The following is a 72,089-nucleotide window of genomic DNA, read 5'->3' on the forward strand; positions in this document are numbered from 1 at the left end:
GCGCTGTGAGGCAAAATTGGCAAAAGTAGAGAATATTCATTGAATTTTTACGCAAAACAGCTTCACCAACTTGATGCATTGTGAGGCAAAATTGACAAAAAGAGGCTATTGGTTGAAATGCTTACGCAGAACAAGTTCAGCAACTTGATGCGTTGTGAGGCAAAATTGGCAAAAAGAGAAGCTATTGATTGAAATGCTTATGCAGAACAAGTTCATCAATTTGATGCGCTGTGAGGTAAAATTGGCAAAAGTAGAGGCTATTAATTGAATTTTTACGCAGAACAAGTTCAGCAACTTGATGCGTTGTGAGGCAATTTTGGGAAAAGTAGAGGCTATTAATTGAAATGCTTACGCAGAACAAGTTCAGCTACTTGATGCGTTGTGAGGCAAAATTGGCAAAAAGAGATGCTATTGGTTGAAATGCTTACGCAGAACAAGTACAGCAACTTGATGCGTTGTGAGGCAAAAATGTGAAGTAGAGACTATTTATTGATTTTTTACGCACAACAAGCGCAGCAACTTGATGCGTTTTGAGGCAAAATTGGCAAAAGTAGAGGTTATTAATTGAATTTTTACGCAGAACAAGTTCAGCAACTTGATGAGTTGTGAGGCCAGATTGGCAAAAAAAGAGGCTACTAATTGAAATGCTTACGCAGAACAAATTCAGCAACTTGATGCGTTGTGAGGCAAAATTGTGAAGTAGAGGCTATTAAATGAATTTTTACGCAAAAAAAGTTCAGCAACTTGATGCGTTGTGAGGCAAAATTGGCAAAAAGAGAGGCTGTTGATTGAAATGCTTACGCAGAACAAGTTCAGCAACTTGATGCGTTGTGAGGCAAAATTGGCAAAAGTAGAGGCTTTTAATTGAAATGCTTACGCAGTACAAGTTCAGCAACTTGATGCGTTGTGAGGCAAAATTGGCAAAAAGAGGCTATTGATTGAAAAGCTTACGCAAAACAAGTGCCGCAACTTGATGTGTTTTTAGGCAAAATTGGCAAAAGTAGAGGTTATTAATTGAATTTTTACGCAGAACAATTTCAGCAACTTGATTTGTTGTGAGGCCAGATTGGCAAAAAGAGAAGCTGTTGATTGAAATGCTTACGCAGAACAAGTTCAGCAACTTGATGCGTTGTGATGCAAAATTGGCAAAAGTAGAGGCTATTAAATGAAATGCTTACGTAGAACAAGTTCAGCAATTTGATGCGCTGTGAGGCAAAATTGGCAAAAAGACAGGCTGTTGATTGAAATGCTTACGCAGAACAAGTTCAGCAACTTGATGCGTTGTGAGGCAAAGTGGGAAAAGTAGAGGCTATTAATTGAAATGCTTACGCAAAACAATTTCAGCAACTTGATTTGTTGTGAGGCCAGATTGGCAAAAAGAGAGGCTATTGATTGAAATGCTTACGCAGAACAAGTTCAGCAACTTGATGCGCTGTGAGGCAAAATTGGCAAAAATAGAGGCTATTAATTGAATTTTTACGCAGAACAAGTTCAGCAACTTGATGCGTTGTGAGGCAAAACTGGCAAAAAGAGGCTATTGATTGAAATGCTTACGCAAAACAAGTGCGTCAACTTGATGTGTTTTTAGGCGAAATTGGCAAAAGTAGAGGTTATTAATTGAATTTTTACGCAGAACAATTTCAGCAACTTGATTTGTTGTGAGGCCAGATTGGCAAAAAGAGAGGCTATTGATTGAAATGCTTACGCAGAACAAGTTCAGCAACTTGATGCGTTGTGAGGAAAAAATGGCAAAAGTAGAGGCTATTAAATGAAATGCTTACGCAGAACAAATTCAGCAACTTGATGCGTTGTGAGGCAAAATTGTCAAAAAGAGAGGCTATTGATTGAAATGCTTACGCAGAACAAGTTCAGCAACTTGATGCGCTGTGAGGCAAAATTGGCAAAAGTAGAGGCTATTAATTGAATTTTTACGCAGAACAAGTTCAGCAACTTGATGCGTTGTGAGGCAAAACTGGCAAAAAGAGGCTATTGATTGAAATGCTTACGCAAAACAAGTGCGTCAACTTGATGTGTTTTTAGGCGAAATTGGCAAAAGTAGAGGTTATTAATTGAATTTTTACGCAGAACAATTTCAGCAACTTGATTTGTTGTGAGGCCAGATTGGCAAAAAGAGAGGCTATTGATTGAAATGCTTACGCAGAACAAGTTCAGCAACTTGATGCGTTGTGAGGAAAAAATGGCAAAAGTAGAGGCTATTAAATGAAATGCTTACGCAGAACAAATTCAGCAACTTGATGCGTTGTGAGGCAAAATTGTCAAAAAGAGAGGCTATTGATTGAAATGCTTACGCAGAACAAGTTCAGCAACTTGATGCGCTGTGAGGCAAAATTGGCAAAAGTAGAGGCTATTAATTGAATTTTTACGCAGAACAAGTTCAGCAACTTGATGCGTTGTGAGGCAAAATTGGCAAAAAGAGGCTATTGATTGAAATGCTTACGCAAAACAAGTGCCGCAACTTGATGTGTTTTTAGGCGAAATTGGCAAAAGTAGAGGTTATTAATTGAATTCTTACGCAAAACAATTTCAGCAACTTGGTTTTTTGTGAGGCTAGATTGGCAAAAAGAGAGGCTATTGATTGAAATGCTTACGCAGAACAAGTTCAGCAACTTGATGCGTTGTGAGGCAAAATTGGCAAAAGTAGAGGCTATTAAATGAAATGCTTACGTAGAACAAGTTCAGCAATTTGATGCGCTGTGAGGCAAACTTGGCAAAAAGACAGGCTGTTGATTGAAACGCTTACACAGAACAAGTTCAGCAACTTGATGCGTTGTGAGGCAAAATTGGGAAAAGTAGAGGCTATTAATTGAAATGCTTACGGAGAACAAGTTCAGCAACTTGTTGCGCTGTGAGGCAAAATTGGCAAAAAGAGAGGCTATTGGTTGAAATTCTTACGCAGAACAAGTTCAGCAACTTGATGCGTTGTGAGGCAAAAATGGCAAAAGTAGAGGCTATTAAATGAAATGCTTACGCAGAACAAATTCAGCAACTTGATGCGTTGTGAGGCAAAATTGTCAAAAAGAGAGGCTATTGATTGAAGTGCTTACGCAGAACAAGTTCAGCAACTTGATGCGCTGTGAGGCAAAATTGGCAAAAGTAGAGGCTGTTAATTGAATTTTTACACAGAACAAGTTCAGCAACTTTATGCGTTGTGAGGCAAAATTGGCAAAAAGAGGCTATTGATTGAAATGCTTTCGCAAAACAAGTGCCGCAACTTGATGTGTTTTTAGGCAAAATTGGCAAAAGTACAGGTTATAAATTGAATTTATACGCAGAACAATTTCAGCAACTTGATTTGTTGTGAGGCCAGATTGGCAAAAAGAGAGGCTATTGATTGAAATGCTTACGCAGAACAAGTTCAGCAACTTCATGCGTTGTGAGGCAAAATTGGCAAAAGTAGAGGCTATTAAATGAAATGCTTACGTAGAACAAGTTCAGCAATTTGATGCGCTGTGAGGCAAACTTGGCAAAAAGACAGGCTGTTGATTGAAATGCATACGCAGAACAACTTCAGCAACTTGATGCGTTGTGAGGCAAAATTGGGAAAAGTAGAGGCTATTAATTGAAATGCTTACGCAGAACAAGTTCAGCAACTTGTTGCGCTGAGAGGCAAAATTGGCAAAAAGAGAGGCTATTGGTTGAAATGCTTACGCAGAACAAGTTCAGCAACTTGATGCGTTGTGAGGAAAAATTGTGAAGTAGAGGCTATTAATTGAATTTTTACGCAAAACAAGTTCAGCAACTTGATGCGTTGTGAGGCAAAATTGGCAAAAAGAGAGGCTGTTGAGTTGAGATGCTTACGCAGAACAAGTTCAGCAACTTGATGCGATGTGAGGCAAAATTGGCAAAAGTAGAGGCTATTAATTGAAATGCTTACGCAGTACAAGTTCAGCAACTTGATGCGTTGTGAGGGAAAATTGGCAAAAAGAGGCAATTGATTGAAGTGCTTACGCAGAACAAGTGCAGCAACTTGATGCGTATTGAGGCAAAATTGTGAAGTAGAGTTTATTAATTGAATTTTTACGCAGTACAAGTTCAGCAACTTGATGCGTCGTGAGGCCAGATTGGCAAAAAGAGAGGATATGGATTGAAATGCTTACGCAGAAGAAGTTCAGCAACTTGATGCGTTGTGAGGCAAAATTGTCAAAAAGAGAGGCTATTGATTGAAATGCTTACGCAGAACAAGTTCAGCAACTTGATGCGCTGTGAGGCAAAATTGGCAAAAGTAGAGGCTATTAATTGAATTTTTACACAGAACAAGTTCAGCAACTTGATTTGTTGTGAGGCCAGATTGGCAAAAAGAGAGGCTATTGATTGAAATGCTTACGCAGAACAAGTTCAGCAACTTCATGCGTTGTGAGGCAAAATTGGCAAAAGTAGAGGCTATTAAATGAAATGCTTACGTAGAACAAGTTCAGCAATTTGATGCGCTGTGAGGCAAACTTGGCAAAAAGACAGGCTGATGATTGAAATGCATACGCAGAACAACTTCAGCAACTTGATGCGTTGTGAGGCAAAATTGGGAAAAGTAGAGGCTATTAATTGAAATGCTTACTCAGAACAATTTCAGCAACTTGTTGCGCTGTGAGGCAAAATTGGCAAAAAGAGAGGCTATTGGTTGAAATGCTTACGCAGAACAAGTTCAGCAACTTGATGCGTTGTGAGGAAAAATTGTGAAGTAGAGGCTATTAATTGAATTTTTACGCAAAACAAGTTCAGCAACTTGATGCGTTGTGAGGCAAAATTGGCGAAAAGAGAGGCTGTTGAGTTGAGATGCTTACGCAGAACAAGTTCAGCAACTTGATGCGATGTGAGGCAAAATTGGCAAAAGTAGAGGCTATTAATTGAAATGCTTATGTAGAACAAGTTCATCAATTTGATGCGTTGTGAGGCAAAATTGTCAAAAAGAGAGGCTATTGATTGAAATGCTTACGCAGAAAAAGTTCAACAACTTGATGCGCTGTGAGGCAAAATTGGCAAAAGTAGAGGCTATTAATTGAATTTTTACACAGAACAAGTTCAGCAACTTTATGCGTTGTGAGGCAAAATTGGCAAAAAGAGGCTATTGATTGAAATGCTTACGCAAAACAAGTGCCGCAACTTGATGTGTTTTTAGGCAAAATTGGCAAAAGTACAGGTTATAAATTGAATTTTTACGCAGAACAATTTCAGCAACTTGATTTGTTGTGAGGCCAGATTGGCAAAAAGAGAGGCTATTGATTGAAATGCTTACGCAGAACAAGTTCAGCAACTTGATGCGTTGTGAGACAAAATTGGCAAAAGTAGAGGCTATTAAATGAAATGCTTACGTAGAACAAGTTCAGCAATTTGATGCGCTGTGAGGCAAACTTGGCAAAAAGACAGGCTGTCGATTGAAATGCATACGCAGAACAACTTCAGCAACTTGATGCGTTGTGAGGCAAAATTGGGAAAAGTAGAGGCTATTAATTGAAATGCTTACGCAGAACAAGTTCAGCAACTTGTTGCGCTGTGAGGCAAAATTGGCAAAAAGAGAGGCTATTGGTTGAAATGCTTACGCAGAACAAGTTCAGCAACTTGATGCGCTGTGAGGCAAAATTGTGAAGTAGAGGCTATTAATTGAATTTTTACGCAAAACAAGTTCAGCAACTTGATGCGTTGTGAGGCAAAATTGGCAAAAAGAGAGGCTGTTGAGTTGAGATGCTTACGCAGAACAAGTTCAGCAACTTGATGCGATGTGAGGCAAAATTGGCAAAAGTAGAGGCTATTAATTGAAATGCTTACGCAGTACAAGTTCAGCAACTTGATGCGTTGTGAGGGAAAATTGGCAAAAAGAGGCAATTGATTGAAGTGCTTACGCAGAACAAGTGCAGCAACTTGATGCGTATTGAGGCAAAATTGTGAAGTAGAGGTTATTAATTGAATTTTTACGCAGTACAAGTTCAGCAACTTGATGCGTCGTGAGGCCAGATTGGCAAAAAGAGAGGATATGGATTGAAATGCTTACGCAGAAGAAGTTCAGCAACTTGATGCGTTGTGAGGCAAAATTGGCAAAAGTAGAGGCTATTAATTGAAATGCTTATGTAGAACAAGTTCATCAATTTGATGCGCTGTGAGGCAAAATTGACAAAAGTAGAGGCTATTAATTGAATTTTTACGCAGAATAATTTCAGCAACTTGATGCGTTGTGAGTCAAAATTGGCAAAAAGACAGGCTGTTGGTTGAAATTCTTACGCAGAACAAGTTCAGCAACTTGATGCGTTGTGAGGCAAAATTGGGAAAAGTAGAGGCTATTAATTGAAATGCTTACGCAGAACAAGTTCAGCAACTTTTTGCGTTGTGAGGAAAAACTGGCAAAAAGAGGGGCTATTGGTTGAAATGCTTACGCAGAGCAATTTGATGCGTTGTGAGGCAAAATTGTGAAATAGAGGCTATAAATTGATTTTTTACGCAGAACAAGTTCAGCAACTTGATGCGTTGTGAGGCAAAAAAGTGAAGTTGAGACTATTTATTGAATTTTTACGCACAACAAGTGCAGCAACTTGATGTGTTTTGAGGCAAAATTGGCAAAAGTAGAGGCCATTAAATGAAATGCTTACGTAGAACAATTTCAGCAAATTGATGCGTTGTGAGGCAAAATTGGGAAAAGTAGAGGCTATTAATTGAAATGCTTACGCAGAACAAGTTCAGCAACTTGTTGCGCTGTGAGGCAAAATTGGCAAAAAGAGAGACTATTGGTTGAATTGCTTACGCAGAACAATTTCAGCTACTTGATGCGTTGTGAGGCAAAATTGTGAAGTAGAGGCTATTAATTGAATTTTCACGCAAAACAAGTTCAGCAACTTGATGCGTTGTGAGGCAAAATTGGCAAAAAGAGAGGCTGTTGAGTTGAGATGCTTACGCAGAACAAGTTCAGCAACTTGATGCGATGTGAGGCAAAATTGGCAAAAGTAGAGGCTATTAATTGAAATGCTTACGCAGAACAAGTTCAGCAACTTGATGCGTTGTGAAGCAAAATTGGCAAAAAGAGAGGCTGTTGAGTTGAAATGCTTACGCAGAACAAGTTCAGCAACTTGATGCGTTGTAAGGCAAAATTGGCAAAATCAGAGGCTATTGATTGAAATGCTTACGCAGAACAAGTTCAGCAACTTGATGCGTTGTGAGACAAAATTGGCAAAGTAGAGGCTATTAAATGAAATGCTTACGTAGAACAAGTTCAGCAATTTGATGCGCTGTGAGGCAAACTTGGCAAAAAGACAGGCTGTCGATTGAAATGCATACGCAGAACAACTTCAGCAACTTGATGCGTTGTGAGGCAAAATTGGGAAAAGTAGAGGCTATTAATTGAAATGCTTACGCAGAACAAGTTCAGCAACTTGTTGCGCTGTGAGGCAAAATTGGCAAAAAGAGAGGCTATTGGTTGAAATGCTTACGCAGAACAAGTTCAGCAACTTGATGCGCTGTGAGGCAAAATTGTGAAGTAGAGGCTATTAATTGAATTTTTACGCAAAACAACTTCAGCAACTTGATGCGTTGTGAGGCAAAATTGGCAAAAAGAGAGGCTGTTGAGTTGAGATGCTTACGCAGAACAAGTTCAGCAACTTGATGCGTTGTGAGGGAAAATTGGCAAAAAGAGGCAATTGATTGAAGTGCTTACGCAGAACAAGTGCAGCAACTTGATGCGTATTGAGGCAAAATTGTGAAGTAGAGGTTATTAATTGAATTTTTACGCAGTACAAGTTCAGCAACTTGATGCGTCGTGAGGCCAGATTGGCAAAAAGAGAGGATATGGATTGAATTGCTTACGCAGAAGAAGTTCAGCAACTTGATGCGTTGTGAGGCAAAATTGGCAAAAGTAGAGGCTATTAATTGAAATGCTTATGTAGAACAAGTTCATCAATTTGATGCGCTGTGAGGCAAAATTGACAAAAGTAGAGGCTATTAATTGAATTTTTACGCAGAATAATTTCAGCAACTTGATGCGTCGTGAGGCCAGATTGGCAAAAAGAGAGGATATGGGTTGAATTGCTTACGCAGAAGAAGTTCAGCAACTTGATGCGTTGTGAGGCAAAATTGGCAAAAGTAGAGGCTATTAATTGAAATGCTTATGTAGAACAAGTTCATCAATTTGATGCGCTGTGAGGCAAAATTGACAAAAGTAGAGGCTATTAATTGAATTCTTACGCAGAACAAGTTCAGCAACTTGATGCGTTGTGAGGCAAAATTGGGAAAAGTAGAGGCTATTAATTGAAATGCTTACGCAGAACAAGTTCAGCAAATTTTTGCGTTGTGAGGAAAAACTGGCAAAAAGAGGGGCTATTGGTTGAAATGCTTACGCAGAGCAATTTGATGCGTTGTGAGGCAAAATTGTGAAATAGAGGCTATAAATTGATTTTTTACGCAGAACAAGTTCAGCAACTTGATGCGTTGTGAGGCAAAAAAGTGAAGTTGAGACTATTTATTGAATTTTTACGCACAACAAGTGCAGCAACTTGATGCGTTTTGAGGCAAAATTGGCAAAAGTAGAGGCCATTAAATGAAATGCTTACGTAGAACAATTTCAGCAAATTGATGCGTTGTGAGGCAAAATTGGGAAAAGTAGAGGCTATTAATTGACATGCTTACGCAGAACAAGTTCAGCAACTTGTTGCGCTGTGAGGCAAAATTGGCAAAAAGAGAGACTATTGGTTGAATTGCTTACGCAGAACAATTTCAGCTACTTGATGCGTTGTGAGGCAAAATTGTGAAGTAGAGGCTATTAATTGAATTTTCACGCAAGACAAGTTCAGCAACTTGATGCGTTGTGAAGCAAAATTGGCAAAAAGAGAGGCTGTTGAGTTGAAATGCATACGCAGAACAAGTTCAGCAACTTGATGCGTTGTGAGGCAAAATTGGCAAAATCAGAGGCTGTTAATTGAAATGCTTACGCAGTACAAGTTCAGCAACTTGATGCGTTGTGAGGCAAAATTGGCAAAAAAAGCTACTGATTGAAATGCTTACGCAGAACAAGTGCAGCATCTTGATGCGTTTTAAGGCAAAATTGGCAAAAGTAGAGGTTAATAATTGAATTTTTACGCAGAACAAGTTCAGCAACTTGATGCGTTGTGAGGCAAAAATGGCAAAAGTAGATGCTATTAAATGAAATGCTTACGTAGAACAATTTCAGCAACTTGATGCGTTGTGAGGCAAAATTGGCGAAAAGACAGTCTGTTGATTGAAATGCTTACGAAGAACAAGTTCAGCACTTGATGCGTTGTGAGGCAAAATTGGGAAAAGTAGAGGCTATTAATTGAAATGCTTACGCAGAACAAGTTCAGCAACTTGTTGCGCTGTGAGGCAAAATTGGCGAAAAGAGACGCTATTGGTTGAAATGCTTACGCAGAACAAGTTCAGCAATTTGATGCGTTGTGAGGCAAAATTGTGAAGTAGAGGCTATTAGTTGAATTTTTACGCACAACAATTGCAGCAACTTGATGCGTTTTGAGGCATAATTGGCAAAAGTATAGGTTATTAATTGAATTTTTACGCAGAACAAGTTCAGCAACTTGAAGCGTTGTGAGGCAAAATTGGCAAAAGTAGAGGCTATTAAATGAAATGCTTACGTAGAACAATTTCAGCAACTTGATGCGTTGTGAGGCAAAATTGGCGAAAACACAGTCTGTTGATTGAAATGCTTACGAAGAACAAGTTCAGCACTTGATGCGTTGTGAGGCAAAATTGGGAAAAGTAGAGGCTATTAATTGAAATGCTTACGCAGAACAAGTTCAGCAACTTGTTGCGCTGTGAGGCAAAATTGGCGAAAAGAGACGCTATTGGTTGAAATGCTTACGCAGAACAAGTTCAGCAATTTGATGCGTTGTGAGGCAAAATTGTGAAGTAGAGGCTATTAGTTGAATTTTTACGCACAACAATTGCAGCAACTTGATGCGTTTTGAGGCATAATTGGCAAAAGTATAGGTTATTAATTGAATTTTTACGCAGAACAAGTTCAGCAACTTGAAGCGTTGTGAGGCAAAATTGGCAAAAGTAGAGGCTATTAAATGAAATGCTTACGTAGAACAATTTCAGCAACTTGATGCGTTGTGAGGCAAAATTGGCGAAAACACAGTCTGTTGATTGAAATGCTTACGAAGAACAAGTTCAGCAACTTGATGCGTTGTGAGGCAAAATTGGGAAAAGTAGAGGCTATTAATTGAAATGCTTACGCAGAACAAGTTCAGCAACTTGTTGCGCTGTGAGGCAAAATTGGCAAAAGTAGAGGCTATTAAATTAAATGCTTACGTAGAACAATTTCAGCAACTTGATGCGTTGTGAGGCAAAATTGGCAAAAAGACAGGCTGTTGAATGAAATGCTTACGCAGAACAAGTTCAGCAACTTGATGCGTTGTGAGGCAAAATTGGGAAAAGTAGAGGCTATTAATTGAAATGCTTACGCAGAACAAGTTCAGCAACTTGATGCGTTGTGAGGCAAAAATGTGAAGTAGAGACTATTTATTGATTTTTTACGCACAACAAGTGCAGCAACTTGATGCGTTTTGAGGCAAAATTGGCAAAAGTAGAGGTTATTAATTGAATTTTTACGCAGAACAAGTTCAGCAACTTGATGCGTTGTGAGGCAAAATTGGCAAAAGTAGAGGCTATTAAATGAAATGCTTACGTAGAACAAGTTCAGCAACTTGTTGCGCTGTGAGGCAAAATTGGCGAAAAGAGACGCTATTGGTTGAAATGCTTACGCAGAACAAGTTCAGCAATTTGATGCGTTGTGAGGCAAAATTGTGAAGTAGAGGCTATTAGTTGAATTTTTACGCACAACAATTGCAGCAACTTGATGCGTTTTGAGGCATAATTGGCAAAAGTATAGCTTATTAATTGAATTTTTACGCAGAACAAGTTCAGCAACTTGAAGCGTTGTGAGGCAAAATTGGCAAAAGTAGAGGCTATTAAATGAAATGCTTACGTAGAACAATTTCAGCAACTTGATGCGTTGTGAGGCAAAATTGGCGAAAACACAGTCTGTTGATTGAAATGCTTACGAAGAACAAGTTCAGCAACTTGATGCGTTGTGAGGCAAAATTGGGAAAAGTAGAGGCTATTAATTGAAATGCTTACGCAGAACAAGTTCAGCAACTTGTTGCGCTGTGAGGCAAAATTGGCAAAAGTAGAGGCTATTAAATTAAATGCTTACGTAGAACAATTTCAGCAACTTGATGCGTTGTGAGGCAAAATTGGCAAAAAGACAGGCTGTTGAATGAAATGCTTACGCAGAACAAGTTCAGCAACTTGATGCGTTGTGAGGCAAAATTGGGAAAAGTAGAGGCTATTAATTGAAATGCTTACGCAGAACAAGTTCAGCAACTTGATGCGTTGTGAGGCAAAAATGTGAAGTAGAGACTATTTATTGATTTTTTACGCACAACAAGTGCAGCAACTTGATGCGTTTTGAGGCAAAATTGGCAAAAGTAGAGGTTATTAATTGAATTTTTACGCAGAACAAGTTCAGCAACTTGATGCGTTGTGAGGCAAAATTGGCAAAAGTAGAGGCTATTAAATGAAATGCTTACGTAGAACAATTTCAGCAACTTGATGCGTTGTGAGGCAAAATTGGCAAAGAGGCAGGCTGTTGATTGAAATGCTTACGCAGAACAAGTTCAGCAACTTGATGCGTTGTGAGGCAAAATTGGGAAAAGTAGAGGCTATTAATTGAAATGCTTACGCAGAACAAGTTCAGCAACTTGTTGCGCTGTGAGGCAAAATTGGCAAAAAGAGAGACTATTGTTTGAAATGCTTACGCAGATCAATTTCAGCAACTTGATGCGTTGTGAGGCAAAATTGTGAAGTAGAGGCTATTAATTGAATTTTTACGCAAAACAAGTTCAGCAACTTGATGCGTTGTGAAGCAAAATTGGCAAAAAGAGAGGCTGTTGAGTTGAAATGCTTACGCAGAACAAGTTCAGCAACTTGATGCGTTGTGAGGCAAAATTGGCAAAAGTAGAGGCTATTAAATGAAATGCTTACGTAGAACAATTTCAGCAACTTGATGCGATGTGAGGCAAAATTGGCAAAAAGACAGTCTGTTGATTGAAATGCTTACGCAGAACAAGTTCAGCAACTTGATGCGTTGTGAGGCAAAATTGGGAAAAGTAGAGGCTATTAATTGAAATGCTTACGCAGAACAAGTTCAGCAACTTGATGCGTTGTGAGGCAAAATTGTGAAGTAGAGGCTATTAATTGAATTTTTACGCAGAACAAGTTCAGCAACTTGATGCGTTGTGAGGCAAAAATGTGAAGTAGAGACTATTTATTGATTTTTTACGCACAACAAGTGCAGCAACTTGATGCGTTTTGAGGCAAAATTGGCAAAAGTAGAGGTTATTAATTGAATTTTTACGCAGAACAAGTTCAGCAACTTGATGCGTTGTGAGGCAAAATTGGCAAAAGTAGAGGCTATTAAATGAAATGCTTACGTAGAACAATTTCAGCAACTTGATGCGTTGTGAGGCAAAATTGGCAAAGAGACAGGCTGTTGATTGAAATGCTTACGCAGAACAAGTTCAGCAACTTGATGCGTTGTGAGGCAAAATTGGGAAAAGTAGAGGCAATTAATTGAAATACTTACGCAGAACAAATTCAGCAACTTGTTGCGCTGTGAGGCAAAATTGGCAAAAAGAGAGACTATTGTTTGAAATGCTTACGCAGATCAATTTCAGCAACTTGATGCGTTGTGAGGCAAAATTGTGAAGTAGAGGCTATTAATTGAATTTTTACGCAAAACAAGTTCAGCAACTTGATGCGTTGTGAAGCAAAATTGGCAAAAAGAGAGGCTGTTGAATTGAAATGCTTACGCAGAACAAGTTCAGCAACTTGATGCGTTGTGAGGCAAAATTGGCAAAAGTAGAGGCTATTAATTGAAATGCTTACGCAGTACAAGTTCAGCAACTTGATGCGTTGTGAGGCAACATTCGCAAAAAGAGGCTATTGATTGAAATGCTTACGCAGAACAAGTGCATCAACTTGATGAGTTCTAAGGCAAAATTGGCAAAAGTAGAGGTTATTAATTGAATTTTTACGCAGAACAAGTTCAGCAACTTGATGCGTTGTGAGGCAAAATTGGCAAAAGTAGAGGCTATTAAATGAAATGCTTACGTAGAACAATTTCAGCAACTTGATGCGTTGTGAGGCAAAAATGGCGAAAAGACAGGCTGTTGATTGAAATGCTTACGCAGAACAAGTTCAGCAACTTGATGCGTTGTGAGGCAAAATTGGGAAAAGTAGAGGCTATTAATTGAAATGCTTACGCAGAACAAGTTCAGCAACTTGTTGCGCTGTGAGGCAAAATTGGCAAAAAGAGAGGCTATTGGTTGAAATGCTTACGCAGAACAAGTTCAGCAACTTGATGCGTTTTGAGGCAAAATTGTGAAGTAGAGGCTATTAGTTGAATTTTTACGCACAACAAGTGCAGCAACTTGATGCGTTTTGAGGCAAAATTGGCAAAAGTAGAGGTTATTAATTGAATTTTTACGCAGAACAAGTTCATCAACTTGATGCGTTGTGAGGCAAAATTGGCAAAAGTAGAGGCTATTAAATGAAATGCTTACGTAGAACAATTTCAGCAACTTGATGCGTTGTGAGGAAAAATTGGCGAAAAGACAGGCTGTTGATAGAAATGCTTACGCAGAACAAGTTCAGCAACTTGATGCGTTGTGAGGCAAAATTGGCAAAAAGAGGCTATTGATTGAAATGCTTACACAGAACAAGTGCAGCAACTTGATGCGTTCTAAGGCAAAATTGCAAAAGTAGAGGTTATTAATTGAATTTTTACGCAGAACAAGTTCAGCAACTTGTTGCGCTGTGAGGCAAAATTGGCAAAAAAGAGAGGCTGTTGAGTTGAAATGCTTACGCAGAACAAGTTCAGCAACTTGATGCGTTGTGAGGCAAAATTGGCAAAAGTAGAGGCTATTAATTGAAATGCTTACGCAGTACAAGTTCAGCAACTTGATGCGTTGTGAGGCAAAATTGGCAAAAAGAGGCTATTGATTGAAATGCTTACACAGAACAAGTGCAGCAACTTGATGCGTTCTAAGGCAAAATTGCAAAAGTAGAGGTTATTAATTGAATTTTTACGCAGAACAAGTTCAGCAACTTGATGCGTTGTGAGGCAAAATTGGCAAAAGTAGAGGCTATTAAATGAAATGCTTACGTAGAACAATTTCAGCAACTTGATGCGTTGTGAGGCAAAATTGGCGAAAAGACAGTCTGTTGATTGAAAGGCTTACGAAGAACAAGTTCAGCAACTTGATGCGTTGTGAGGCAAAATTGGGAAAAGTAGAGGCTATTAATTGAAATGCTTACGCAGAACAAGTTCAGCAACTTGTTGCGCTGTGAGGCAAAATTGGCAAAAGTAGAGGCTATTAAATGAAATGCTTACGTAGAACAATTTCAGCAACTTGATGCGTTGTGAGGCAAAATTGGCAAAAAGACAGGCTGTTGATTGAAATGCTTACGCAGAACAAGTTCAGCAACTTGATGCGTTGTGAGGCAAAATTGGGAAAAAGAGAGGCTATTAATTGAAATGCTTACGCAGAACAAGTTCAGCAACTTGATGCGTTGTGAGGCAAAATTGTGAAGTAGAGGCTATTAATTGAATTTTTACGCAAAACAAGTTCAGCAACTTGATGCGTTGTGAAGCAAAATTGGCAAAAAGAGAGGCTGTTGAGTTGAAATGCTTACGCAGAAAAATTTCAGCAACTTGATGCGTTGTGAGGCAAAATTGGCAAAAGTAGAGGCTATTAATTGAAATGCTTACGCAGTACAAGTTCAGCAACTTGATGCGTTGTGAGGCAACATTGGCAAAAAGAGGCTATTGATTGAAATGCTTACGCAGAACAAGTGCATCAACTTGATGAGTTCTAAGGCAAAATTGGCAAAAGTAGAGGTTATTAATTGAATTTTTACGCAGAACAAGTTCAGCAACTTGATGCGTTGTGAGGCAAAATTGGCAAAAGTAGAGGCTATTAAATGAAATGCTTACGTAGAACAATTTCAGCAACTTGATGCGTTGTGAGGCAAAAATGGCGAAAAGACAGGCTGTTGATTGAAATGCTTACGCAGAACAAGTTCAGCAACTTGATGCGTTGTGAGGCAAAATTGGGAAAAGTAGAGGCTATTAATTGAAATGCTTACGCAGAACAAGTTCAGCAACTTGCAACTTGTTGCGCTGTGAGGCAAAATTGGCAAAAAGAGAGGCTATTGGTTGAAATGCTTACGCAGAACAAGTTCAGCAACTTGATGCGTTGTGAGGCAAAATTGTGAAGTAGAGGCTATTAATTGAATTTTTACGCACAACAAGTGCAGCAACTTGATGCGTTTTGAGGCAAAATTGGCAAAAGTAGAGGTTATTAATTGAATTTTTACGCAGAACAAGTTCAGCAACTTGATGCGTTGTGAGGCAAAATTGGCAAAAGTAGAGGCTATTAAATGAAATGCTTACGTAGAACAATTTCAGCAACTTGATGCGTTGTGAGGAAAAATTGGCGAAAAGACAGGCTGTTGATAGAAATGCTTACGCAGAACAAGTTCAACAACTTGATGCGTTGTGAGGCAAAATTGGGAAAAGTAGAGGCTATTAATTGAAATGCTTACGCAGAACAAGTTCAGCAACTTGTTGCGCTGTGAGGCAAAATTGGCAAAGAAGAGAGGCTGTTGAGTTGAAATGCTTACGCAGAACAAGTTCAGCAACTTGATGCGTTGTGAGGCAAAATTGGCAAAAGTAGAGGCTATTAATTGAAATGCTTACGCAGTACAAGTTCAGCAACTTGATGCGTTGTGAGGCAAAATTGGCAAAAAGAGGCTATTGATTGAAATGCTTACGCAGAACAAGTGCAGCAACTTGATGCGTTCTAAGGCAAAATTGCAAAAGTAGAGGTTATTAATTGAATTTTTACGCAGAACAAGTTCAGCAACTTGATGCGTTGTGAGGCAAAATTGGCGAAAAGACAGTCTGTTGATTGAAATGCTTACGAAGAACAAGTTCAGCAACTTGATGCGTTGTGAGGCAAAATTGGGAAAAGTAGAGGCTATTAATTGAAATGCTTACGCAGTACAAGTTCAGCAACTTGTCGCGCTGTGAGGCAAAATTGGCAAAAGTAGAGGCTATTAAATGAAATGCCTATGTAGAACAATTTCAGCAACTTGATGCGTTGTGAGGCAAAATTGGCAAAAAGACAGGCTGTTGATTGAAATGCTTACGCAGAACAAGTTCAGCAACTTGATGCGTTGTGAGGCAAAATTGGGAAAAGTAGAGGCTATTAATTGAAATGCTTACGCAGAACAAGTTCAGCAACTTGATGCGTTGTGAGGCAAAATTGTGAAGTAGAGGCTATTAATTGAATTTTTACGCAGAACAAGTTCAGCAACTTGATGCGTTGTGAGGCAAAAATGTGAAGTAGAGACTATTTATTGATTTTTTACGCACAACAAGTGCAGCAACTTGATGCGTTTTGAGGCAAAATTGGAAAAAGTAGAGGTTATTAATTGAATTTTTACGCAGAACAAGTTCAGCAACTTGATGCGTTGTGAGGCAAAATTGGCAAAAGTAGAGGCTATTAAATGAAATGCTTACGTAGAACAATTTCAGCAACTTGATGCGTTGTGAGGCAAAATTGGCAAAGAGACAGGCTGTTGATTGAAATGCTTACGCAGAACAAGTTCAGCAACTTGATGCGTTGTGAGGCAAAATTGGGAAAAGTAGAGGCTATTAATTGAAATGCTTACGCAGAACAAGTTCAGCAACTTGTTGCGCTGTGAGGCAAAATTGGCAAAAAGAGAGACTATTGTTTGAAATGCTTACGCAGATCAATTTCAGCAACTTGATGCGTTGTGAGGCAAAATTGTGAAGTAGAGGCTATTAATTGAATTTTTACGCAAAACAAGTTCAGCAACTTGATGCGTTGTGAAGCAAAATTGGCAAAAAGAGAGGCTGTTGAGTTGAAATGCTTACGCAGAACAAGTTCAGCAACTTGATGCGTTGTGAGGCAAAATTGGCAAAAGTAGAGGCTATTAATTGAAATGCTTACGCAGTACAAGTTCAGCAACTTGATGCGTTGTGAGGCAACATTGGCAAAAAGAGGCTATTGATTGAAATGCTTACGCAGAACAAGTGCATCAACTTGATGAGTTCTAAGGCAAAATTGGCAAAAGTAGAGGTTATTATTTGAATTTTTACGCAGAACAAGTTCAGCAACTTGATGCGTTGTGAGGCAAAATTGGCAAAAGTAGAGGCTATTAAATGAAATGCTAACGTAGAACAATTTCAGCAACTTGATGCGTTGTGAGGCAAAAATGGCGAAAAGACAGGCTGTTGATTGAAATGCTTACGCAGAACAAGTTCAGCAACTTGATGCGTTGTGAGGCAAAATTGGGAAAAGTAGAGGCTATTAATTGAAATGCTTACGCAGAAAAAGTTCAGCAACTTGTTGCGCTGTGAGGCAAAATTGGCAAAAAGAGAGGCTATTGGTTGAAATGCTTACGCAGAACAAGTTCAGCAACTTGATGCGTTGTGAGGCAAAATTGTGAAGTAGAGGCTATTAGTTGAATTTTTACGCACAACAAGTGCAGCAACTTGATGCGTTTTGAGGCAAAATTGGCAAAAGTAGAGGTTATTAATTGAATTTTTACGCAGAACAAGTTCAGCAACTTGATGCGTTGTGAGGCAAAATTGGCAAAAGTAGAGGCTATTAAATGAAATGCTTACGTAGAACAATTTCAGCAACTTGATGCGTTGTGAGGAAAAATTGGCGAAAAGACAGGCTGTTGATAGAAATGCTTACGCAGAACAAGTTCAGCAACTTGATGCGTTGTGAGGCAAAATTGGGAAAAGTAGAGGCTATTAATTGAAATGCTTACGCAGAACAAGTTCAGCAACTTGTTGCGCTGTGAGGCAAAATTGGCAAAAAAGAGAGGCTGTTGAGTTGAAATGCTTACGCAGAACAAGTTCAGCAACTTGATGCGTTGTGAGGCAAAATTGGCAAAAGTAGAGGCTATTAATTGAAATGCTTACGCAGTACAAGTTCAGCAACTTGATGCGTTGTGAGGCAAAATTGGCAAAAAGAGGCTATTGATTGAAATGCTTACGCAGAACAAGTGCATCAACTTGATGAGTTCTAAGGCAAAATTGGCAAAGTAGAGGTTATTAATTGAATTTTTACGCAGAACAAGTTCAGCAACTTGATGCGTTGTGAGGCAAAATTGGCAAAAGTAGAGGCTATTAAATGAAATGCTTACGTAGAACAATTTCAGCAACTTGATGCGTTGTGAGGCAAAAATGGCGAAAAGACAGGCTGTTGATTGAAATGCTTACGCAGAACAAGTTCAGCAACTTGATGCGTTGTGAGGCAAAATTGGGAAAAGTAGAGGCTATTAATTGAAATGCTTACGCAGAACAAATTCAGCAACTTGATGCGTTGTGAGGCAAAATTGGCAAAAGTAGAGGCTATTAAATGAAATGCTTACGTAGAACAATTTCAGCAACTTGATGCGTTGTGAGGCAAAAATGGCGAAAAGACAGGCTGTTGATTGAAATGCTTACGCAGAACAAGTTCAGCAACTTGATGCGTTGTGAGGCAAAATTGGGAAAAGTAGAGGCTATTGATTGATATGCTTACGCAGAACAAGTGCAGCAACTTGATGCGTTCTAAGGCAAAATTGCAAAAGTAGAAGTTATTAATTGAATTTTTACGCAGAACAATTTCAGCAACTTGATGCTTTGTGAGGCAAAATTGGCTAAAGTAGAGGCTATTAAATGAAATGCTTACGTAGAACAATTTCAGCAACTTGATGCGTTGTGAGGCAAAAATGGCGAAAAGACAGGCTGTTGATTATAATGCTTACGCAGAACAAGTTCAGCAACTTGATGCGTTGTGAGGCAAAATTGGGAAAAGTAGAGGCTATTAAATGAAATGCTTACGCAGAACAAGTTCAGCAACTTGTTGCGCTGTGAGGCAAAATTGGCAAAAAGAGAGGCTTTTGGTTGAAATGCTTACGCAGAACAAGTTCAGCAACTTGATGCGTTGTGAGGCAAAATTGTGAAGTAGAGGCTATTAGTTGAATTTTTACGCACAACAAGTGCAGCAACTTGATGCGTTTTGAGGCAAAATTGGCAAAAGTAGAGGTTATTAATTGAATTTTTACGCAGAACAAGTTCAGCGACTTGATGCGTTGTGAGGCAAAATTGGCAAAAGTAGAGGCGATTAAATGAAATGCTTACGTAGAACAATTTTAGCAACTTGATGCGTTGTGAGGAAAAATTGGCAAAAAGACAGGCTGTGATAGAAATGCTTACGCAGAACAAGTTCAGCAACTTGATGCGTTGTGAGGCAAAATTGGGAAAAGTAGAGGCTATTAATTGAAATGATTACGCAGAACAAGTTCAGCAACTTGTTGCTTTGTGAGGCAAAATTGGCAACAAGAGAGGCTATTGGTTGAAATGCTTACGCAGAACAAGTTCAGCAACTTGATGCGTTGTGAGGCAAAATTGTGAAGTAGAGGCTATTAATTGAATTTTTACGCAAAACAAGTTCAGCAACTTGTTGCGCTGTGAAGCAAAATTGGCAAAAAGAGAGGCTGTTGAGTTGAAATGCTTACGCAGAACAAGTTCAGCAACTTGATGCGTTGTGAGGCAAAATTGGCAAAAGTAGAGGCTATTAATTGAAATGCTTACGCAGTACAAGTTCAGCAACTTGATGCGTTGTGAGGCAAAACTGGCAAAAAGAGGCTATTGATTGAAATGCTTACGCAGAACAAGTGCAGCAACTTGATGCGTTTTAAGGCAAAATTGGCAAAAGTAGAGGTTATTAATTGAATTTTTACGCAGAACAAGTTCAGCAACTTGATGCGTTGTGAGGCAAAATTGGGAAAAGTAGAGGCTATTAATTGAAATGATTACGCAGAACAAGTTCAGCAACTTGTTGCTTTGTGAGGCAAAATTGGCAAAAGTAGAGGCTATTAAATGAAATGCTTACGTAGAACAATTTCAGCAACTTGATGCGTTGTGAGGCAAAAATGGCGAAAAGACAGGCTGTTGATTATAATGCTTACGCAGAACAAGTTCAGCAACTTGATGCGTTGTGAGGCAAAATTGGGAAAAGTAGAGGCTATTAAATGAAATGCTTACGCAGAACAAGTTCAGCAACTTGTTGCGCTGTGAGGCAAAATTGGCAAAAAGAGAGGCTATTGGTTGAAATGCTTACGCAGAACAAGTTCAGCAACTTGATGCGTTGTGAGGCAAAATTGTGAAGTAGAGGCTATTAGTTGAATTTTTACGCACAACAAGTGCAGCAACTTGATGCGTTTTGAGGCAAAATTGGCAAAAGTAGAGGTTATTAATTGAATTTTTACGCAGAACAAGTTCAGCGACTTGATGCGTTGTGAGGCAAAATTGGCAAAAGTAGAGGCTATTAAATGAAATGCTTACGTAGAACAATTTTAGCAACTTGATGCGTTGTGAGGAAAAATTGGCAAAAAGACAGGCTGTGATAGAAATGCTTACGCAGAACAAGTTCAGCAACTTGATGCGTTGTGAGGCAAAATTGGGAAAAGTAGAGGCTATTAATTGAAATGATTACGCAGAACAAGTTCAGCAACTTGTTGCTTTGTGAGGCAAAATTGGCAACAAGAGAGGCTATTGGTTGAAATGCTTACGCAGAACAAGTTCAGCAACTTGATGCGTTGTGAGGCAAAATTGTGAAGTAGAGGCTATTAATTGAATTTTTACGCAAAACAAGTTCAGCAACTTGTTGCGCTGTGAAGCAAAATTGGCAAAAAGAGAGGCTGTTGAGTTGAAATGCTTACGCAGAACAAGTTCAGCAACTTGATGCGTTGTGAGGCAAAATTGGCAAAAGTAGAGGCTATTAATTGAAATGCTTACGCAGTACAAGTTCAGCAACTTGATGCGTTGTGAGGCAAAACTGGCAAAAAGAGGCTATTGATTGAAATGCTTACGCAGAACAAGTGCAGCAACTTGATGCGTTTTAAGGCAAAATTGGCAAAAGTAGAGGTTATTAATTGAATTTTTACGCAGAACAAGTTCAGCAACTTGATGCGTTGTGAGGCAAAATTGGGAAAAGTAGAGGCTATTAATTGAAATGATTACGCAGAACAAGTTCAGCAACTTGTTGCTTTGTGAGGCAAAATTGGCAACAAGAGAGGCTATTGGTTGAAATGCTTACGCAGAACAAGTTCAGCAACTTGATGCGTTGTGAGGCAAAATTGGGAAAAGTAGAGGCTATTAATTGAAATGATTACGCAGAACAAGTTCAGCAACTTGTTGCTTTGTGAGGCAAAATTGGCAACAAGAGAGGCTATTGGTTGAAATGCTTACGCAGAACAAGTTCAGCAACTTGATGCGTTGTGAGGCAAAATTGTGAAGTAGAGGCTATTAATTGAATTTTTACGCAAAACAAGTTCAGCAACTTGTTGCGCTGTGAAGCAAAATTGGCAAAAAGAGAGGCTGTTGAGTTGAAATGCTTACGCAGAACAAGTTCAGCAACTTGATGCGTTGTGAGGCAAAATTGGCAAAAGTAGAGGCTATTAATTGAAATGCTTACGCAGTACAAGTTCAGCAACTTGATGCGTTGTGAGGCAAAACTGGCAAAAAGAGGCTATTGATTGAAATGCTTACGCAGAACAAGTGCAGCAACTTGATGCATTTTAAGGCAAAATTGGCAAAAGTAGAGGTTATTAATTGAATTTTTACGCAGAACAAGTTCAGCAACTTGATGCGTTGTGAGGCAAAATTGGCAAAAAGAGGCTATTAATTGAAATGCTTACGCAGTACAAGTTCAGCAACTTGATGCGTTGTGAGGCAAAATTGGCAAAAAGAGGCTATTGATTGAATTGCTTACGCAGTACAAGTTCAGCAACTTGATGCGTTGTGAAGCAAAATTGGCAAAAAGAGAGGCTGTTGAGTTGAAATGCTTACGCAGAACAAGTTCAGCAACTTGATGCGTTGTGAGGCAAAATTGGCAAAAGTAGAGGCTATTAATTGAAATGCTTACGCAGTACAAGTGCAGCAACTTGATGCGTTTTAAGGCAAAATTAGCAAAAGTAGAGGTTATTAATTGAATTTTTACGCAGAACAAGTTCAGCAACTTGATGCGTTGTGAGTCAAAATTGGCAAAAAGAGGCTATTAATTGAAATGCTTACGCAGTACAAGTTCAGCAACTTGATGCGTTGTGAGGCAAAATTGGCAAAAAGAGGCTATTGATTGAATTGCTTATGCAGTACAAGTTCAGCAACTTGATGCGTTGTGAAGCAAAATTGGCAAAAAGAGAGGCTGTTGAGTTGAAATGCTTACGCAGAACAAGTTCAGCAACTTGATGCGTTGTGAGGCAAAATTGGCAAAAGTAGAGGCTATTAATTGAAATGCTTACGCAGTACAAGTTCAGCAACTTGATGCGTTGTGAGGCAAAATTGGCAAAAAGAGGCTATTAATTGAAATGCTTACGCAGTACAAGTTCAGCAACTTGATGCTTTGTGAGGCCAGATTGGCAAAAAGAGAGGCTGTTGATTGAAATGCTTACGCAGAAGAAGTTTTGCAACTTGATGCGTTGTGAGGCAAAATTGGCAAAAGTAGAGGCTATTAAATGAAATGCTTACGTAGAACAAGTTCAGCATTTTGATGCGCTGTGAGGCAAAATTGACAAAAGTAGAGGCTATTAATTGAATTTTTACGCAGAACAATTTCAGCAACTTGATGCGTTGTGAGGCAAAATTGGCAAAAAGACAGGCTGTTGATTGAAATGCTTATGCAGAACAAGTTCAGCAACTTGATGCGTTGTGAGGCAAAATTGGGAAAAGTAGAGGCTATTAATTGAAATGCTTACGCAGAACAAGTTCAGCAACTTTTTGCGTTGTGAGGAAAAACTGGCAAAAAGAGAGGCTATTGGTTGAAATGCATACGCAGAACAAGTTCAGCAATTTGATGCCTTGTGAGGCAAAATTGTGAAGTAGAGGCTATTAATTGTATTTTTACGCAGAACAAGTTCAGCAACTTGCTGCGTTGTGATGCAAAAATGGCAAAAGTAGAGGCTATTTATTGAAATGCTTACGCAGAACAAATTCAGCAATTTTATGCGTTGTGAGGCAAACTTGGGAAAGTAGAGGCTATTATTTGGAATGCTTACGCAGAACAAGTTTAGCAACTTGATGCATTGTGAGGCAAAATTGGCAAAAACAAAGGCTATTGGTTGAAATACTTACGCAGAAAAAGTTCAGCAACTTAATGCGTTGTGAGGCAAAATTGTGAAGTAGAGGCTGTCAATTGAATTTTTACGCAGAACAAGTTCAGCAAATTGATGCGTTGTGAGGCAAAATTGGCAAAAGTAGAGGTTATTAATTGAATTTTTACGCAGAACAAGTTCAGCAATTTGATGCTTTGTGAGGCAAAGTTGGCAAAAAGAGAGACTATGGGTTGAAATGCTTACGCAGAACAAGTTCAGCCACTTGATGCGTTGAGAGGCGAAATTGGCAAAAAAAGAAAGGGTATTGGTTGAAATGCTCACGCAGAACAAGTTCAGCAAATTGATGCGTTGTGAGGCAAAATTGTGAAGTAGAGGCTATTAATTGAGTTTTTACGCAGAACAAGTTCAGCAACTTGATGCGTTGTGAGGCAAAATTGGCAAAAGTAGAGGTTATTAATTGAATTTTTACGCAGAACAAGTTCAGCAACTTGATGCGTTGTGATGCAAAATTGGCAAAAAGAGAGGCTATTGAATGAAATGCTTACGCAGAACAAGTTCAGCAACTTGGTGCGTTGTGAGGCAAAATTTGGAAAAGTAGAGGCTATTAAAAGAAATGCTTACGCAGAACAAGTTCAACAACTTGATGCGTTGTGAGGCAAAATTGGCAAAAAGACAGGCTGTTGATTGAAATGCTTACGCAGAACAAGTTCAGCAACTTGATGCGTTGTGAGGCAAAATTGGGAAAAGTAGAGGCTATTAATTGAAATGCTTACGCAGAACAAGTTCAGCAACTTGATGCGTTGTGAGGCAAAATTGTGAAGTAGAGGCTATTAATTGAATTTTTACGCAAAACAAGTTCAGCAACTTGATGCGTTGTGAAGCAAAATTGGCAAAAAGAGAGGCTGTTGAGTTGAAATGCTTACGCAGAAAAAGTTCAGCAACTTGATGCGTTGTGAGGCAAAATTGGCAAAAGTAGAGGCTATTAATTGAAATGCTTACGCAGTACAAGTTCAGCAACTTGATGCGTTGTGAGGCAACATTGGCAAAAAGAGGCTATTGATTGAAATGCTTACGCAGAACAAGTGCATCAACTTGATGAGTTCTAAGGCAAAATTGGCAAAAGTAGAGGTTATTAATTGAATTTTTACGCAGTACAAGTTCAGCAACTTGATGCGTTGTGAGGCAAAATTGGCAAAAAGAGGCTATTAATTGAAATGCTTACGCAGTACAAGTTCAGCAACTTGATGCTTTGTGAGGCCAGATTGGCAAAAAGAGAGGCTGTTGATTGAAATGCTTACGCAGAAGAAGTTTTGCAACTTGATGCGTTGTGAGGCAAAATTGGCAAAAGTAGAGGCTATTAAATGAAATGCTTACGTAGAACAAGTTCAGCATTTTGATGCGCTGTGAGGCAAAATTGACAAAAGTAGAGGCTATTAATTGAATTTTTACGCAGAACAATTTCAGCAACTTGATGCGTTGTGAGGCAAAATTGGCAAAAAGACAGGCTGTTGATTGAAATGCTTATGCAGAACAAGTTCAGCAACTTGATGCGTTGTGAGGCAAAATTGGGAAAAGTAGAGGCTATTAATTGAAATGCTTACGCAGAACAAGTTCAGCAACTTTTTGCGTTGTGAGGAAAAACTGGCAAAAAGAGAGGCTATTGGTTGAAATGCATACGCAGAACAAGTTCAGCAATTTGATGCCTTGTGAGGCAAAATTGTGAAGTAGAGGCTATTAATTGTATTTTTACGCAGAACAAGTTCAGCAACTTGCTGCGTTGTGATGCAAAAATGGCAAAAGTAGAGGCTATTTATTGAAATGCTTACGCAGAACAAATTCAGCAATTTTATGCGTTGTGAGGCAAACTTGGGAAAGTAGAGGCTATTATTTGGAATGCTTACGCAGAACAAGTTTAGCAACTTGATGCATTGTGAGGCAAAATTGGCAAAAACAAAGGCTATTGGTTGAAATACTTACGCAGAAAAAGTTCAGCAACTTAATGCGTTGTGAGGCAAAATTGTGAAGTAGAGGCTGTCAATTGAATTTTTACGCAGAACAAGTTCAGCAAATTGATGCGTTGTGAGGCAAAATTGGCAAAAGTAGAGGTTATTAATTGAATTTTTACGCAGAACAAGTTCAGCAATTTGATGCTTTGTGAGGCAAAGTTGGCAAAAAGAGAGACTATGGGTTGAAATGCTTACGCAGAACAAGTTCAGCCACTTGATGCGTTGAGAGGCGAAATTGGCAAAAAAAGAAGGGGTATTGGTTGAAATGCTCACGCAGAACAAGTTCAGCAAATTGATGCGTTGTGAGGCAAAATTGTGAAGTAGAGGCTATTAATTGAGTTTTTACGCAGAACAAGTTCAGCAACTTGATGCGTTGTGAGGCAAAATTGGCAAAAGTAGAGGTTATTAATTGAATTTTTACGCAGAACAAGTTCAGCAACTTGATGCGTTGTGATGCAAAATTGGCAAAAAGAGAGGCTATTGAATGAAATGCTTACGCAGAACAAGTTCAGCAACTTGGTGCGTTGTGAGGCAAAATTTGGAAAAGTAGAGGCTATTAAAAGAAATGCTTACGCAGAACAAGTTCAACAACTTGATGCGTTGTGAGGCAAAAATGGCAAAAAAAGAGAGGGTATTGGTTGAAATGCTCACGCAGAAAAAGTTCAGCAAATTGATACGTTGTGAGGCAAATTTGTGAAGAAAAGGCTATTAATTGAATTTTTACGTAGAACAAGTTCAGCAATTTGATGCGCTGTGAGCCAAAATTGGCAAAAATAGAGGCTATTGATTGAAATGCTTACGCAGAACAAGTTGAGCAACTTGATGCGTTGTGAGGCAAAATTGGCAAAAAAGGCGATTGATTGAAATGCTTATGCAGAACAATTTCAGCAACTTGATGCGTTGTGAGGCAAAATTGGCAAAAGTAGAGGTTATTAATTGAATTTTTACGTAGAACAAGTTCAGCAACTTGATGGGCTGTGAGCCAAAATTGGCAAAAATAGAGGCTATTGATTGAAATGCTTACGCAGAACAAGTTGAGCAATTTGATGCGTTGTGAGGCAAAATTGGCAAAAAAGGCTATTGATTGAAATGCTTATGCAGAACAATTTCAGCAACTTGATGCGTTGTGAGGCAAAATTGGCAAAAGTAGAGGCTATTAATTGAAGTGCTTACGCAGCACAAGTTCAGCAACTTGATGCGTTGTGAGGCATAATTGGCAAAAAGAGAGGCTATTGATTGAAATGCTTACTCAGCACAAGTTGAGCAACTTGATGCGTTGTGAGGCAAAATTGGCGAAAAAGGCTATTGATTGAAATGCTTATGCAGAACAATTTCAGCAACTTGATGCGTTTTGAGGCAAAATTGGGAAAAGTAGAGGCTATTATTTGAAATGCTTACGCAGAACAAATTCAGCAGCTTGGTGCGTTGTGAGGCAAAACTGGGAAAAGTAGAGGCTAATAAATGAAATGCTTACGCAGAACAAGTTCAGCAACTTGATGCGTTGTGAGGAAAAACTGGCAAAAAGATAGGCTATTGGTTGAAATGCATACGCAGAACAAGTTCAGCAATTTGATTCGTTGTGAGGCCAAATTGTGAAGTAGAGGCTATTAATTGTATTTTTACGCAGAACAAGTTCAACAACTTGATGCGTTGTGAGGCGAAATTGTCAAAAAAGAGGCTATTGATTGAAATGCTTACGCAGAACGAGTTCAGCAACTTGCTGCGTTGTGAGGCAAAAATGGCAAAAGTAGAGGCTATTAATTGAAATGCTTACCCAGAACAAGTTCAGCAATTTGATGCGCTGTGAGGCGAAATTGTGAAGTAGAGGCTGTAAGTTGAATTTTTACGCAGAACAAGTTCAGCAAATTGATGCGTTGTGAGGAAAAATTGGCAAAAGTATAGGTTATTAATTGAATTTTTACGCAGATTAAGTCCAGCAACTTGATGCGCTGTGAGGCAAAATTGGCAAAAAGAGAGGCTATTGATTGAAATGCTTACGCAGAACAATCTCAGCAACTTGATGCGTTGTGAGGCAAAATTGGCAAAAGGAGGCTATTGATGAAATGCTTACTCAGAACAAGTTCTGCAGTTTGATGCGCTGTGAGGCAAAATTGGCAAAAGTAGAGACTATTAAATGAATTTTTACGCAGAACAAGTTCAGCAACTTGATGCGTTGTGAGGCAAAATTGGCAAAAAGAGAGGCTATTGATTGAAAAGCTTACACAGAACAAGTTCACCAACTTGATGCGTTGTGAGGCAAAATTGGGAAAAGTAGAGGCTATTATTTGAAATGCTTACGCAGAACAAATTCAGCAGCTTGGTGCGTTGTGAGGCAAAACTGGGAAAAGTAGAGGCTAATAAATGAAATGCTTACGCAGAACAAGTTCAGCAACTTGATGCGTTGTGAGGAAAAACTGGCAAAAAGAAAGGCTATTGGTTGAAATGCATACGCAGAACAAGTTCAACAAATTGATGCGTTGTGAGGCAAAATTGTGAAGTAGAGGCTATTAATTGTATTTTTACGCAGAACAAGTTCAACAACTTGATGCGTTGTGAGGCGAAATTGTCAAAAAGAGAGGCTATTGATTGAAATGCCTACGCAGAACGAGTTCAGCAACTTGCTGCGTTGTGAGGCAAAAATGGCAAAAGTAGAGGCTATTAATTGAAATGCTTACCCAGAACAAGTTCAGCAATTTGATGCGCTGTGAGGCAAAATTGTGAAGTAGAGGCTGTTAGTTGAATTTTTACGCAGAACAAGTTCAGCAAATTGATGCGCTGTGAGGAAAAATTGGCAAAAGTATAGGTTATTAATTGAATTTTTAAGAAGAACAAGTTCAGCAACTTGATGCTTTATGAGGCAAAGTTGGCAAAAAGAGAGACTATGGGTTGAAATGCTTACGCAAAACATGTTCAGCAACTTGATGCGTTGTGAGGCAAAATTGGCAAAAAAAGAGAGGGTATTGGTTGAAATGCTCACGCAGAACAAGTTCAGCAAATTGATGCGTTGTGAGGCATAATTGTGAAGTAGAGGCTATTAATTGAATTTTTACGCAGAACAAGTTCAGCAACCTGATGCGCTGTGAGGCAAAATTGGCAAAAGTAGAGGTTATTAATTGAATTTTTACGCAGATTAAGTCCAGCAACTTGATGCGCTGTGAGGCAAAATTGGCAAAAAGAGAGGCTATTGATTGAAATGCTTACGCAGAACAAGTTCAGCAACTTGATGCGTTGTGAGGCAAAATTGGCAAAAGGAGGCTATTGATGAAATGCTTACGCAGAACAAGTTCTGCAATTTGATGCGCTGTGAGGCAAAATTGGCAAAAGTAGAGGCTATTAATTGAATTTTTACGCAGAACAAGTTCAGCAACTTGATGCGTTGTGAGGCAAAATTGGCAAAAAGAGAGGCTATTGATTGAAAAGCATACGCAGAACAAGTTCACCAACTTGATGCGTTGTGAGGCAAAATTGGGAAAAGTAGAAGCTATTAATTGAAATGCTTACGCAGAACAAGTTCAGCAACTTGATGCGTTGTGATGCAAAATTGGCAAAAAGAGAGGCTATTGAATGAAATGCTTACGCAGAACAAGTTCAGCAACTTGGTGCGTTGTGAGGCAAAATTTGGAAAAGTAGAGGCTATTAATTGAAATGCTTACGCAGAACAAGTTCAGCAACTTGTTGCGCTGTGAGGCAAAATTGTCAAAAAGAGAGGCTATTGATTGAAAAGCTTACGCAAAACAAGTTCACCAACTTGATGCGTTGTGAGGCAAAATTGGGAAAAGTAGAGGCTATTAATTGAAATGCTTACGTAGAACAAGTTCAGCAACTTGATGCGTTATGATGCAAAATTGGCAAAAAGAGAGGCTATTGAATGAAATGCTTACGCAGAACAAGTTCAGCAACTTGGTGCGTTGTGAGGCAAAATTTGGAAAAGTAGAGGCTATTAAATGAAATGCTTACGCAGAACAAGTTCACCAACTTGCTGCGTTGTGAGGCAAAAATGGCAAAAGTAGAGGCTATTAATTGAAATGCTTACCCAGAACAAGTTCAGCAATTTGATGCGCTGTGAGGCAAAATTGTGAAGTAGAGGCTGTTAGTTGAATTTTTACGCAGAACAAGTTCAGCAAATTGATGCGCTGTGAGGAAAAATTGGCAAAAGTATAGGTTATTAATTGAATTTTTAAGAAGAACAAGTTCAGCAACTTGATGCTTTATGAGGCAAAGTTGGCAAAAAGAGAGACTATGGGTTGAAATGCTTACGCAAAACATGTTCAGCAACTTGATGCGTTGTGAGGCAAAATTGGCAAAAAAAGAGAGGGTATTGGTTGAAATGCTCACGCAGAACAAGTTCAGCAAATTGATGCGTTGTGAGGCATAATTGTGAAGTAGAGGCTATTAATTGAATTTTTACGCAGAACAAGTTCAGCAACCTGATGCGCTGTGAGGCAAAATTGGCAAAAGTAGAGGTTATTAATTGAATTTTTACGCAGATTAAGTCCAGCAACTTGATGCGCTGTGAGGCAAAATTGGCAAAAAGAGAGGCTATTGATTGAAATGCTTACGCAGAACAAGTTCAGCAACTTGATGCGTTGTGAGGCAAAATTGGCAAAAGGAGGCTATTGATGAAATGCTTACGCAGAACAAGTTCTGCAATTTGATGCGCTGTGAGGCAAAATTGGCAAAAGTAGAGGCTATTAATTGAATTTTTACGCAGAACAAGTTCAGCAACTTGATGCGTTGTGAGGCAAAATTGGCAAAAAGAGAGGCTATTGATTGAAAAGCATACGCAGAACAAGTTCACCAACTTGATGCGTTGTGAGGCAAAATTGGGAAAAGTAGAAGCTATTAATTGAAATGCTTACGCAGAACAAGTTCAGCAACTTGATGCGTTGTGATGCAAAATTGGCAAAAAGAGAGGCTATTGAATGAAATGCTTACGCAGAACAAGTTCAGCAACTTGGTGCGTTGTGAGGCAAAATTTGGAAAAGTAGAGGCTATTAATTGAAATGCTTACGCAGAACAAGTTCAGCAACTTGTTGCGCTGTGAGGCAAAATTGTCAAAAAGAGAGGTTATTGATTGAAAAGCTTACGCAAAACAAGTTCACCAACTTGATGCGTTGTGAGGCAAAATTGGGAAAAGTAGAGGCTATTAATTGAAATGCTTACGTAGAACAAGTTCAGCAACTTGATGCGTTATGATGCAAAGTTGGCAAAAAGAGAGGCTATTGAATGAAATGCTTACGCAGAACAAGTTCAGCAACTTGGTGCGTTGTGAGGCAAAATTTGGAAAAGTAGAGGCTATTAAATGAAATGCTTACGCAGAACAAGTTCAACAACTTGATGCGTTGAGAGGCAAATTTGGCAAAAAAGAGAGGGTATTGGTTGAAATGCTCACGCAGAACAAGTTCAGCAACTTGGTGCGTTGTGAGGCAAAATTGGGAAAAGTAGAAGCTATTAAATGAAATGCTTGAGCAGAACAAGTTCAGCAACTTGATGCGTTATGATGCAAAATTGGCAAAAAAGAGAGGCTATTGAATGAAATGCTTACGCAGAACAAGTTCAGCAACTTGGTGCGTTGTGAGGCAAAATTTGGAAAAGTAGAGGCTATTAAATGAAATGCTTACGCAGAACAAGTTCAGCAACTTGATGCGTTGTGATGCAAAATTGGCAAAAAGAGAGGCTATTGAATGAAATGCTTACGCAGAACAAGTTCAGCAACTTGGTGCGTTGTGAGGCAAAATTTGGAAAAGTAGAGGCTATTAATTGAATTTTTACCCAGAACAAGTTCAGCAACTTGATGCGTTGTGAGGCAAAATTGGCAAAAAGAGAGGCTATTGATTGAAAAGCTTACGCAGCACAAGTTCAACAACTTGATGCGTTGTGAGGCAAATTTGGCAAAAAAGAGAGGGTATTGGTTGAAATGCTCACGCAGAACAAGTTCAGCAACTTGGTGCGTTGTGAGGCAAAATTGGGAAAAGTAGAAGCTATTAAATGAAATGCTTACGCAGAACAAGTTCAACAACTTGATGCGTTGTGAGGCAAATTTGGCAAAAAAGAGAGGGTATTGGTTGAAATGCTCACGCAGAACAAGTTCAGCAACTTGGTGCGTTGTGAGGCAAAATTGGGAAAAGTAGAAGCTATTAAATGAAATGCTCACGCAGAACAAGTTCAGCAAATTGATACGTTGTGAGGCAAATTTGTGAAGAAGAGGCTATTAATTGAATTTTTAAGCAGAACAAGTTTAGCAACTTGATGCGTTGTGAGGCAAAATTGGCAAAAGTAGAGGTTATTAATTGAATTTTTACGTAGAACAAGTTCAGCAATTTGATGCGCTGTGAGCCAAAATTGGCAAAAATAGAGGCTATTGATTGAAATGCTTACGCAGAACAAGTTGAGCAACTTGATGCGTTTTGAGGCAAAATTGGCAAAAAAGGCTATTGATTGAAATGCTTATGCAGAACAATTTCAGCAACTTGATGCGTTGTGAGGCAAAATTGGGAAAAGTAGAAGCTATTAATTGAATTTTTACGCAGAACAAGTTCAGCAACTTGATGCGTTGTGAGGCAAAATTGGCAAAAAGAGAGGCTATTGATTGAAAAGCTTACGCAGAACAAGTTCACCAACTTGATGCGTTGTGAGGCAAAATTGGGAAAAGTAGAGGCTATTAATTGAAATGCTTACGCAGAACAAGTTCAGCAACTAGATGCGTTGTGAGGCAAAATTTGGAAAAGTAGAGGCTATTAAATGAAATGCTTACGCAGAACAAGTTCAACAACTTGATGCGTTGTGAGGCAAATTTGGCAAAAAGAGAGGCTATTGAATGAAATGCTTACGCAGAACAAGTTCAGCAACTTGGTGCGTTGTGAGGCAAAATTTGGAAAAGTAGAGGCTATTAAATGAAATGCTTACGCAGAACAAGTTCAACAACTTGATGCGTTGTGAGGCAAATTTTCGAAGAAGAGGCTTTTAATTGAATTTTTAAGCAGAACAAGTTCAGCAACTTGATGCGTTGTGAGGCAAAATTGGCAAAAGTAGAGTTTATTAATTGAATTTTTACGTAGAACAAGTTCAGCAATTTGATGCGCTGTGAGCCAAAATTGGCAAAAATAGAGGCTATTGATTGAAATGCTTACGCAGAACAAGTTGAGCAACTTGATGCGTTGTGAGGCAAAATTGGGAAAAGTAGAAGCTATTAAATGAAATGCTTACGCAGAACAAGTTCAACAACTGGATGCGTTGCGAGGAAAAATTGGCAAAAAAGAGAGGGTATTGGTTGAAATGCTCACGCAGAACAAGTTCAGCAAATTGATACGTTGTGAGGCAAATTTTCGAAGAAGAGGCTTTTAATTGAATTTTTAAGCAGAACAAGTTCAGCAACTTGATGCGTTGTGAGGCAAAATTGGCAAAAGTAGAGTTTATTAATTGAATTTTTACGTAGAACAAGTTCAGCAATTTGATGCGCTGTGAGCCAAAATTGGCAAAAATAGAGGCTATTGATTGAAATGCTTACGCAGAACAAGTTGAGCAACTTGATGCGTTGTGAGGCAAAATTGGCAAAAAAGGCGATTGATTGAAATGCTTATGCAGAACAATTTCAGCAACTTGATGCGTTGTGAGGCAAAATTGGGAAAAGTAGAAGCTATTAATTGAAGTGCTTACGCAGAACAAGTTCGGCAACTTGATGCGTTGTGAGGCAAAATTGGCAAAAAAGAGAGGGTATTGGTTGAAATGCTCACGCAGAACAAGTTCAGCAAATTGATACGTTGTGAGGCAAATTTTCGAAGAAGAGGCTTTTAATTGAATTTTTAAGCAGAACAAGTTCAGCAACTTGATGCGTTGTGAGGCAAAATTGGCAAAAGTAGAGTTTATTAATTGAATTTTTACGTAGAACAAGTTCAGCAATTTGATGCGCTGTGAGCCAAAATTGGCAAAAAAGAGAGGGTATTCGTTGAAATGCTCACGCAGAACAAGTTCAGCAACTTGGTGCGTTGTGAGGCAAAACTGGGAAAAGTAGAAGCTATTAAATGAAATGCTTACGCAGAACAAGTTCAACAACTGGATGCGTTGTGAGGAAAAATTGGCAAAAAAGAGAGGGTATTGGTTGAAATGCTCACGCAGAACAAGTTCAGCAAATTGATACGTTGTGAGGCAAATTTTCGAAGAAGAGGCTTTTAATTGAATTTTTAAGCAGAACAAGTTCAGCAACTTGATGCGTTGTGAGGCAAAATTGGCAAAAGTAGAGTTTATTAATTGAATTTTTACGTAGAACAAGTTCAGCAATTTGATGCGCTGTGAGCCAAAATTGGCAAAAATAGAGGCTATTGATTGAAATGCTTACGCAGAACAAGTTGAGCAACTTGATGCGTTGTGAGGCAAAATTGGCAAAAAAGGCGATTGATTGAAATGCTTATGCAGAACAATTTCAGCAACTTGATGCGTTGTGAGGCAAAATTGGGAAAAGTAGAAGCTATTAATTGAAGTGCTTACGCAGAACAAGTTCGGCAACTTGATGCGTTGTGAGGCAAAATTGGCAAAAAAGAGAGGGCATTGGTTGAAATGCTCACGCTGAACAAGCTCAGCAAATTGATGCGTTGTGAGGCAAAATTGGCAAAAAGAGGCTATTGATTGAAATGCTTACCCAGAACAAATTCTGCAACTTGATGCAACAGAAGAAAGAGAAACAACCGCAGTAGAACCCCCTCTACCCTTTTATAAACAATTGACATCAATGAGTATAAACGAAGAACCTCAAATAGAACAAAGCATCAGCAGTGGTTCAGTACCAACAACAATAAGACCTTTCGATGGTACAGACCCAGCATATACTGTTGAAGAATACTTAAACAGTATAGTTGCAGCTATGATATTTAGCAGTGGAATAGAACCAGTAAACAAACCTGGACACCATCAATGGAAAGTAAAAAGAGCAGCTTTAATACTACATACCCTACAAGGACCTGCACAAAAATGGTATTCAACACTTCCAAGTGAAACAAAATTAGATTGGGAAACATTTTGCAAAGAATTTTCAGATATCTTTGATTCAGAAAAGTCAAAACAACAAGCAAAAATAATATTACAACAACTACAAAAGCACACAAACGAATCACTAAGATCATCAGCACTGAGAATAGAAACTCTCGTGAAGACTGCATATTCATTGTACACAGAAGATTACAGAAATAGTGTAATGAACCAAACATTTATTAGATGTTTAGATAACGAACTAAAAACAGCAGCATTAAAAAAGCATGCGAATCATAAACAAACGCCAAGAGAACCGGAAATGCCATTCAAAGCATTGGTAGAAAAAATAGACCAGATGGATCTAACAAGAACTATAACAAATAACCACAAACGACTATATGAAGTTAATCAGAGTACAAGTAATATCAATGACGATCTAAAACAAATGAATATAGCCTGTAACAATATCAACGAACTTAACCAAAACGATCTAGAACAATTTGAAGGAACAATATGTAACGTCCTTAACGGAATTAATAATACATATGACAAAAAGAATTTTAAAGGTAGACCAAAATTTGCATTGTTTTGTAGCTATTGCAGCTCACACGAACATACTAAAGGTAGATGAGTCAAAAGACCACGTCAAGAAAGCATAGCACGACCAAAAGAAAGATCATTCTATGGTCATATGAGAAATATTCAAAATTTACCAAACAGAAAGATTGATTCAAATAACATCAACGGAAGACAATTACCGCCAACGTCACCGATATATTACAATTCACGATGCCGAACCCCAGACAGATCACAATCAAGAAACAATTATAATAACAACGTAAACCCTAGAGATAAGAGGAATTATCAAGGATATCGAAAATCACATAATTACAATAACAGAAGTACAAGTTATAATAGAAACAATTACAGTAGAAGCAGAGGAAACAGCTACAATAGAAATAACAATCATAACAGATACAATAGTAGATCAAGTTCAAGATATACAGACAAAAACAACTCAAGACAACAATCACCATATAACAGAAATAATAACTACAATAACAATAACAGACAAAGATATAACAGCAGAGATTCAAACCGAAACGACAGATTTAGACAACGTTCAAGTAGTCACAATAGAAATTACTCAAACAACAATAACAGAGACGACAGGAGAAATTCATCACAAAGAGAACAAAATCAAAGGAATTACTCTACAGAACGACGAAATGAAGGAAATAAATATAACAATAATAATAACAAAAACAGAATAATCGGACAACTTATCAGAACATTATTAGACGAGAAATATCACAATTGGTCAAGGAAAGCAAAGTTCTTTCCATATGCATACAATACTCAATACCAAACACGATTAGGTATTTCACCATACGAAGTAGTTTTCAACCAAAAGCCAAGAAAACCAACAAAAATAAAACTTGGAACAACAACAGACGAAATGGGAAATTGCAACCAAACGGAAAAAAGTGCATGCAATACACAACCGGCACATACTCATATGGAAAAACAATTCAGCCATCCAAAGATAGCAAAGTTGCAAAAAGGAACATTTGCTAAATGGTTCCTTGATAAAGAAAAACACTATAATGATACATATCGTACAATTACAAAAATACTTCAAAACCGCAAAAAGTTAACAGATGAGATGAATCTACGATTTCGTACAGCAAAACCACTTGAGAAAAATACTTTTGTATTAGTAACAAATCATCAACAAATTGACGGCATATCTAAAAAATTACTACCACTAAAAACAGGACCATATCTAATCATAGATAAACCTACAGAAACAACATACATACTAAAAAATAACAATAAAGAATACATAACAATACACAGAAATCATATAGTACCGTATTATCCGAAAGAAAAACATATTAAACTAGAAATACAAAACTATTTACTAACGAACGAAATTCCAATATTAAAACAACCTACTATACAAACATCACACAAAAAACATATAGCACAAGATGACATTCAACAGACTCATAGTTACAATCTTCGTAAGAAGAAAATACTATTAACACACTAACGAAAAGAATAATAATACATAATATTAATAACAATAATAATAATAATCAATCTAACACTAAAACTAATAAACCGTGCCAAATAATAACCCGTAATAATACAACGCTATTCAATAAATTTGTAACAACCGACATAGACGAATTCATAGATACGTACCGTAAAATAACCCACTATGAATTGGGGACTCAACTTTTATAATCTCACTCTAATACTATCACTCACACATATCACATTACACGCATACTCGAAAATTTCTAACATTATAAAATATTCATTTCATTTGACCGACTATACCAAAAGTCATTTCATGATAATTCGTACATACAGGTATCATTAGTAAAACAAGTAAACAGATGCAGTAACCGTTTAATGCTCTAATACTACCTAATATAATCGATTTTTGAAAATCATCCTCATAGAGTACTCAAAATATTATCTATGAACCATCCACAAAATCTTTCATATTACAACAAAAAATCTGTCTCTATGTACACGCCTATGTATACTCCTAAGTACATTCACTTTTTTACGGGAAGACATACCTAACCCGAACCTTGTGTGCAGAACCAAATATATTCGAAAAGAAACGATAAATATATCTAAATTAATACAGAGCATACTACAAACATAAATACACATGAATTGAATTAAAAACAAATAGTACTAAAAGGTGCTATTATTCAACTAACCACTAACCAACTATAACACATTAGATCATACCCAGAGATATATCATCATAATTTACGGACAAATTATAAATTCCGATATTCAAATTGCATAAATTTCATAAATATCTTTGGGAACAACCCTTACCAAATATTTTAACACCTTTTAGTGGAGACTTCATCTAAATCAACAAAATATAAAAACACAAAGGAGATCTAACTGTTTTGTAACACTGGAAGTTTAAACATACATTATACATACATCCTCTGACATACATACTCTGATAAACCATCAGTTAGCAAACGCCCACCCAGGTTGACAAACTTCCCACCCAGAAGTAATTGACACACAGCCACCATTGTCATCAATAACCATTGTCATCGATAAAAACAAATAACAAATATTCGAACAACAAATAACAAATAAAACATATCCATACAGGATATTCTAACACAAATAGGTTTTGATAGTAGCCCTTGAAACCTCAACTATGATTGTCACGAAGGGTAATTTATCATATAAACAAAAATTCAAAAACACAAAATTCAAAACACAAAAGGTATATTTTATTTGATGTTCACAAGCTTAGAACTGGAATAGACGTTTCGAGATAATTGATATTAACAGTAAACAATAAACAAAAAACAAATATTCAAATAACAAGTAATCAAAGAACAAATAGGCAAATCCTTTTCTGGATAGGCTATCCACGGGATTGAGGATCTATCCACCTCACGGAATGGAATAGATATTTTGAAGATGTCAACATTCACGAACATTAATAAATATAAAAAAGGAAAATTTAGAAATAACAAACAACAACGATAGGAAAGAATAAAAAATAGCAACAAATAACTAATAACAGGATAAATGGTAAATACTAGTAAAAGAAATGGAAGCTAAAAATAATGAGTCAGAACTAATAAAAAGAAACACATCTAAAAATAGAGTAACGTATCGAGTAGACGAATATGTTCACCAGAACAAAGGAATAACATCTGTATAACAATCGTCGTGATAACAATCTCCGTAATAACAATCCCCGTAATAACACGCAGTAACAGCCCATCCAGTAATTTCATCCAGTAATCTCCAACAACAGGATCTAAAATTCACGTTAACCGTCATACACGTTATCTTTGAATACATATATCCACATAAATGGATAATACACCCATTCACAATCTTAACATACACGTCCTACATCCATAATTATACATTCGGCTATCAGACATTCGGCCAAATAGAACTTGAGCTAAAATATAAACATTCGGCTAAATAAACCATCGATACTACGAACGGTCAACCCGTAGTGCACCTCTTTGCACAGAACAGAATACGTCATACATACACACGTCATACCAAATACGGACGTCATACTTCTCATTAGTTAAAATACGGACGTTATTGAAAAGCGGACGTTAACAACTCACGTCATACAACTAACGTCATACACATCATTAGTCCTCCTAATTAGAGATAACTCAAACTATAACTCAGTAGTGATAATCACTAAAACCCAAAAAAGACATCATAAATAAAAGACATCATTAACGGGAGAAAACTCACAAATTGACAACATCCGTAAGAAGATGACAGGGATGTTAAACAATTCCCAGAGACACACTGTCTCTTTGCAGACGCAATTAGTAACAAAAAGTAAAATGTCAGACCAATTAACATTTACCAACACCATAAACAGATGGTGATTAACAATACTGATCTTACCAAGATCATTAGTAGTTGAAAGAACATTTCAATTACGTCAATGCTTCTCAAACAAAGCATTTTGTACCATTGGTACCAATTACCAATTTACATTGCAAAGTTGCAAATTTGCAGAAGATTGCAACAAACTTTTCAGTAATTAGACATTTTTGCACCAAATCCCTTGGTACAAACTGACGCCACGAACCATACCAATGATCAAAGAAACTACTTCAAAACAAAAGGTAGCGACAAAATTGGCACCAACATCAGACTAATTACCATAACATACCATGATGGAAACACGCCAACTACCATCAAATATAATAAACTTCATACCAATACACCAATTACAAAGAATAAACAACATCTTGAGAACAAAAAGATCTGGAAAATTTCAGAAGTAAATCCAATTCAAGAAATTGGAAACTAACATTCTAATTAGACCTAGTAATTATAAAAATTGACAACTTAACAACCCAAATAAAAAAACGGAAGATATGTAAATGTCAGAAACATTGTAGAGAACCAGAAACGAGGAGGTAAAAATCACAATTCTGATTTTGCCTCGTACAATCCACAACTGCAAAACTGACTTGAAAAATTTGAAAAAATTGTGAAAAATTTCAGCTAAGCTGAAAACCCGAAATTGTATACTCAAAATTCAAAAATTTTCTCAACATTCAAAAAGTTTCTATCTCGAATTTTCTATCATTCAAAAATTTTCTCTCTCAACAGAATTCTTTCCTTGTTTCTATAATATCACACTAGAAAAAGAAGATAAACTATTTTTCAATATTCATCTTTCAGAATACAAGTTTCAATATTCATCTTTCAGAATCAACAACACTCAATTGCACAACAACACAACTTAACAGGTAAACTGAATTACTTTAATTTCATTTCAGAAAGGTTAATTCACCACTATACATATCACTGTGATGAAAAACCACCAATGTTAGCAGCATCAGAGTTTATGCACTCTTTAACCAGAAACCAGCTTTGTCTAAAAATAAAAGTACAATTTTGCTCAATTTAAATTTCCTTTAAATAGTCATATACGTTTTGATAGCGATAGTATCACAACTACTGATTGTAAAATCTCAACTAAAGATTGTTTATTCATAATTGAAGGAATAACAGAAACCGGACAAGAAGTAAAACTCTTTTGGGGAGAAAAACATTTTGAATTGTTAAAAGACATAACGCCCTGTAACGAAACTATTACAGAATTCCAAACATTAGAACAACAAATACACACGGATACATGTGTTGATATCAACAAACTAAACACAGTTTTCATAGTAGTTTGTAAAACGCTATTGAACTTGTAGACGATAAACTAAAAGTCTAACAGATAATATGATACCAATTCTTGTTATTGTAGTTTACCAGTGAATTTAAATACAATTAGTGCGACACCGTTAAGTGTCAGTTACACAAGAAAATAACTGTCAATTTTCAGTGCAGCTTTAAAAAATATTTTCTAAATACCAACACTCGCTTAAAAGTTTCAACAATTGATTTCTCAGAAACATTAGTAACACTCTATTTAATATTAAATAAAATAATATTATTTCTTACTATATTCTTAGTACCTTGCATAGTAGTAATATCCACGTATCTAGCCATTGAAACAATACATGAAGTAATTAGAAATCGCAGAGTAGTATATGCAAGCCCACCAGTACAATAATTCAATGCACGAAATACATCCTGATATATACCATATATGTAAAACAAACATAGATATTGTAGAACTGGAAATATTTAAATTTATTAAAATTGCGATAGTTATATATTTCCTAGTACGCATGTGCTTAAGTTTAATAGAAACCTTTGTAAATCCATAAAATTTGATACAAACCCAGACATAGAAGAATCTATATATCACACATTACATACACAAAAATTCTATCTACAAATTGGATTTCCTGCAGAATCGCCATTTTACGGAAACGTTGTAATATACCAGTTAAACTTAAGAATACAACATAACGAAATTTGGATATCGAATATAGGAGCACAAACACACCAACCACAACAAGAACTAATACCAGTACTGATATTAACACCACCATATATGCAAGTCCCACCACACGGACCTGGTTCCGGAGCTTAAATACTTAAAAATCAGCAAAAATTGCGTCATCAAAAAACAATAGTAACCGTAACAATACTCAAGAACAACCACATCATAACGAAGTAACAGATCTAACAAATATACCAACATCGCCTGAAATAGACGATACAGACCCTAGAAACGAAAACCCGTATACTGTACGGCGTGAGAGAACAGAAACTAGACACCTATTAAGAGGCAGACGTAGAGCATCACTCTCATTTCCCACACAAGACTCTACATTAGTCTCATACGATTCTACTGATATAGAATCAAATATAATAAGACCTATAGAAGCCGGACAATCAGAACCACCAAGTCGAACTGGAACACCAACCGGAACACCAACCCCAACACCAACACTCCATAATTTTAATATCAGTTCACCGAGCGATCATTCAAGTGTTAATACTATCCCAACACCTACATCATCTGAATTAAGAGTAAATCCATTTTTACCACCCACATTTCAACAAAGACAAGACTTCAATTTCGTACAAGACAATTTTCGTGTACAACCAATACACTCACCACATAGTTCAATTTGGTCAGCAACTTCACCGCAAAATACGATAAGTACGAACACTACACCAAATAGATCACAACAATCTTCATCCTCTAACACATCAATCAGCCTACCACGAGTAGAAGTAACAAACTCTTTACAACCACCACGAAATACAATACTTTCACCAGCATCATTTATACCAGAATTAAGACTAGCATCAAGCCACCCAGGTAGAACTCGAGCAACACCAGTACTAAATCCAAATCCCCCTACTTTAAGTAGAACTAATGATCATACATATCTTTTTCCATTAGATCATAAACCCTGGAATCCACCCCCACCACTATACGGACCAACTAATCTTAGAGATACCCTCACAAATTGGTCAAGAAATAGACTTACAAATACCTTAAATCTAACACATCGCCAACGAAATTCGGCACTTGAAGTTCTAGCAACACCATCTCTAGAACTAAAATTTAATACAACGATTAAATACGATACAATATTCAATCATCCATTTCATGCAACAACACCCTCTATAGTAACAACAGCACCGTTTATTTGTATTGACTTTGTCTATAAGTTTGATAGATATACTAAACAAACTTTAGGTTTTGCAACATTTTACAATCCTCATACAGGATTATCGTATACATGCCGTTTCAACTAAATTCCATAATACTAATATTAATAATAATAATAATAATATTTACTTATATGAAAATAGACACACAAATACAATCACAATATAAGATACAAAACAAACTAAAAGAACATATTAAAGACCGCATTAACGAAAGAATGGAGAAACATATCAAAAACATAAAAAATAAAAACAAAATAAAAATACGTACATCAAATACAATAGAACGCGAAAAATTCAACAAACTCATGAATCACGCGTCTGAAAATCAAACAGAAATAACAGCAGACTCAAACTCAATCAAAGACATTTATAACAATACAGCATTAGAGAATTTTAAAAACAGTTCAGACTATGAAGAAATGTGGAACATAGCAATTGATAAATGGACAAGAAACTGGAATTTCTATAGAGAACATCTCACAAACAGTATTCTAGAAAAATTCCAATTAAACAATAAAAGACAAAAACGTCAAACAAAGGAAGACTACATAGAATTAACAGGACAAAACATAAACGGCTCAGCAATCGGACCTCAAGATATTTTTATTGAACATTACGATTGCGACGCAGAAGAAATTACGAACGTAAAGTACTACGAACTAAACAAAATTAGTACATGCAAATTTAAACCACTCGATTTAGATATGACAAAAACAGAAGTTCAACTGTTATCAAAAGCACAAGCAGTAGAGATTAAAGCATACGCAGTTGCAGGAACGATTAAAGAACGAGTAGAATGGTGTTCACAACACACCAACTACATTAGAGCAAACCGACCTAGCTATTATGTATCAGACGCACAAAGAACAAAAATATTAGACCCGGACGAAGTTCGTAACGAACTCGCCAGACTTAACTTACTGAAAAACACAGAATATAAACCCCCAAGATACAACATATCATTCAATTACATAGCTAACCCACCATTACAAAAGAGAATTGAAGACCTCCAAGGCAGAATACAATTTCATTTAGATACTCCTATGGTACCACCATATGGCAGGATAGTGTATGATTACACAAACCCAACATGGATACCCTCCGCAATAAAAAACGCACAATCGAACTGTTTAACCGGAGTAAGAAAACAGAACAGAATAGACATACTAGATTGACATTAGAAATCAGAGAAGTATCAATCATACTAAATCTTGATACAGAAGAAATCTCATACATGGGAACAAAGCTACCATGCGATCTCCGCAAAGGAGAATGTCAACCGACACCTTTTACAAAAGCAACAATAGTTTGGGAACCCCAAACACATTGTCAATTATTTGAACTAATTAGATTCTATGCATTCATGGTAAAATACCAAGACCGATATTGGATAGAAACAAACGGAGAATGGACAACAGTACAAAAACCAGATATACAAGAGAAAATAAAATTAAATAAAACAGCCTCAAAAGCAACACGATTTGAAATATATCCAATAGTTGAACACGAATGCGGATCACTACAACCCCTATATAAAACAGAATACGATGATATTTACATAATATATGAATATGGCTTTGATATGCATACAGGACAGAAAACAACAAGAAAGAAGGATAAATTCGATGACGAAAAATTCATAAAAATAACACCAAAACAAATCATCTCAACGCTCACACGCTATGAAGATGAAGATAACAACCAATTTTATTACGGTTTATTTTAACGAAAACACACATTTAAATATGAAAATGGACTTATATATGAGTAACATATACTCTAGAATCAGTTTACAAGCAATAGAATTTTATTCACAAATTTGTGAACAAACTAGAAATCTCCGACAATTAACATTAACACAAGTACAGAAGAACACACCACTTCTAGGATACATCCTTACAGGAGACAGATCGATATTTGTAAAACAAGAAGGAGTAAACGTTATGAAAATGTACAAATGTGCAAAGAAATCATCACCACTTTATGTACCACAAACACGTGAATGTTATGATAAAATAACAATTCTATACAAAAACAGAGTACAATACGTACACCAACTAACACGCCAAACATACCTTTGGGCAAAAAAGGTACCATGTTCACACAGTAATTTTGATCAACTCATATCTATAGATACGGAAGGAGCATCCCGATCCAGATTAACACCGTATCCAGTTAAAGTTGAAACAATACTAAACACTATATCACCTGAAGAAATAGTATTAATAGAAAGCGGAATCTACAGTAAAGAACAATTAGTACAAGAACGAAAAAGAGATCTATTACATGAATACAGGAGAGACCGTGAAAAACACTTACAAGACGCACAGTCAGCTAATGCACTAAAACTCCTAGAGCTCGAACAATTAGGTTTATTACAAACATATAAAAATTAGGAACAATCACTAAAATGGCTACGAGATTTGAATATCAATGGATATAACTTTCAGATTGATCAACCAAGCGTAAACTAAAAAGAAATTTTTGACGGCGCATGGCTAAAAGACCAAATTTTAACCATCTTTGGTTGGCCATGGTACATATTAGAGAAAATGGCTATGATTTATGCTATGATCAGCATGATACTATTCATAACAAATCTTATTATTAAATTCTATAACGCTTTTGCTATTCACAAAGCAATCGGAAAGCAAGCAATTATAACAAAAATACTACTAACCGGAATATTTGGAATATTTTCACAAACACTTACACAATTAGTAGCACAAATACAAGAAGAAAATCTACATGACGACAGTGACGATAACAATTCCCATTATGGAAACTTAAACAACAAAACGAGAAAAAGTAGACCTACCTTTCGTAGACATTCAGCAGAAGTAACAACGTCAAATCATAACAACAATGAAATACCAACAGAAGTTTACGTTTATACAAATTGCAAACATTACAACACAACAATCTGTAGAACGGAAAACGGACTACAATTACGAACTTTAGAACCAACGAAAAAGATACAGAAACCACCATTACCAGAAAGGAAATATAAACCAGAACCATTTAAATTAGAACCATTAGAAACAATAAAAGAGAATAAACTACCATCAATATTACCACAACTAATCACACCACCCCCGGCATATCAATGCATCGGAAACAATTTATCAGCACCTATCCCTAGTGCACCAAAAGTTGAACAACATAGTAGTTTATTCCACAACCATCCATATGAAACACCTATACCAATTCATCAACCTAAACCATATGAAATCCCAAATCCTTCATCAACAACTAACGAACAAAGACACTTAATACCTACATCGAAACTACTCGATATGCAAAACACTCCACCAATTGATTTTGAACAACTAAAATTAACGGCTAACAAAATGCATAATCGCAGTCACAGCCTAGACGTACTCCAAAATGATCAGCCACACACAAATGAATTCACATACTTTGACACTCATTCGGCTCATACATACGAAATTTAAAACAATATGTACATTAAAGAACATCTAACAGTATACCCCCCACTACTATTAACTCATCAAAATTGCATATTCATAAAATTGTATATTCATAACAAAACACAAGAACCCTACAGTGAAAATGACAATAACTTTTTAACATATAACAATGTAACCACTAACGAGTGAGTTTTTAACATATCAAACTACAAACAGTTTCTATAACAGTCAATATAACATTTGAAATCATGTATTATTCCAATAGTAATAATCTATGAGTTTTAGCACAATGGCAACAGGCATGGAATACGAATCGCCATACAAATCCGATTCACGATTCAGCTACGAAGTTGAAGAAGGAGAACTGAGTTCCGGATCAGGAAGATCGAGCCCTGGCACAGTAAGAGACAACGCGTCAGACTGTGGAACGCAAACAGACGATCAAATGGAGAATATTTCTGAAACAGTCACTACAATGAGAGTACATTTGGACAATACTCCACAGATTACTCAAACTCCACGAGAAATTGCGCGTAAAATCAAGAATAAATTTGATAACAGACGGAACTTGCAATCCTTTAACACTAACAAAAACACTAATGAGCAGGGAACAAGTACCAATATTCATAGCTATGAACATAGCAGATTAGTTAACACTCAAAACCGTTCGACGATGGAGTCATATACATCACCCCCACTTCCAAACTACCCCCCACCAGTGCGACCGCCACCACCCTCTGATTATATTACAGAACAACCAAGAACACAAAGTTATAATCAACAACAATTGTTTACAACTAATCGTAGACCGAACAATTTAAGATTTCCCTACGCGGTAACACCGAGATCAGCTAATAGTAAATCATTCTTCCACCAATCAACAAATGAGCAGACACCAACAACAACACTTATGGAAACAATTTGGTTTCAGGACAAAGATCCTAAAACTTTAAATAGCCCACACAATAGTAATTACAACCCTTTGTTATCATACAGAAATTGGGCAAATATGCCTTTCGATTCACGCGAATATAACTTTTTCATGGCACCTCTTCATAACCTTAAAGATCGTGTGTCAGAGTATTTCCCACCTCTGCCACCAGAAAACACTAATACAGTCAAGCGTAGTACGAAAAACATGGGGAGAGACAAACTCCACCAGACTATGTACCCAATACTCAAACAGTTTTACAGTCTCACTGAAAGATTTTTATAAGATTATGACTACGAGTTTAAAATTCCAATAACATGTCATTTCGACCAACGTATAGCTAAAGCATCCCAAGACTTATCTGCGTACAGTATTTACGATCATCAGATATTTCAACTGAGTTTCAATTTTCTGCATCCTACACCGAAAGATGTACAGAACAATAACTACAGAGTGCATGAAACTAAATTAATCCACAACCTTATAAATTATACTTTTCTACGTGACAAAAGCAATAACACATCAAGACGTTACATACACATTAACGATCAACTGACATCACCCTATTTCCTAAATTACGGATATCGTTTAAAATCGGAATATACATTGGGCACACTTAGAAACTTTGACCCAATCAAGAACTACTATATTTTCCAACCAAAAGATTCACCGGACCGGCCTCTCATGGTACCGCTCGAAGCTTTGGAACCTTGCGAGGAATACCACGTGTATCACCTCGAAGGAAGCGTAACGAACCGCGCTTTCACAAATAGGATAAACTTCAATAATGAAAGAACTAAAACAGAACTTGAGCACGAACTATGCAACACAGTGAAAGCATCCATTACAGATATTCCATTAAAAGATCTAACGAACCTACTTGCATTTTTTCTTTCGAAAGACGACAACTTCGTAAAGGAATACCGACATTATAAAGAACGGATAAACTATCCGAAACAGACGGAGAAATTATAACAATGATTGTCATAGTAACAAGTAACAACTATCAATAGTAACAACTCTTGATAATTTCGACAAGTAACAATAAATAACTACGAAATTAATCAGTGCATATATGATTATTTATATTTTCTGTAACCCAAAATTCAACCTTTTCTGATAAATGTATTTATATCAGTCCAATACTTTATATTCAAATACTTTGTAAACACTTGTATTTGCGTTTTTACCTAGATAAATATGCTCACAACGAGTAATCTATAGTTGTAATTTATATTTGCACAACCATTAAATACAAAAATAATTGTACCAATTGTTATATATCTTTTCTGTTCAATAAACTTTAAAAATACAAAAATAATTTTTTACTTTTCCTATAAACCCTAACCTAATTTCTAAAATGTATATGTGTATATGCAAAGATTTTTCCATAGTTAGTTATATGCAATTTTGTAAATAAATAACAACTTGAAATAAGGCACAGAACTGACGGGAATTAGAACACTTGCAATGTAAACAAAACAAAAAGTTTGTCATATAACAGACATTTTATATGACATAAAATATTAACATAAAATATTACAAACATAAAATATTTGAATTTCAAAATTTTCACATGTAAACATATGAATAAACAGATGACCAAAATGCATGTAAAACATAAAACACATGTATGGATACATTACATTAATTATTTTTAAAGTAATAGTAACAACTAACAGCTTCACCTTTACCTAGTAACAACTAACATTGTAGTACTCCAAATACTGAAAGAGTCTTTGGATTATTTGTAATATTGTATCAGCGCGCAGACAGAGACTTTAACTTAATTTCTGGAGTTAAAAGAAATAGAAGTTGATTGAATAAGGCATTTGGACATTTTTGGACATATCCATTACAAACCCATAAGCGAGATCTATAAACCCTTTACAAAACATATAACATAGAAAGAAAATGCAGAAGTATAGCAATACAATTCGTAAGAATTGATGGCATCAGAATAACTTATGATTTCGCACAGGAAACGGATTATTAATGCATGTTCATTTTCAGTAACAAAATCTGTAGTAATCCAACATGACCAAACAGTCACATGTCACTTCTCGATTGTGTCAACAACTTGTATTGACAACCCACACGGTTACCCTCAATTGATCCGTCGAATTTCATAAAAACATATAACAAAATATACTTAACACAGATCATATAAATCTTTATTTTCTTTCCAACCGGAAGGGATACTACGTATAACAGAACATTGAAACTCAACACAGGTTATAATAAAGAAAAACTTTTCTGAACCTCTAACACCTAACAACAAACCAATTCAGGTAAGTCAGGTAAGTCAAGTCACTGGACATCGGGATCGACTCCAAGCATCAACACCGGACCTACCCGAAAGGATCTTCACCCACTGGACGTGGTAATGGAATAGATATTTTTGTGGTTGTTGATGTTCACTCTTTGGTCTTTGGGCAACCCATGTCTAGGAGTCGATTTACAGACGAACCGATCTCAAGCAACACACTTCAAAAAAGAAAGAAAATCCTTCAGAGAGAAAAAAGAGAAATTGACTTATTAGAATGTACAAGAGACTTTCAAAAAACTCGAAACCCCGGAAAGATGGAGTCAAATATGACTTCCAGAAAGGACTATTTGAAAGACTTTATTATTTAAATAAATAAAGACTGAAAATACTCTTCCCTGATTGGATAAAAAGGGAATAATATCTTTTCCTTTCTTTCCTTTAGATGTTTACCCATTTACCCCTCTTCACAGAAGAGAAAGTTATTTAGTCAGTACCAGTTCACCACCTGATATAATAATAAAGTATATTTCTCTCTCTCTACTCCGCTCTTGTTTTGTATTGAGATATACGTTAGACTTTAGCATTGGGGCCCGTGCACTGTCTACTGAAGCTCAGATAGAAGAGTAACAGACTAGAGATATAGAACTTTAGTTAGTCAGGTAAGCCTTATTCTTGAGTACACCTTATTCTTGAGACAACCATAAGACAGTTCCAGACGTATCCTAATAAAGGTAATCTCCGAACACGTCTTATTACGCAGAACAAGTTCTGCAACTTGATGCGCTGTGAGGCAAAATTGGCAAAAGTAGAGGATATTAATTGAATTTATACCCAGAAAAAGTTCAGCAACTTGATGCGTTGTGAGGCAAAGTTGGCAACAAGAGAGGCTATTAATTGAAATGCTTACGCAGAACAAGTTCAGCAACTTGATGCGTTTTGAGGCAAAATTGGGAAAAGTAGAGGCTATTAATTGAATTTCTACGCAGAACAAGTTCAGCAACTTGATGCGTTGTGAGGCATAATTGGCAAAAAGAGAGGCTATTGATTGAAATGCTTACGCAGAACAAATTCAGCAGCTTGGTGCGTTGTGAGGCAAAATTGGGAAAAGTAGAGGCTAATAAATGAAATGCTTACGCAGAACAAGTTCAGCAACTTGATGCGTTGTGAGGCAAAATTGGCAAAAAGAGGCTGTTGATTGAAATGCTTACGCAGAACAAGTTCTGCAACTTGATGCGCTGTGAGGCAAAATTGCGAAGTAGAGGCTATTAATTGAACTTTTACGCAGAACAAGTTCAGCAACTTGATGCGTTGTGAGGCAAAATTGGCAAAAGTAGAGGTTATTAATTGAATTTTTACGCAGAACAAGTTCAGCAACTTGATGCGTTGTGAGGCAAAATTGGCAAAAGTAGAGGCTATTAATTGAATTTTTACGCAGAACAAGTTCAGCAACTTGATGCGTTGTGAGGCAAAATTGGCAAAATAGAGTTTATTAATTTAAATTTTACGCAGATCAAGTTCAGCAAATTGATGCGCTGTGAGGCAAAATTGGCAAAAATAGAGGCTATTGATTGAAATGCTTACGCTGAACAAGTTCTGCAAATTGATGCGTTGTGAGGCAAAATTGGTAAAAAGAGGCTGATGATTGATATGCTTACGCAGAACAAGTTGTGCAACTTGATGCGCTGTGAGGCAATATTGGCAAAAGTAGAGGATATTAATTGAATTTATACCCAGAAAAAGTTCAGCAACTTGATGCGTTGTGAGTCAAAATTGGCAACAAGAGAGGATATTAATTGAAATGCTTACGCAGAACAAGTTCAGCAACTTGATGCGTTGTGAGGCAAAATTGGGAAAAGTAGAGGCTAATAATCGAAATGCTTAACCTAACAGTTCAGCAACTTGATGCGGTGTGAGGCAAAATTGGCAAAAAGAGAGGCTAGTGGTTCAAGTGCTTACGCAGAACAAATTCAGCAACTTGATGCGTTGTGATGCAAAATTGTAAAAAGTAGAGGCTATTAGTTGAATTTTTACGCAGAACAAGTGCAGCAACTTGATGCGTTGTGAGGCAAAATTGGCAAAATAGAGTTTATTAAGTTAAATTTTACGCAGATCAAGTTCAGCAACTTGATGCGCTGTGAGGCAAAATTGGCAAAAATAGAGGCTATTGATTGAAATGCTTACGCTGAACAAGTTCTGCAAATTGATGCGTTGTGAGGCAAAATTGGCAAAAAGAAGCTGATGATTGATATGCTTACGCAGAACAAGTTGTGCAACTTGATGCGCTGTGAGGCAATATTGGCAAAAGTAGAGGATATTAATTGAATTTATACCCAGAAAAAGTTCAGCAACTTGATGCGTTGTGAGGCAAAATTGGCAAAAAAGAGAGGGCATTGGTTGAAATGCTCACGCTGAACAAGTTCAGCAAATTGATGCGTTGTGAGGCAAAATTGGCAAAAAGAGGCTATTGATTGAAATGCTTACGCAGAACAAGTTCTGCAACTTGATGCGCTGTGAGGCAAAATTGCGAAGTAGAGGCTATTAATTGAACTTTTACGCAGAACAAGTTCAGCAACTTGATGCGTTGTGAGGCAAAATTGGCAAAAGTAGAGGTTATTAATTGAATTTTTACGCAGAACAAGTTCAGCAACTTGATGCGTTGTGAGGCAAAATTGGCAAAAGTAGAGGCTATTAATTGAATTTTTACGCAGATCAAGTTCAGCAACTTGATGCGCTGTGAGGCAAAATTGGCAAAAATAGAGGCTATTGATTGAAATGCTTACGCTGAACAAGTTCTGCAAATTGATGCGTTGTGAGGCAAAATTGGCAAAAAGAGGCTGATGATTGATATGCTTACGCAGAACAAGTTGTGCAACTTGATGCGCTGTGAGGCAATATTGGCAAAAGTAGAGGATATTAATTGAATTTATACCCAGAAAAAGTTCAGCAACTTGATGCGTTGTGAGGCAAAATTGGCAACAAGAGAGGATATTAATTGAAATGCTTACGCAGAACAAGTTCAGCAACTTGATGCGTTGTGAGGCAAAATTGGGAAAAGTAGACGCTAATAATCGAAATGCTTAACCTAACAGTTCAGCAACTTGATGCGTTGTGAGGCAAAATTGGCAAAAAGAGAGGCTAGTGGTTCAAGTGCTAACGCAGAACAAATTCAGCAACTTGATGCGTTGTGATGCAAAATTGTAAAAAGTAGAGGCTATTAGTTGAATTTTTACGCAGAACAAGTGCAGCAACTTGATGCGTTGAGAGGCAAAATTGTGAAAATTAGAGGCTATTAATTGAATTTTTACGCAGAACAAGTTCAGCAACTTGATGCGTTGTGAGGCAAAATTGGCAAAAGGAGAAGCTATTGGCTGAAATGCTGACGCAAAACAAGTTCAGCAACTTGAGGCGTTGTGAGGCAAAATTGTGAAGTATAGGCTATTAATTGAATTTGTACGCAGAACAAGTTCAGCAACTTGATGCGTTGTGAGGCAAAATTTGCAAAAGTAGAGGTTATTAATTGAATTTTTACGCAGTACAAGTTCAGCAACTTGATGCGTCGTGAGGCAAAATTGGCAAAAGTAGAGGCTATTAATTGAAATTGTTACGCAGAACAAGCTCAGCAACTTGATGCGTTGTGAGGCAAAATTGTAAAAAGTAGAGGCTATTAATTTAATTTTTACGCAGAACAAGTTCAGCAACTTGATGCGTTGTGAGGCAAAATTGGCGAAAGGAGAGGCTATTGGTTGAAATGCTTATGCAGATCAGATTCAGCAACTTGAGGCGTCGTGAGGCAAAATTGTGAAGTAGAGGCTATTAACTGAATTATTACGCAGAAAAAATTCAGCAACTTGATGCGTTGTGAGGCAAAATTGGCAAAAGTAGAGGTTATTAATTGAATTTTTACGCAGAACAAGTTCAGCAACTTGATGCGTTGTGAGGCAAAATTGGCAAAAAGAGAGGCTATTGATTGAATTGCTTACGCAGAACAAGTTCAGCAACTTGATGCGTTGTGAAGCAAAATTGGCAAAAGTAGAGGCTATTAATTGAAATGCTTACGCAGAACAAGTTCAGCAACTTGATGCGTTGTGAGGCAAAATTGGCAAAAGGAGGCTATTGATTGAAATGCTTACGCAGGACAAGTTCAGCAACTTGAAGTTGTGAGGCAAAATTGACAAAATTAGAGGCTAATAATTGAAACGCTTACGCAGAACAAGTTCAGCAACTTGATGCGTTGTGAGAAAAAAATGTGAAAAGTAGAGGCTATTAGTTGAATTTATACGCAGAACAAGTTTAGCAACTTGATGCGTTGTGAGGCAAAATTGGCAAAAGAAGAGGTTATTAATTGAATCTTTACGTAGAACAAGTTCAGCAACTTGATGCGCTGTGAGGCAAAATTGGCAAAAATAGAGGATATTGATTGAAATGCTTACGCAGAACAAGTTGAGCAACTTCATGCATTGAGAGGCAAAATTGGCAAAAAAAGGCTATTGATTGAAATGCTTATGCAGAACAATTTCAGCAACTTGATGCGTTGTGAGGCAAAATTGGGAAAAGTAGAAGCTATTAATTGAAGTGCTTACGCAGAACAAGTTCAGCAACTTGATGCGTTGTGAGGCATAATTGGCAAAAAGAGAGGCTATTGATTGAAATGCTTACGCAGAACAAATTCAGCAGCTTGGTGCGTTGTGAGACAAACTTGGGAAAAGTAGAGGCTAATAAATGAAATGCTTACGCAGAACAAGTTCAGCAACTTGATGCGTTGTGAGGCAAAATTGGCAAAAAAGAGAGGGCATTGGTTGAAATGCTCACGCTGAACAAGTTCAGCAAATTGATGCGTTGTGAGGCAAAATTGGTAAAAAGAGGCTATTGATTGAAATGCTTACGCAGAACAAGTTCTGCAACTTGATGCGCTGTGAGGCAAAATTGCGAAGCAGAGGCTATTAATTGAACTTTTACGCAGAACAAGTTCAGCAACTTGATGCGTTGTGAGGCAAAATTGGCAAAAGTAGAGGTTATTAATTGAATTTTTACGCAGAACAAGTTCAGCAACTTGATGCGTTGTGAGGCAAAATTGGCAAAAGTAGAGGCTATTAATTGAATTTTTACGCAGAACAAGTTCAGCAACTTGATGCGTTGTGAGGCAAAATTGGCAAAATAGAGGTTATTAATTGAAATTTTACGCAGATCAAGTTCAGCAACTTGATGCGCTGTGAGGCAAAAATGGCAAAAATAGAGGCTATTGATTGAAATGCTTACGCTGAACAAGTTCAGCAAATTGATGCGTTGTGAGGCAAAATTGGCAAAAAGAGGCTATTGATTGAAATGCTTACGCAGAACAAGTTCTGCAACTTGATGCGCTGTGAGTCAAAATTGGCAAAAGTAGAAGATATTAATTGATTTTATACCCAGAAAAAGTTCAGCAACTTGATGCGTTGTGGGGCAAAATTGGCAACAAGAGAGGCTATTAATTGAAATGATTACGCAGAACAAGTTCAGCAACTTGATGCGCTGTGAGGCAAAATTGGGAAAAGTAGAGGCTATTAATTGAATTTTTACGCAGAACAAGTTCAGCAACTTGATGCGTTGTGAGGCATAATTGGCAAAAAGAGAGACTATTGATTGAAATGCTTACGCAGAACAAATTCAGCAGCTTGGTGCGTTGTGAGGCAAAATTGGGAAAAGTAGAGGCTAATAAAGGAAATGCTTACGCAGAAGAAGTTCTACAACTTGATGCGTTGTGAGGCAAAATTGGCAAAAAAGAGAGGGCATTGGTTGAAATGCTCATGCTGAACAAGTTCAGCAAATTGATGCGTTGTGAGGCAAAATTGCGAAGTAGAAGCTATTAATTGAACTTTTACGCAGAACAAGTTCAGCAACTTGATACGTTGTGAGGCCAAATTGGCAAAACTAGAGGTTATTAATTGAATTTTTACGCAGAACAAGTTCAGCAACTTGATGCGTTGTGAGGCATAATTGGCAAAAAGAGAGACTATTGATTGAAATGCTTACGCAGAACAAATTCAGCAGCTTGGTGCGTTGTGAGGCAAAATTGGGAAAAGTAGAGGCTAATAAAGGAAATGCTTACGCAGAAGAAGTTCTACAACTTGATGCGTTGTGAGGCAAAATTGGCAAAAAGAGGCTATTGATTGAAATGCTTACGCAGAACAAGTTCCGCAACTTGATGCGCTGTGAGGCAAAATTGCGAAGTAGAGGCTATTAATTGAACTTTTACGCAGAACAAGTTCAGCAACTTGATACGTTGTGAGGCAAAATTGGCAAAACTAGAGGTTATTAATTAAATTTTTACGCAGAACAAGTTCAGCAACTTGATGCGTTGTGAGGCAAAATTGGCGAAAGTAGAGGCTATTAATTGAATTTTTACGCAAAACAAGTTCAGCAACTTGATGCGTTGTGGGGCAAAATTGGCAAAATAGAGGTTATTAATTGAAATTTTACGCAGATCAAGTTCAGCAACTTGATGCGCTGTGAGGCAAAATTGGCAAAAATAGAGGCTATTGATTGAAATGCTTACGCTGAACAAGTTCAGTAAATTGATGCGTTGTGAGGCAAAATTGGCAAAAAGAGGCTATTGATTGAAATGCTTACGCAGAACAAGTTCTGCAATTTGATGCGCTGTGAGGCAAAATTGGCAAAAGTAGAGGATATTAATTGAATTTATACCCAGAAAAAGTTCAGCAACTTGATGCGTTGTGAGTCAAAATTGGCAACAAGAGAGGCTATTAATTGAAATGCTTACGCAGAACAAGTTCAGCAACTTGATGCGTTGTGAGGCAAAATTGGGAAAAGTAGAGGCTAATAATCGAAATGCATAAGCAGAACAAGTTCAGCAACTTGATGCGTTGTGAGGCAAAATTGGCAAAAAGAGAGGCTAGTGGTTCAAGTGCTTACGCAGAACAAATTCAGCAACTTGATGCGTTGTGATGCAAAATTGTAAAAAGTAGAGGCTATTATTTGAATTTTTACGCAGAACTAGTTCAGCAACTTGATGCGTTGAGAGGCAAAATTGTGAAAAGTAGAGGATATTAATTGAATTTTTACGCAGAACAAGTTCAGCAACTGGATGCAATGTGAGGCAAAACTGGCAAAAGTAGAGGCTATTAATTGAAATGCTAGCGCAGAACAAGTTGAGCAACTTGATGCGTTGAGGCAAAATTGTGAAAAGTAGAGGCTATTAATTGAATTATTACGCAGAACAAGTTCAGCAACTTGATGCGTTGTGAGGCAAAATTGGCAAAATAGGGGTTATTAATTGAAATTTTACGCAGATCAAGTTCAGCAACTTGATGCGCTGTGAGGCAAAATTGACAAAAATAGAGGCTATTGATTGAAATGCTTACGTTGAACAAGTTCAGCAAATTGATGCGTTGTGAGGCAAAATTGGCAAAAAGAGGCTATTGATTGAAATGCTTACGCAGAACAAGTTCTGCAACTTGATGCGCTGTGAGGCAAAATTGGGAAAAGTAGAGGCTAATAATCAAAATGCATAAGCAGAACAAGTTCAGCAACTTGATGCGTTGTGAGGCAAAATTGGCAAAAAGAGAGGCTAGTGGTTCAAGTGCTTACGCAGAACAAATTCAGCAACTTGATGCGTTGTGATGCAAAATTGTAAAAAGTAGAGGCTATTATTTGAATTTTTACGCAGAACTAGTTCAGCAACTTGATGCGTTGAGAGGCAAAATTGTGAAAAGTAGAGGATATTAATTGAATTTTTACGCAGAACAAGTTCAGCAACTGGATGCAATGTGAGGCAAAACTGGCAAAAGTAGAGGCTATTAATTGAAATGCTAGCGCAGAACAAGTTGAGCAACTTGATGCGTTGAGGCAAAATTGTGAAAAGTAGAGGCTATTAATTGAATTATTACGCAGAACAAGTTCAGCAACTTGATGCGTTGTGAGGCAAAATTGGCAAAATAGGGGTTATTAATTGAAATTTTACGCAGATCGAGTTCAGCAACTTGATGCGCTGTGAGGCAAAATTGGCAAAAATAGAGGCTATTGATTGAAATGCTTACGTTGAACAAGTTCAGCAAATTGATGCGTTGTGAGGCAAAATTGGCAAAAAGAGGCTATTGATTGAAATGCTTACGCAGAACAAGTTCTGCAACTTGATGCGCTGTGAGGCAAAATTGGCAAAAGTAGAGGATATTGATTGAAATGCTTACGTTGAACAAGTTCAGCAAATTGATGCGTTGTGAGGCAAAATTGACAAAAAGAGGCTATTGATTGAAATGCTTACGCAGAACAAGTTCAGCAACTTGATGCGTTGTGAGGCAAAATTGGCAACAAGAGAGGCTATAATTGAAATGCTTACGCAGAACAAGTTCAGCAACTTGATTCGTTGTGAGGCAAAATTGGGAAAAGTAGAGGCTAATAATCGAAATGCTTAAGCAGAACAAGTTCAGCAACTTGATGCGTTGTGAGGCAAAATTGGCAAAAAGAGAGGCTAGTGGTTCAAGTGCTTACGCAGAACAAATTCAGCAACTTGATGCGTTGTGATGCAAAATTGTAAAAAGTAGAGGCTATTAGTTGAATTTTTACGCAGAACAAGTTCAGCAACTTGATGTGTTGAGAGGCAAAATTGTGAAAAGCAGAGGATATTAATTGAATTTTTACGCAGAACAAGTTCAGCAACTGTATGCAATGTGAGGCAAAACTGGCAAAAGTAAGGGCTATTAATTGAAATGCTTGCGCAGAACAAGTTGAGCAACTTGATGTGTTGAGGCAAAATTGTGAAAAGTAGAGGCTAATAATTGAATTTTTACGCAGAACAAGTTCAGCAATTTGATGCGTTGTGAGGCAAAATTGGCAAAAGGAGAAGCTATTGATTGAAATGCTTACGCAGAACAAGTTCTGCAACTTGATGCGCTGTGAGGCAAAATTGGCAAAAGTAGAGGATATTAATTGAATTTTTATCCAGAAAAAGTTCAGCAACTTGATGCGTTGTGAGGCAAAATTGGCAACAAGAGAGGCTATAATTGAAATGCTTACGCAGAACAAGTTCAGCAACTTGATGCGTTGTGAGGCAAAATTGGGAAAAGTAGAGGCTATTAATCGAAATGCTTAAGCAGAACAAGTTCAGCAACTTGATGCGTTGTGAGGCAAAATTGGCAAAAAGAGAGGCTAGTGGTTCAAGTGCTTACGCAGAACAAATTCAGCAACTTGATGCGTTGTGATGCAAAATTGTAAAAAGTAGAGGCTATTAGTTGAATTTTTACGCAGAACAAGATCAGCAACTTGAGGTGTTGAGAGGCAAAATTGTGAAAAGCAGAGGATATTAGTTGAATTTTTACGCAGAACAAGTTCAGCAACTGGATGCAATGTGAGGCAAAACTGGCAAAAGTAAGGGCTATTAATTGAAATGCTTGCGCAGAACAAGTTGAGCAACTTGATGTGTTGAGGCAAAATTGTGAAAAGTAGAGGCTAATAATTGATTTTTTACGCAGAACAAGTTCAGCAATTTGATGCGTTGTGAGGCAAAATTGGCAAAAGGAGAAGCTATTGGTTGAAATGCTGACGCAAAACAAGTTCAGCAACTTGAGGCGTTGTGAGGCAAAATTGTGAAGTATAGGCTATTAATTGAATTTGTACACAGAACAAGTTCAGCAACTTGATGCGTTGTGAGGCAAAATTTTAAAAAGTAGAGGCTATTAATTTAAATTTTACGCAGAACAAGTTCAGCAACTTGATGCGTTGTGAGGCAAAATTGGCAAAAAAAAGAGGCTATTGGTAGAAATGCTTATGCAGATCAGATTCAGCAACTTGAGGCGTCGTGAGGCAAAATTGTGAAGTAGAGGCTATTAAATGAATTATTACGCAGAACAAGTTCAGCAACTTGATGCGTTGTGAGGCAAAATTGGCAAAAGTAGAGGTTATTAATTGAATTTTTACCCAGAACAAGTTCAGCAACTTGAAGCGTTGTGAGGCAAAATTAGCAAAAAGAGAGGCTTTTGATTGAAATGCTTACGCAGAACAAGTTCAGCAACTTGATGCGTTGTGAAGCAAAATTGGCAAAAGTAGAGGCTATTAATTGAAATGCTTACGCAGAACAAGTTCAGCAACTTGATGCGTTGTGAGGCAAAATTGGCAAAAGGAGGCTATTGATTGAAATGCTTACGCAGGACAAGTTCAGCAACTTGAAGTTGTGAGGCAAAATTGGCAAAATTAGAGGCTAATAATTGAAACGCTTACGCAGAACAAGTTCAGCAACTTGATGCGTTGTAATGCAAAATTGTGAAAAGTAGAGGCTATTAATCGAACTTTTACGCAGAACAAGTTCATTAACTTGGCGCGTTGTGAGGCAAAATTGGCACAAAGAGAGGCTATTGATTGAAATGTTTACGAACAATTTCAGCAACCTGATGCAATGTGAGGTAAAATTGGCAAAAGTAGAGGCTATTAATTGAAATGCTTACGCAGAACAAGTTCCGCAACTTGATTGGTTGTGAGATAAAAATGTGAAAAGTAGAGGCTATTAGTTGAGTTTTTACGCAGAACAAGTTCAGCAACTTGATGCGTTGTGAGGAAAAATTGGCAAAAGAAGAGGCTATTGGTTGAAATGCTAACGCAGAACAAGTTCAGTAACTTGATGCGTTGTGAGGCAAAATTGGCAAAAGTAGAGGCTGTTAATTGAAATGCTTACGCAGTACAAGTTCAGCAACTTGATGCGTTGTGAGGCAAAATTGGCCAAAAGAGGCTATTGATTGAAATGCTTACGCAGAGAAAGTTCAGCAACTTGATGCGTTGTGAGGCAAAATTGGCAAAAGAAGAGGCTATTAATTGAAATGCTTACGCAGAACAATTTCAGCAAATAGATGCGTTGTGAGGCAAAATTGGCAAAAGTAGAGGTTATTAATTGAATTTTTACGAAAAACAAGTTCAGCAACTTGATGCGTTGTGGGGCAAAATTGGAAAAAAGAGAGGCTATTGGTTGAAATGCTTACGCAGAACAAGCTCAGCAACTTGATGCGTTGTGAGGAAAAATTGGCAAAAAGAGAGGCTATTAATTGAAATGCTTACGCAGAACAAGTTCAGCAACTTGATGCGTTGTGAGGCAAAATTGGCAAAAAGAGGCCATTGATTGAAATGCTAACGCAGAACAAGTTCAGCAACTTGATGCGCTGTGAGGCAAATTGTCAAAAGTAGAGGCTATTAATTGAATTTTTACGCAGAACAAGTTCAGCAACTTGATGCGTTGTGAGACAAAATTGGCAAGAGAAGAGGCTATTAATTGAAAAGCTTACAAAGAACAAGTTCAGCAACTTGATGCGTTGTGAGGCAATATTGGCAAAAAGAGAGCCTATTGGTTGAAATCCTTACGCTGAACAAGTTCAGCAACTTGATGCGTTGTGAGGCAAAATTGTGAAAAATAGATGCTGTCAATTGAATTTTTACGCAGAACAAGTTCAGCAACTTGATGCGTTGTGAGGCAAAATTCGCACAAGTTACGAATGTTCAAAAAATGAGCAAAATTTCACAATAATTTTTTCCGTTTGAGAAAGATCTTTGTTTTTGGAGAAGTCTGTAAACAAGAAAATTTTCTTTAAATGTGGCAGGGCAACAATCTTCTCGTCATCAGTTGAGCGTACGCGGAAGAAAAAACCTTTCACTGACCCAATCTCTTCCACAATTTCAAAAAGATTAACGGTGGGCCGCTGATCTTGATGAAGTACAGTATTTGTCCGTAGAATTCCATGTTGTCTCTTACAAACCAAACAAAATAATTTCCGTTTTTTGACCGTTTATAACAATGAGAGTCGAAGTAAACACCATTGATCAAATGGCGGTTCAAAAACTCGGCTTCTGGATATAACATTCTTCCCATTTTTACTGCATTCGTCTGCACAAGCTCATATGACATAGAAGCATCATTGTTGTTGTCGAAATCTGAATTTATTTTTGAAATGAGATACTTCAGATGCGGATCCTGCGTCTCAATGTTTGTTAGTTTTTGTCTCATCAAAACTCGTCGACAAATAATTTCACATTCTGAGTGTGCTCCTGCAAAAATTTTGCCAAAAACTCTATTTGCAGCTTCAAAGCTCATGGCGGAATAACAGTAAAGTGGGGCCAAATCGTCTCACCTGGTTAACAAAGTTACGTAGGCAGTGAACATTTATAGTCTCGATGCGCTCGTTTCCCCCATGAACAGTGACTATTTCTCCACAGAATGTATCAAGAAAGAGTTGTGCATCAATGGCAACAGAATCACAGCTTGACTCTAACAAAAGACGCACACCGAAAGACAAATTCAACAGATGGTTATAAAATTTTTCTGGAATTCGACGCAGAAAAACAATCAGGCTTAGATAAAAACGCCAATTAAAGTTCTCGTTGGGCTTAAATTGGGCCATTTCATAAAAAGAGAGGATTTTTTGTGAGTATGCAATCAACTCCCGCGGACAAGATAATTGAGAAATGACAATAATAACTTCAATTTTCTCGTCTTGTGGAACAGCTTTATAGCATAATTTCAGGACCTCCTGAAACACACCCAAAAGAACGCAGTGCATGTAGTCAATGGGTGCTGTTATCGGTAAACCTTCAATCAAATCAGCGAAGGCACTTTTCCTCTTAACACCGGCAACGTTGACTAATTTAGTAACAGGTAGCGATTGAGCAAATTCCACAAAACAATCGTTAACATCACGCTCTCGGATCTGTCCTGGTTGCCCATAAGGGTAATAGGAGTGGGTTTTTCCGATTGTTTTTCCTTCTGCGGTGCAAAAATGGCAGCCGTAGAAACCGTTGAATTTGAACATATTCAACATGACATTTTGCGACCAAATCGGAAACAAGAAGTTGAACTTTGAAGAAAGCTCGGAACGACTTTTTTTAAATGTTTTAGTTCATTACTTGATAGAAATTCACTCTATGTGTGGAACCAATTCTTTCCAGGTAGGGGTCACATTACCAACAAAAAGAGCTGTTAAATTAAAATTACTTCATGAAATTCTCTGACGAGGTGGCAAATTGGCAATTTGGATCTACATGGGTCAAAGTTCTTTTCGCAATGTCGACTGCTTAATATTTACACCACCTAAGAAAAGAAGCATATTGAAAAACAAATCACCCTGGGGTGTCATCTCAACTGGGAGTGACAAAGAACAGTTCAAATCGCTATAGCGGTTTTACTTGCAAAATTCTGCGTAATTCAAAATTTTATCAAGGTTCCTTTAAACTGTATCACGCAGTTTGACAACAAAACTCATCACACAAAATGACTGTCTTGGCGGCTTCCGTAAAACACGATCCTCTTGCTGGAACATTTTCTTTGCGTTACGGACATAGGAAAAGCCCGAAGGAAAATTGTTTGGACTGGGAAGAAATGCTTTTATCAAGGTATGTAAAACAGTTGAACACTCGTCGAAAGTTTGAAATGGGAGCAGAACAAATCGGTCATCAAAGATGCATTTCTAACAGATAAATCGCTTCCTGTGAACAATATATAGGAAAAATTGTCGACAAAAGTTTGTAACACAAATAGATGCAGCCACTACGCTATCGCAACGCCCTTCAAATGAGCTGAGGTCTGCAACCAACGATACGTTACGAATGTCATGGGAGGGTGAAGATGGGCTCAACTCACAAAAATTAAGTGGACTACTTGTCAGCTCATTTACTCTTTCTACTATATCTCTTGCTCTTATTTTTCGCTTTCTTGTTTTCCTACTTGGTGTTGATATGACTGAAACTTCCACTTTTAGTTCACAAATAGCTTCATTTATGCTGGCTGACAGAAAAAAAATTGCAATACTTCTTGTAAAATACGGTCCGCCTCAAGCTTTCTGTCATCATTTCTCTTGAGCTCACAAGTCTTGCAGAGACAAGAGTTATACTCAAAATTTTCTGATCTGTACTTCACGAAAAATTTGTCTCCGGCTTCTATTTTTCTCTTAACCCTAAGTTGAACAATGCCACAGTCACTGCTAAAGTCATTCTCACAGTTCGGGTTACAATCAGAGTTTACGAACCGTATAGGACCAAGGAGAAGCAACTGCTAGCCAGTTCTTTCCGATGACATGAGCGAAAGATCCGTTACAACGCCAACGGGAACTGGAGTAACAAAGCCTACTGGGTTTTGCTTAAAGATTGCTGGCGGCCAAACAATTCCGGTTCCTTCATACAATAGCCTGTAGCCAACATAATTATCGTACCTGATTTTAAAAGATGGCTCAAGTTTTTTGTATGCCAGACATATCGCCTCAAATGCATCTCTAAATCGACAATCACTGCTCAGTTTTTGTTCAAAACTGCTTCCCCTCAATATTTGAATAGGTGGCATTGCAGGTCGCTCCAGAGTTTCCACAAGTTTTTTCACCGCGAATGAATCGCACTGTGCCAAAATCGACCAGTCCACTTTACTTGGTAACATACTTTTTCTTAAAAACATATAAAATTTGGTCTGTAGAGACCATTAAGAAGAGAAAAAAGAGGAAACCCTTGGAAAAAGTCTTCAAAGCTCGTTTGTGTCAAACTTGGGTTGCGAAAAATTTAACTTGTGTCAAACTTGGGTTGAATTGGATGACAAAAAAAATTGAGAAACAAACATTTTGCATCAAATATTACAATACTTGCAAAGCAAAAATGCACGACAACTAAAGAAGAACATGTCTAATTAACTTGAGACAACAGCACAAACAGTAAAACAAATTTGCAATGCTAATACAATACACAGAAAAGAAAAACAACATACATTTCATCTATAGGCATTTGAATCTGGTTAATAAACGGAGACTTCCAAGGTCTCTTGTGGTTTTGAAACAAAACGCTGCTTTTTAGAAAATCAAAACGCAGATATTTTAACATCAAAATGGAATTTTTCCCAATTTTTCAGAATTTTAGATTTTTTTTACAGCTGCTTCTTCGTTCATCTCTTCTGCAACTAAGCTACCAAATTCGTTGGGCATGTTCTTTTTGTTCGCATTACTTTTACGTTCACTAGAGCGAATCTCGTCGCCTCTATTGTTCAAGCTTGATTTCGCCAATTCGTACATTGGGAAGCACTTTTCCTCGAACTCCAGCTTGAATCGGTCTAAAGTAAAATAAAAGTGCACAGTAAATAAGGAATTGATATAATCTGGGGAACCTAAATATCTCGCAAGATGAAACTGTACAGCAACTATCAATTTCTAAGATCCATGGAGAAAACTCTAAAGCGCACCTTTCAGTAGCTCTTTCCTGGTGTGTGAGAAATCTGTCCGAGCCATCTCCCCTCTTTCTTTTTTAATTTAGGAGACAGCACGTGTGTCATGAGTTCCTCATTCGTTCATAATACTTTGCAGGCATTGCGACCATTAAGTTGGGGGTTGACCCTCCAACAGTTGCCAAGTTAGAGCTTTTACTTGGACCCTTCGTTATCATCTGAAGCGGTTCAACATTTTCGGTATAACTTTTTGGAGTAGGAAGTAAAACTCCCATTTTGAAAACCTCAGTTGTCTAAAACAATATTTGATCAAAGACGTAAAGAAAAACTTTTATATCTTTAACGAACTTAATCGACTAAACGTCAGAAGAATTGCTCTCTAACGACTAGTTGGAGCTCTAATCAATTGCATCCTGCTTTAGTCTGGGTGGAGGGAGGGGAATCTAAATGGGACTATGAAGTTCAAAAGTGGGCTTCAAATAAGTACATTAGAGGTTAACATATACCACTATTAAGATTTAGTGTTAAAAATGACACCACTTTCGGCGCAGTTTTCATTTAACTTTTAGTATTAAATTGCCGCCAATTGGGTTCAGCAGCTTGGAATTGTGATTGAGAGAGAGTTTTAGATCACGCGATCAAGAGCAATTAAACGAAAAAGTATAAAAAATGGAGCCTTACTATAAGCTAATTGTATAGGAATGGATTTGCTAATTGGACTTGTAATTGAACTTACTAATTGCTTCACTGCATTCGTGGACATCTGTATCTCACGATAGTTTCTCTTGGAGAGTGCTTTCAACTCAGTTCTGAGTTCAGTCATACAGTTAACTATTAGTGTTGCCGCCTCAATTATTTTGTCTGCAGCCATTTTGATCGCATCTGCTGCTTCGCGACCTACATATCGGGTTGTCGACGTGTCCGTGTCAGCGGGATTTACCGCTTTGCCACGTTTCACTTTTTTGCTAAAACCCGGTGTTGATGAGAGCTGTGTCTTAGACGCATCATTGTGTTTATTCTCAGCTACTGTTTGGGAATTCTCTAATTCTCACTTATTAAATCCCTAAGTAAAATTTCAAAGCTCATTTACATGGCTTGTAATAATGGCACTACAATTTGGTTCATCTTGACCAAAGCTCGCCTCCCTGACATCACTGAAGGTTTTTGAAACATCCTCAGGATTGAGGACTTCGATTGGCTCGTGTCCGGCTTCTTCAACCTCAGCGTTATTTTGGTTCGGCATTAACCCTGTATTTCTAAATTCCTGCGAGTCAGACGGCGCTTGCAACTTTCGCTTTGCTCGTTGGAAACTCATGTTACCAGACATTAGAACCAGATCAATATCCTCATAAACAGTCAAATGAGGATGATAGCATGGAACTATTGGTACAAAAGTCTTGTTGCCTTCAGCATCTACAATTTGAACGCACGTTTTGCCAAGCGACCTTTCACAAAAGTCCTCGTGTCCCAGCTGTAGCATTCTTACTGTTTAAGTATAAGATTTCGTGACTGGATTTTTTTGTGCAATCGAATGTTGACAACTGTCAGGCTGTAAAGAAACTATTTCCAATGACGGGCAAAACTTTTAATTTTGAGAAAATGATCTAAACGAAAATACGAAATGTCTTACTTGAACATGCAATCGTTCTGGGATTTCAAGGCTGACAAAGTTACCGCGTGCAGGAACAACGCTACAAGTCTGTTCCTCGAAATAATACAGCCAATATAAATTTTTCAGTTGAGTTTCTGTAATAATAAAAATAACAATAATAACAATAATAATAATAAAATTAAAATTTTTAATAATAATAATAATAATAATAATAATAATAATAATAATAATCATAATAATAATAATAATAATAATAATAATAATAATAATAATAATAATAATAATAATAATAATAATAATAATAATAATAATAATAATAATAATAATAATTGACATACAGAGACTGTTCAGTAGTATCCAAACCAAGTTTTAAAAGTATTATTTTGTAAACTCTGATATATCATATGTTATATAACTAATGCATTGTACATATTCATAATCTCCAAAAGGAGAAAGAGTTGTTAACGTTCATTTCAACGCTTGCTAGACAGGTCACGCAAAGTGACAATGAGTCACACTATAAAGTTATTGCAGACGAAAATAAACACGCTAAGAAACAGTCGCGTTCGTGGCCAGACAATTGAAGTGTTAAAGCGTGAATTCTTTTACCTAGATATTCAGCAAGTTCATATAGCATAGTTGTTCCCAACTATAATACATTCCAAAATAGAGATCTCGTATCCATCGATAGAACAACTCCACACGGAGACAAGGTCACCGGGAGTAATTAATAGATCAGAAGTAGGCATTAGACTTACTCCACGTGGAGACTTATCACAAAATACGCAAAGCGTAATTACAAATTATACTTCATACGGAACTTCAGCATTACAGACTGAACTACCGGATTACATGGCGCAGTCAGCAACGCCTAAAACACCCCTAGGAACACCGGTTTCCTGGGAATCAGGCGCGAACCCACACTCCGAATGGAGCACCTGGTTCGGGACCCTCAAAATGGCCATCATGGCCAGAGACAATCTTGTAGTAGACAAACTACTAAGACTAAAGCCAACAAGAGCAGAAATGTTCTACCCAAACCTACGAGGACCCGTTTGAAGGCGAAACAGAAGATGAAGAACGTCAGAGGGAGCAAAGAAGCGAAAAAAGGAAGGTAGATTGGAAAAACGAATGTAAGCAGATAGAATACAAGGGACCTATGATAGATCGCACTCCCTGGGACAAAGCACTCCTGGGATTTATCTATCTTTCGTTGGGCACAGAGGGTTGCAGAACCTACCACCAAAGAAACCCACATACAAAGATAGAGCGCTGTACAGCCAACGAGTTGGTACATGAAATTTCGTTAACATTTACTCGACCTAGGAACCTAACTTTTGACAGAGTCCAGTTCTTTCGAGCCCTCCAACAGAGCAACGAATCACTGGAGACATTCTATTGTAGACTCCGAGAACTCGGATCACACGCAAAGCTAGAACACCTCGAAGAGGATCTCGTCAAAGATTTGTTCATATCGAACATGCAAAGTTCCAACATCCAAATGGAGTTGTTATCGGAAGTAAGAACGGCCCAACAAGTCTCAACTTCGCCGTCAACAGAGAACAAGGACTAGCCAATCAACAAGAGATACAAAAAGCTCATTCCAACTGGAACACAGTATCTTATGTAAGACAGAACAAACAAAGAAACAATATACACGTACAAAATCAAAATGTACAAAATCAAAAAATAACTCCGTGCAGAAAATGCGGAAACCCTTTCAGTATGGCACATTTACAAATATGTCCAGCAAAGAACACGCAGTGCAATACTTGCAAAAAGGTAGGACACTTCGCCTCCCGATGCACAGCGAAAATGCCAGAAAGAAGAGCACCACGAAAACAGCAGCTAAAAACACCAGGCCAGTACGCAACGCCCCAAACAAAAGAGTCAGACATGTGAAACCCAAAAACAATCAAGAGGACTCAACAGAAGAAAATGTAGACGCAGAAGCGGCCCTCTACATTAAAGAACTCCACGAAGACTGGGCGAATATAAATTTAATCCGCCCGACGGAGTTTAACCCGCAAAAGAATGATCAAATAAACAAGAATACAAACTGGGAGTTCTGGGTCGAAACAACTACGAAGGCAGGAAAAATCCAGTGGCTAACAGATACAGGTTCCCCCCGCTCATTTATTAACACACAAAAAGCATTAGAGCTCTCAAACAAAATCGACAATGCAGAAATACATCCATACAACGAGGAAACAACATACCGATGCTTTAACAACAGCGACATCGCAATCAAAGGAGTACTCCACATGGAGCTAAAATCTGGATCCTGGAACGCCAAAAACTGCAAGATACTAGTTGTTGACAACAAAACGAACAACATCATGGGACGAGATGTACTGGCCAAACTTGGAATTACTTTGAAAGCAGAGAAATCTCATGGTAAGCAAGGTCACACTATTTTAAATATTCAAACAGAGAAAAACATTATTAAGTGGATATTCCAAAAATATCCACATTTGTGTACACGATTAGGTCGATCAAAGAACCATATTGCCAAATCATTATTCAGACAAAACTATACTCCATCCCAACTCTAGGGCCGAAGAGTCCCACTTCATCTATTGGACGAAATGGAATTCGAACTGAAGAAATTAATCAACGATGGACAAAAAAAAAATTAGAAAAATATCCAGACGACCTATTTATAAGCCCTGTGGTAATCACAGTGAAAAAGACAAAAAGCGTCAAGATAGCCCTAGACTCGAAAAAACTAAACGACGCCATCCATAAAAACAAATACCAAATGCAAAGCATTGACCACCTAATAGACTCAGTAGCAGTCTATATATCCGAACGGAAAATCCTACCCGGAAAACACTTCTTCTCAAAAATCGATCTAAAATATGCATATAGTCAAATACCACTGGACGAAAACATACAAAAACACTGTAATTTTAATATACTAGGGGGCCGAGCAACAGGTACATACCGATTTATCAACGGATTCTATGGACTCACAGATATGCCGGCAACATTCCAAAAAACAATAGACAAAACATTAAAAAACGTTTCATCAAAATTTGCATTCCAAGACGATATACTCGTCGTAACCAAAGGAAACCTACAAGAACACGCAAACGAACTTGACAAAATACTGAAAAAACTAAATGACGAAAACTTAGCAATAAATTTACAAAAATGCGAATTCGCAAAAGAAGACATAGTATGGCTAGGATTTAAATTAACTCAAATGAAGTTACCCCAACAAAACCCAAATGCGAGGCGATGCTAAAATTAGAGGAACCAAAAACTCTAAAACAAATACGGTCATTTATGTGTTGTATACATCATCTCATAAAATTCCTACCCAAGCTTGCACATATATCCGAACACTACGTCCACTTCTATCAAAGGCAAACACAAAATTGCAAAACAAACAAGACTTGAACGACACCCATACAGAGGCGTTTAATAAAATAAAAGTTCAAATTCAAAGCATTACCGAAAACAAAGATTTCGACACAAACAAACAAACACGAGTCCGTTGCGATGCAATCAAAAAAGGACTCGGAGCTTGTTTAGAACAAAAACACGAAAACACATGGAAACCCGTAGCATACGCAAGCAGATTTCTAAATAAACTAGAAGAAAGATACAGCACTAATGAATTAGAATTACTAGTAGTCGTATGGTCTTTAGAACATTTCAATTGTTATCTTTACGGCTCACAATTCTTACTCCAAACGGATCATCAAGCGCTACTTTCAGCACTGAAAGAAAACAGGGGGAATAAAACCTATCAAAGTAGATTAACACGCTGGGTAGATCGTCTACTCCCATTCCATTTTACAGTTGAACATGTCCCTGGCAAAAATATGGGTTTCGCTGATTATTTAAGCAGAAATCCATCAGGAGTAGCACCTAGTCCAAACACAGAGGACAACAACTTTGTAATAAACGCAATAGAAGAAATCAAATTCAATCTAATTAAGAACGACTTAACTCCAAATGGAGTGAACGCGCATAGCTCAGACGCAAAATAAGTCTACACTAATGACGTCATATATCTCAACCAAACACACAGCGATCAAAACAACGCTTTTAGCCTTAAAACGCACAGATTGCAGTCGCACTCATTTCATTCCAACTTATTAATCTCGTCAAAATTTAATTCACAAAAAGTCCAAACACTTTCAGCAAACAGTATTAATCCCGAAATAGTCGCCATAACAACGCGATATAACCCAAATAAAGAAATATATTCCATTCCTATTCTAAAATGTCCACGTGCCCCCAACAGGAAACTCCAAATGGACACAGAAACTAACCAACCCAAAAATTTAGTAAATTCAAGCACACAAACTGAGGGCCACTCAAATAAAGGACGCGGCTTAGACCCAACTGATCCCTCAAAACATCAAGAATTATTTACAGCCCATGCGGACATCTCTACCCCAGCTTACCGAGAAAACTTAAATAAAGTATTCAACGAGGAATTTATAGCAGAAGCCTCAAGCAAAGAACTAAAACCGATCATAGATTTAGTACTCGCAAAAAATTGGGAAGACCTAAAGAAAGTGAACCCTAATTATTACCGTATACGACGAGATTTATTTGTTTCTCCTTCAAACTGTCTTGTGTATGACAACCGATTAGTTATCCCGAGCATATTAAAATTCATGGTAAAGGGCGTGATTCATCGAAAACACCCAGGTCAAGCAGGCATGTTATCATTGGCCAAACTAGTCTGGTGGCCTCACATCCACTCGGATATCACGTCAAAAGCACAAGGCTGTCGACATTGCATAGACAAAGGTAAAAACCTAAAAGCACTTATATCAAAAAATAACCTAGGCCTACTTCCACCTCTAGTCGAACCGAACCAGGAAATCCAAATGGACTTCGCAGGTCCAATCCCGTATAAAGAAAACACACAAAACAATTACATCTTAGTAACAGTAGACCGACTATCTAGATACCCTCATGCAGAAACATTCCATAATTGCGATACTGAAACAGCAATAGACTATTTAGAGAGATATTGTAAACAACACGGAATACCACGGTCAATAAGATGCGACCAAGCTCAAGCCTTCAAAGCAAAAGAATTTGAAGTATTTTGTAAAAACAAAAACATAAAACTAATCTTGGCTCCAGCTGGAGATCACAGAGGCACAGGCATGGTCGAACGCTTAATTCGAACAATAAAACGCAGACTAGCTGTACTCGACATAGACCCCGAATGGAGTAACGAAACATTGACATCTAGATTAGCAAATATAATAGAAAACATTAGACTAATTCCTAATAGAACACGAAAAACAACACCATTCGAAGCACACTTCGGTAGAAAACCAAACACCGAATTGTCGAATATACTAACCAAACAATCTTCAAAAAACCTAAATTACAATAAACTCAAATTGCGCTGTTTAGACAAGAAGTTGCTCCGCCACAACGTACTGACCCAAGAAGAGATGTGGAGGCGAGACGGTCTATCAGAGGAAGAACTAGACATTCAATACACCTCATGCCCTCCCCAGGTCACAACAACTCCTTTGGAGATAGACTCGGATGATTCTGAGATCATACCACTCTCGATAACGAAACCACGTAAGATATCACCTTCCGAACTTCACTTCTCCATCGGAGACAGAACTACAAAAATAATTTATAATAAGAAAAATGTAGCCCGAAAAACAATCATGCGAAAAACTAAGGAACCAAGACCAACGCTTGCACCCCACTAGAATATTATACCAGACGGTACCATAAGAGGCTACTCTCCACACACGATAACTATAGACACATCAAGAAGAAAAAACACAGTAATAAGACAAAACGATATAGCAATAGCTACAGAAACAAAACCACTTCCTCCACCGGAACCAAAACCCCGCTTAATTCACATGGTAGCATGTCAAACCGTAGGGGAATATAAAAGAAACCAAGAAAAAATACGTAAGTTCTGTTTAGAAGAAGAAAAAGCAGCCAAACTTACAGCGAGAACAAGCTTCCCTCAAGGACCACCTTCATCTCACACACAACAACAACAGTCAACGGAACCGAAACCAAAACAAGCCCCAACGAAGAAAACAACTCTCAACCGGAAAGCAAAAGTTGAAACAAAGTGTTCCAAAGACAAGCTATTCAAGCTAGCCACCAAAAACCAACGTCGACAACAAGAACACAAACCCCGCGTTCATAAAACTCCTGCCGGGACTACGAAAAAGAAGCTCAAACAAAGCACACCGAAACTAAGCTTCAAGTGTAAAGCACAACAAGCTGCCCTATTGGAATCAGCAAATCTGTCACAAGTGCAACCATCTACAAGCCGTAACCAAACACAACAATCACAGGACTAATCAGAAGTCTCAAACAGATCGTTCCTCATATTCAATGTTGACGTACCACCACCGAACAGCCTCCAAACACACCTAATTGACTCCGAAGAACCAGGACAACCACAACACGTGATACATACCAGTAACGAGCCCTGGGATTTCATGGTAACAAGTCCCGAAAGTCCACCCATCACCAGTAGCACAACACCAGCTCCATGCGGAGAACGAAACGTATTTGGAACTATCCACGACGACTTATCCCGAAGCACCAAACGCATAGACAATGCAATGAAAAAGATCAAATCAAACATCAACAGTCCTACAGACACATCCCAAGCAGACCAGTCGCAAATTGATTATAGCGCTATTATCTCGATCAAGAAACCAGAGATAATATACTTGGTATCATCCAATTCATCTCAAAACAATTCAAACATGGATTGCGATCAAATAGTTCCAAAGTCATCTCAAGCAGCACTCCAAGTGGAACCGGAAAACAATACGGACAATACCCGAGACACACAGGGAACAT

This window comes from Convolutriloba macropyga, chromosome 4 (assembly GCF_964194025.1).
Source record: "Convolutriloba macropyga chromosome 4, txConMacr16.3, whole genome shotgun sequence".
In the NCBI taxonomy this organism is placed as follows: domain Eukaryota; kingdom Metazoa; phylum Xenacoelomorpha; order Acoela; family Convolutidae; genus Convolutriloba; species Convolutriloba macropyga.